The sequence below is a fragment of the Perca fluviatilis genome, chromosome 11 (assembly GCF_010015445.1).
Source record: "Perca fluviatilis chromosome 11, GENO_Pfluv_1.0, whole genome shotgun sequence".
Classification (NCBI taxonomy): Eukaryota; Metazoa; Chordata; class Actinopteri; order Perciformes; family Percidae; genus Perca; species Perca fluviatilis.
Genome location: NC_053122.1, coordinates 2,424,236 through 2,490,882, shown reverse-complemented (window position 1 = coordinate 2,490,882; position 66,647 = coordinate 2,424,236). Strand labels below are relative to the sequence as shown.

At 40.9% G+C, this 66,647-nt stretch overlaps 1 protein-coding gene, 1 long non-coding RNA gene and 1 gene segment (V, D, J or C); all 3 read right to left on the bottom strand.

Moving 5' to 3' along the window:
- Nucleotides 1-16,097: 16,097 nt before the first annotated feature.
- Nucleotides 16,098-16,919, bottom strand: LOC120568944. Its single transcript, XR_005640813.1, has 3 exons — nt 16,796-16,919; nt 16,330-16,478; nt 16,098-16,163 (listed from the first exon to the last, which is right to left on the bottom strand). It is a non-coding gene; the product is annotated as an uncharacterized LOC120568944 (long non-coding RNA).
- A 9,123-nt stretch (nt 16,920-26,042) lies between these two features.
- LOC120568517 lies at nt 26,043-27,210 on the bottom strand. The gene is made up of 2 exons (XM_039816090.1): nt 26,951-27,210; nt 26,043-26,506 (listed from the first exon to the last, which is right to left on the bottom strand). Exons 1-2 carry the CDS (start codon nt 27,208-27,210, stop codon nt 26,128-26,130), a joined length of 639 nt encoding a protein of 212 aa, XP_039672024.1. The 3' UTR covers nt 26,043-26,127.
- Nucleotides 27,211-50,539: 23,329 nt separating this feature from the next.
- On the bottom strand, nt 50,540-51,174 carry LOC120568516. The segment is given in 3 exon segments: nt 50,540-50,547; nt 50,695-50,979; nt 51,067-51,174. Coding segments are annotated over 3 exon segments (339 nt in total).
- Between the last annotated feature and the right edge of the window lie 15,473 nt (nt 51,175-66,647).

The following is a 66,647-nucleotide window of genomic DNA, read 5'->3' as shown; positions in this document are numbered from 1 at the left end:
CCCGCAAGCTACGTAATAAGCGAGTTTTGGTGTTTCCTGTCACTGTGGGCTTGCAGAGCACAGTAGTACACAGCAGAGCTGTCAGACAGCTGAAGCTTCTGGATATTCAGTGGAAAGGGACTTATCGCTTTATTGTGCATCAACTCTCTCTTGCACTTTAGAGTTTTTCAGTTTTAACATAGAAACGTGGTACTAGCTTAGCATCTTTGGGTAATCATTTCCCTTCTTTGTTTGTACCATGTACATAGTGGGAGTTCGGTCAGTCTCAAATGTACAGTTAATAGAAACTGTCACTCCTTCAGTAAGTATGAGACATCTCCTGTTGGCTGGGTCACTCTGTCTTCTCCTTTACACTCCTATGGGAAGAAGAGAACATGCAGAGGAAGAGATGAATTAATAAAGATTTGATTAAAGGAGAACATTCAGTAGTTTAAATGAAGTTACCTAGCCAAGAGGAGTCAGAATCAGGATGTTAGTCAGCCAGTGTTTCAATGTCTGCAGTGAGAGGGGAGGAGAGAGAAGAGGCATTGATACTCTGATGGATCTGGGCCTTCACATCATTGGTCCTTCCTCTTTATCATATCTTAAGGACAGCTGTTGGGACCAAGTCACTGTTTTGGCAAGTCATAACTAAGTGTTATGTCTTTTCACTGAAATTCTCAAGTCAGAGACAAGGATGTGGACGATAGTGAAGTCCTAAGTCCAGGTCCATTTCCCTTAACTTTGTGTTTTGAGTCCTAAACAAGTACAAGGAAGCAATTTCGCACCAATACTTAGACAATAGAGTTATAATAAATTTCAAATCTTGACCCAAACCATGAATGCCGCTTTAAATAGAGTGCTCTGAACTTATTAACTCTGACTCCTGCACTCTTGTACTTTCATAATGTTTTATGTCTAAATTGTTTGTACCTGCTGCTCCTGTGTGCTCCTGCTGTGTTTGAGGAATTTAAGCCACTGGGGCTTTCTCTGATGGTGCTTACCTGAGGTAGGGGTGCAACATATGGGAAACCTACCTTCTGTTGTTCCTTTGACATGGTTCTCACTAGGACTGGTAAAGGAGGTTTTGAATATGCACCGCTGGGGTCAGTCTGCTATACTTTTAAATTCTTGCAATGTGAGAATTTAGGTTCCCGTCCAGCTGCCTTTAAACATGCTGTGGTCAGGCCACTACTTTAAGAAGTCTGTGTTTGAAAAGTTTGAATCTGAGGTTTCAGTTCACTTCACAGCACTGAGTCTGCACTCGTTCAGAGCAATTACACAATGATATTGTCTTGTGTGTAGATGCCAGGAATCCTGCTGTTTTAGTGCTCTTGGACCTCACAGCTGCCTTTGATACAGTGGACCGTGCAGTCCTCCTCTCCTCGCTTCCATCGAAGGCTCGGCACTTCTAAAATGGTTTAGCTTCTATCTGGTAAATAGGAGCTTCTCTGTCATTACTGGTGACCTCTCTCGTCAACAGCTCCTCTCTCTTCTGCTGTGGATAGGGGTTCAATACTGGCCCCATCCTGTTTTCCTTATATTAATGTTGCCTTTTAGGGGGCTATTATATATATTATAGGCAAGCCAATCTGTCATTTCATTGTTAAGTGCAGATGATTTTGCAAATGTGTGTTACCTTAGTGGCTTTCCACAAAACCTTCTTTAATTTGAATGAATATAAACTGGAGTGTATTATTTTCACTACTTACATGCATCCCAAACAGTCTGAAGCAGCTTTGTGTTTGCGAGCTCTGGCTTCATACACTAAGCCAGCTGTCAAACATATGTGGGGAGTGCTTTTCCAGCTTTTGGCTCTCCTGAAAACAAAGTTAAGCCCTTCCTTATCAATAACAGGCATGATCTAGAAAATGCTCTTATTAGTTCAAGGTTGGATTATTGCAATGCTCTTCATGTTGGTCTGAATCAAACCTCCATCTCATGAGTTCAACTCGCGGCAAAATGCTGCTGCTCGCTTTTGACAAATACATCTACACTATGACACATCTACTCCCATTCTCTACAACCTACATTGGCTCCCTGTGCATTTCAGAAAGATTAAAATATTTTAGTTTTTGTTTCAATTCCTTAAGTGGCCTGGCCCCCAGAGTATTTGTCCAAGACTTTGACCCTGCATGGGCACAACCCGTCATTGCGGTCTTCAAATTAACTGGTTTTAGAATACTCAAGATCAAGGTATAAACGGTGGGGGTGATCTGACCCCGAGACTCTGGATTCCATCTTTTCATGAAGTTGTAAGCACAAAAGAAATACTGCATATATTCAGTGAATTATGTATTCAGTGTCCACTTGATGGCACTGTTGTTCAATAACAGGAAGAGCTGAAGTGTGTATATGTTCAGTGAGGAGCTGTCAGGTTTTGATTACAGAGACTGTGGGTTTGCTGTCACTGTGGGCCTCACAGCACAGTAGTACAGAGTCTGTCACTGCAAGGCAGAGATCTGCAGAATACTTTGGTTTTATCCTCACTCACTGAAACTCACAGTCCAGACTTTGTTAGATTTTATGCCCCAAGTGAATAATGAGGAACTCTGGTGGTTTTCCCTGGATGTTGTCGATACCAGAAGAATTGATCACCACCAGTTGCTTGTTTGGAGTATCTGTAGGACAGAGTAACAGAGCTGCCTTCCTAAACTGTTCTCTTCTTTCTCTAATGGAGTGAGTTCCTTCACAGCTGACACCTAAAGGGAAGAGATAACTATGTTATACCATTTTCTAAAATTCATTTATTCAACACATCAGTAACGTGCAGTGAACCTTTGCAGAATTTAACATACTTGTGAGGACGAAAGGAACAGCAGAGAAAACACACAATGCTGTGTGACAGCATGTTGAATAAAGGTAATGTTTATGGTTTGTGTATTGAACTCTGTTGAATATAGAAGTTCTTCTCTCTTCTATAGTTCAGTAACAGCTCAGCTCCTCCCCTGAGTCTCTCCACCTGTAGCCTGGATTTCACTCCTATGTTACACCACACGTTGAAGTTTAACAGTGTGTGACACCCCTCTGGTGGATGTTGTGGAGTATTGTGTTGTCTTTGCTCCAAAGGTTTTTGTACAGAGTTTGGTGTTACCTGTCACTGTGGGCCGCAGAGCACAGTAGTACACAACAGAGTCAGACACCTTAGCTGAGGGGATGATCATTTTCATTTGTTTGTCCTCCACTTCAATCTTCAGTCCAGGAAATAGACTTGTCAATATTCCTCCTTTTCCTAAAATTGAGAGATGAGGAACTCTGGTGGTTTTCCTGGATGTTGTCGATACCAGAAGAAATTATCAGTATCAGTTGCTTGTTTGAGTATCTGTAGGACAGAGTAACAGAGCTGCCTTCGAAACTGTTCTTCTCTGTCCCGATTGGTTTAGAAGTTCTTCACAGCTGACACCTAAAGGAAAGATAATTTCTCATAGCATTTTACAAATCTCATTGATTCAACAGATTATTTAAATATTGAAATTAAAATTTTCCGCATAATGCAGAATCTAACAAACCTGTTAGAATAACGAGAAACATCAGATAAAACAACAAAATGCTGCAGTGACAGCATGTTGAATAAAGCGGTAATGTTGATGGTTTGTGTATTGATCTCTGTTGAATATAGAAGTTCCTCTCTCTTCTATAGTTGAGTAACAGCTCAGCTCCCCCCTGAGGATCTCTGTAATGTGATTCTAGACTACATCATGAAAACCTTTCAAGTTTATCAGTGTGTGACTCCCTCTATTGGAAGTTTTGGAGTATTATGTGCGTTTGCTCCAAAGGTTTTGTACAGAGTTTGTGTGTTTCCCACTGTCACTGTGGGCTGCAGAGCACAGTAGTACACAGCAGAGTCAGACAGCTGAAGCTTCTGGATCTTCAGAGGAACTGATGTCTTGTTGATTGTAGCATCAAATCGGTCTTTATGGAACTCTGGAGCATTATCTTCTGTTCCAAAGGTGTCCGCATGTAAAAATAAACATTGGGAAGTCATTGTCTTCTTTGTTTGTACCAGAACAAATATGCATTTGAGTTAACACTGATTTCGAATGTACAGCCAAGGTAACTGTCTCTCCTTCAGTAGCAATGACATCTCCTGGTTTGGTGCCCTTCACTCTGTCTTCTCCTTTACACTCTGGGAGGAAGAAAGAGAACATGCAGATGAAGAGATTAATCAATAAATATGATTGATTGATTAAAGGAGAACAATCAGTATTTTAAATAGTTACCTAGCCGGAGAGTCAGAATCAGGATGTTAGTCAGCCAGTGTTTCATGTCTGCAGTGAGAGGGGGAGGAGAGAGAGGAAGAGCATTGATACTCTGATGGATCTGGGCCTTCACATCATTGGTCCTTCCACTTTATCATCTTTTGAGGAACACTCAACAATTTGTTGATTGTCTTTTGATTTGATTTTGATTTGATTTATGTATTATTTATATATTTTTATTGTATCAAGAATGCCTTACACATGAAAAAAAAGACATCAAATACAATCGAGGATAAAAACACATTGAAGTCAGGACTTATTTTCATTGTGGTCCTCAACATATTTCCATTGTGTCATGAACAGTGTGACTTCCTCTGGTGGACGTAGTGGAGTGTTTTGTTGTTCTTTGCTCCAAACGTTTTTGTATATGTTTAGTGTTTCCTTAGTCTGGCTATAAGCAGACCAAGCTCAATAATTTAAGATTGAGCATTAGTCCAAGAGTCTGCATGGTATTTTCTACTGCACAAGGAACGTGATCAAAGTAGTTCAAATGACCCAGTATGCAATTGGACAGTCCTTCAACCAATCAGACCAACGACTGCGGCATCAACAGGTGTCTGCACTCCGGTGGCCGCCATGTTGAATGTAAACAAAAGCTGCTTGGTCGCTTCTCTATCGTCATCATGTTAAACCCAGCAATAGCGTACCAGGTGGATGAGCCAGTTTGTGATTGGTCCACAACGGTTGTAGAGAAGCAGGATAGAAAAATGTATGTAATTTAACCAGAGCTGACAGGGTGAAATCAAATCACCCGGCAGATTAGGTTTTACACCGAGTCTAGTGTTCCTGTCACTCTGGGCTGCAGAGCACAGTAGTACACAGCAGACTGTCACTTCAGTAGAGAGGATATGCAGATCGGTTTTGTATCAGATCAGGAGGAGGAAATGAGGAGCTGATCCAGGATCCTGTCGATACCACACAAGATTATCAGCTTTAAGTGAATAGGTACTGGACAGAGTAACACTAGGGCCCTCTGAGAAAACACTTCAGCACTGCTGGCAGTAATATAACGACTCTCAGTTGACGGCTGTTTGCCAGGGTGTGGCCTCCCAACCTGTAGCCAACACCAATCTCCTCCTTGTATTTAATATTGGCATTTTGCGTGAAGTGGCAGCTTCATTGGATGAAGACTTCGAGGAGGACAAAGACAAAGGAGTCTACGCAGGAGTCTTCGTTGGGAGGCTAAGTGGGAAAAGTGGGCTTGATATTTCATATCTCACTTACACTGCTTTCGGTGTCTTTATCCGAAATGTGCTGCTTCTCCATTCCCTGTCCGTGTTTCCTCTGTAGATACTACTGAAACCAACGCGTAGCTCGCAACCCCAACTCTTTACCTATCCCACCCATTCCATACACACTCCAACACCTTGTTGCAGGTGGACTGTGGAACTGTCTGCCACTGCGAGACTGAGTTCATCTCTGGCTTTGCCAGCCTGAAATCCCTTGACTTCCTTGCTCTCACTGAGACCTGGATTACACCAACCAACACATCCATCCCTCTTTCTCAAATCCCAAAAAACTTTTTCCATCTTCTCTATCCTGCTAGATTCCCCCAGTCCACCTCTTCCTCCTACCAACCCACTTTGTCAACTATTTTGTAAAAAGATAGATGACATACACTCTTCATTCTCCACCACACCTTCTGAAATACCTTACCACTCAACAACCAGTACTCTTTCTGCTTTCCCCCTCTATCTCCAAATCAAATTCTTACTTTGATTACCTCCGCCACCCACCACCTGCCCCCTGGATCCAATCCCTTCTCACCTTTTCCAGTCCATTGCTCTTGACCTCCTTCCTTTCCTCACCTCTCTCATTAAAATCTCCTTGTCAACTGTGTTTCGTTCCGACGCTCTCAAAGAGGCAAGAGTGACCCCACTACTCAAAAACCAACATTTGTAATCAACTCTCTACCTATCTCCACCAGAACAACCTTCTTGATCCCCACCAGTCTGGCTTCAAGGCCGGTCACTCAACAGAAACTGTCACTGAGCAGCATCACTACCGCTAAAGCAACCTCTCTCTCTTCCATCATCATCTTTCTGGACCTTTCTGCTGTCTTTGACACAGTGAACCACCAGATCCTCATTTTGACACTCGAGAATCTGGGTGTTTCAGGCTCTGCGCTCATTGCTGACATCTTACCTGGCAGACCGAACCTACCAGGTAACTTGAGAGGATCTATCTCAGATCCTTGCCCACTCAAAACTGGGGTTCCTCAGGGATCAGTCCTGGGTCCCCTCCTCTTCTCTCTGTACACCAACTCTCTCGGGTCTGTCATTCAGTCACACGGCTTTTCTTATCACAGCTAAGCAGATGACACCCAAATAATTCTCTCCTTTCCTGAGTCTGAAACTCAAGTAGCAGCACGTATCTCGGCCTGTCTGACTGACTTCTCTTCTTGGATGTCCGCACACCATCTGAAACTCAGCCTTGACAAGACTGAGCTCCTTTTCCTTCCAGGGAAAGGCTCTCCTACCCAAGACCTGACTATAACATTTAACAACTCTGTGGTAGTCCCCACCCAGACTGCTAAAAACCTGGGTGTGACACTTGATGACCGACTCTCCTTCACTGCTAACATTGCTGCAACCACCCGATCGTGTAGATACATGCTGCATAACATCAGAAGGATACGTCCCCTTCAAACGCAGAAGGCAACTCAGGTTCTGGTTCAGGCTCTAGTCATCTCACGTGTAGACTACTGCAACTCCCTCCTGATTGGGCTGCCTGCATGCTTCCTCCTGATTGACCGGCCTGCATGTGCCATCTGACCCCTGCAGCTCATTCAGAACGCAGCAGCTCGACTTGTCTTCAACCTCCCAAAGTTCTCTCGCACTACACCGCTCCTCCGCTCTCTTCACTGGTTACCAATTGCTGCCCGCATCCGCTTCAAGACACTAGTACTTACATACAGGGCCATGAACAGATCAGCCCCAGCTTACATCCAGGACATGGTCAAACCCTATACCGCAACCCGCTCACTTCGCTCTGCATCAGCCAAACTGCTTGCTGCCCCCTCACAGTGAGGGAGAACTAATCACTCAACGAAATCCCGACTGTTCACTGTCCTGGCTCCCAAATGGTGGAACGAAGCCCCCCATCGACATCAGGATGGCCAAAAGCCTACATATCTTCCCCGAAGGCTAAAAACCATCTCTTCCGACTACACCTCGGATAAAAAATAAATAAAATCCTGCTCATTGTGGGCTGCAGAGAACAATAGTACACAGCACAGCTGAACTGAACAGATTTTAACCTGGAATTCAGTGTAGATGAAAATCTCTCCCTGAATTCCTCTGGTGTCGTTCCTTTCATCCCTTGCGGCCGGGCTCATAATGAATTGATTGGGTCTGTTGTTTCCACCCTGTTATTACCAGAAGAAATAATCATTATTTGAACTGCTGTCATATAGACAGCCAAGTGTTAACTGTCTCTCCTTCAGTAGCAGTCACATCTCCTTCTGGTTGCAGCACGTTGTCTTTTTGGGCTCTGCATTCTGTAAAACAGCAACAAACAGAATCAGTGTGCTGTTAAAGAATCATATCAATGTTGGATTGATATCAAAGAAACAGAGTTGTGTTCATACCAAGGCTCATAGCAGCGCCAGCAACACTGAGATGAACAGAGGCTTCATATCTGCAGTGTGGAGTAACTCTGAGCTACAGCAAGTATAAAGAAGGCTGTGATCTCTCTGTTTAGTCTTCATCAACACTAAGGTGGTGGATTAGAAGGAGGAACCTGATCACAGCCCTGGGTTCTTCCCTACTGACTACTTACACCTAACACATTTTGAGCCTTTTCGTTTCTTAGTGTAACATTTCTTGTATGAAGTGGTCTTTGTAGTTTTCAACTGACATGGTTCCTGTTTTACACCTGGTGCAGATTCACTTTGTCCTCTAACGTAAAAGGTGGTAATTGTAGTGAACCTGTACATGCCTTTTAGTATTTATTTCTAGAAAGTTTGAAAGTAAACTGAGACTTAATATTTCAGCATCTTAAGTTTTATGAATTTTTTCAGAATGTTTCTTGAATGTAAAGTGGTAGTTTAGTATATTTTGGTCATCTGCAGCCGTTTGAGGTCAATTTTAAAGATCTGTTTTCATTGAATATAAACTACCGATTAATTAAGAGTTGTATCAGTTAATGTTTCAGTGTCTATTTTTTATGCAGATCAACATGTTGAACAATGGAAGGAGCTCATTGAGGCCTAATGGCCCACATGGTATGAAGAGGATTTAGTAGGTAAGTCAGTGTCCATTTATTTGTGGTCATGTTTGAACCACCATACAGTCGGTTTGTCATTGATGTGGATTTGCTGCTCATGTGAATCCTCCCACAGTGTTACATTAGCAGCTGTAACCACAGGGACTCTGATAAAACTGGAATAATCAGAATCCATCTGATAAGAAGCTGTGGTTTGAATACCACTTCCCTCCTCTTTGAAGAGTAGTCAGATATCTGTGTTCAGGTTTTTGTACAACCTCTTCTACACTTTGTATCACTGTGTTTCTAGACCACAGTAGTAGAGACCTGTGTCTGCCAGGATTAGTGTCTTTATGGTCAGTTCAGTTGAGATTTCTGATGTTTTGGATTCATATCGCTTATCTGGGATATATTCACCACTACTAGCTCCTTTCCAGAGTATAAACTGAGGTGCCTGAAGGTCAGAATGATGTCTGTACCAGTGGAGTTCAATATATTCTTCATTAGTCTCATATTCACATCTGAGTGTAACAGATTCTCCTTCTCTTTTATTGACTTCATTTCCTACAGGAGATATTTTGTTTCCAGCTATTAGTCCTGAAAAAGTAGAGAAAATGAAGTCATTAGACTAACATTGTTCATGAGGCTGAGAGGAAAAGACAGAGGAAAATGTCAACTGTACATTGTTACTCGGGACAGAAACAGCTCAACTGTTCAGAGATTTCTGCTCTGAACTGCAGTTTATATAAATCTTTAGAAAATACTAAAACCATATTCTCCTGTGTATCTTACCAAAGAAAAGAGCAGCAAGAATAATCCACAGCCAATGTTCCATCTCTACAACAAGGTTTAAATCAACAGGAGAAACTAGCTGATGTTCACCATTCAGTCTGAGAATTGTTCTCTTCACAGCAGCACTTATTATTGACTGAATGGTTGAACACAGTGTAGAAGTAGTGCACCTCCTACTTGATAATGTCGCCCTCTAGTGGAGGTACAACGTTCACTACAACAGTGTAGAAAAAAGGCTTCAGTTTAGTTCAATTTATTTATATATCACGTTTAAAAACAACCTTAGTTGACCAAAGTGCTTAACAAGATCAAAAAGCAACGAGATAATAAACAAACAAAGCCAATGTACAATGCAAAATAACTCACAGTAGAAAAAGAATAAAGTCAGTAAGGTCAAAATATCAAAGCTCAACTTGAATTGAAAGCCAATGAATAATAGTGGGTCTTAAAGTGTGAAGTGCAGGTTAACCACCAAACCAATAATATGTAAATAAAAAAAGTGCTCAATATGTATATATTTAAACATTTCTGTCTTAAAATGCGTTAAAATAACATTTATTGGGGTTTCTTCAAAGGTAGCATGTTTTTTACAGTAACTGGGTGAAGCACGTCATAAGAGGGAGTAGCAACCCATACACAGCAAATTTTAGCCTTTGGAATAAACTCTCTGGGAGTTCAAATCAACTCAATTTGAGTGTACATGTGTGACCATCAAATAAACTCTAGGACAGAGTTAAAGTAACTATTTTGTAGGAGTTGATCCTTTAACCCTTTTCAGGAGTTAAAACTGAACATTGTGTGGAGTTCAACACTAATCCCATGTAGAGTAAAATAGAACTCTAACCTTGAGTCAATTTTAATGTTAACTCCTTCATAGTGTTAACAATCAACACTTAAAGTATGTTTTATTTAACACTTATAGAGTTGATACAAAATAAAAGGTTTTAGGTGAAAAGACTACATAAAACAAAAAACAATACACCATTATTACTACAAATATTTATTTGTTTGGAAAAATCCATACAGTGTTTAACAATCCATGCTTGGATACTTACTTGTGTAACAAGTTATATTTTGAAAAGAAGTGCTTTATTTACTCACAGCATGAACATTTTTTCAGCAAACATTCACTTCAACAATACAACTTTCTATAACAACACAATGTGAATCACACCCGTAGGACATTTGGGCAATATACCATTATTACTACAAATATTTATTTGTATTGACAAATCCATACAGTGTTTAACAGTCCATGCTACATGGATACTTACTTGTGTAACAAGTTATATTTTGAATAGAAGTGCTTTCTTTACTCAGTGTGAAAAAATGTTTCAGCAAACATTCACTTAAACAATACAACTTTCTAAAACAACATAAAAATGTGAATCACACCCATAGGACATTTGGGTATCAAACGATTTGAAATGCTTTAATCTATCCCTTTCTAGAACCAAAACCTTCCTAGGGATGCTTTCACTTATTTGGAAAGAATGGAAATGGTCATGGAAACAAGTTTCATGTTCAACCAAAACAAAAACAACTTTCCCATTGTGCAAAATGATAGAGGTTAATTTACTGAACACTGGCATGTTTTCATCAGTGCTTGTGCAAACAAAGAGGCCAACACGGTATTCAACTCCACAATTTACCCAGTTTGTGAGGTTGACAGTGGCTTGTGTATCATCATGTGCAGATATGCAGATATATCTTCTGCATATTCTAGTGTCTCAAGTAAACACAGTTTGACTGGACCAGATTCAACTGCTTTTGAAGTTAAGCATTCCCAATGATAAGCTACTGCAAATTGGTGTTTCTTTGCAAGTGACACTGTCAAATTCTTATAGTTCTTCACACAATCTTTGAAAAATTTGTGTTTGGCTTCGAATCTCATAGTCCAGATATGAATGAGTGGTCCAATTTTTCGAATGCACCTTGGATAGTGGACCATGAAATGATGTTTTGGTAACAAGTTCTTTGATGGATACAGTTCTTTGAAGAGTTTGTGATGTTCAATAATCAGGTGCTTTAAGTACACAGTCATTCCTTCAGTGATTGAGTATGAGAACACAATGTTTATAATGTTCAGCAACAACAGCAACAAGTGCCAGTGCAAATCATCCTCTGGTACCAGGTCACCAAATATCAAAGGTATGTTTGTGATCAAACACAGTGTTTGTGATGCATTTAACCCTATTCCATGTCCTGCAGAGTCAAGGTTAATATTTGTAGGCTTGTTTTCTTTCCAGATAGCCATAGTTAAAGGCATACATCCTATTTAACAAGCTTTCTTTAGAGATGAAATGTTCAATCAAATAAAAAAATAGCAACTTCACCTCATATTGACCAACCCCTTCCAAAATATCATGCATTATGTCAACTGCATAATTTTCTGCAATATTGAAATATTTCAATGTATTAAGTATGCTCTTTCTCTTGATGCCAAATGAAGAAGTTAATGTCGGATCATATACCAAACTCATATAATGCTGATCATTCAGAACTTGTGATCTTAAAGTCAAACTTGGGTCATCTTCTGAGAAAATTGACTGAGCTGAAGATTTATCAATTAAGCAAAATCTACAGAAATAATTTGCACTAAATGACTCCAAGAACCCAAGAATGGTATGCATACCCAAGTTATCACCAGTAATTTGTGCAAGAGTGCCAAATACAGAAACATCAGCAAATGGTACTGCAACCCCAGTAGTCTCTAATATTTTCAAGTCCTTTACTAAGGGTCGCAGTATTTCATCAATTCCGTATTTCTTAGCATCTTGTGCATGAAACAATGACACAAGATGAATGTTCATTAAGGCAGAATTCACCCTGGGGGGAAGATTTCTAAGGATAAAGTAAAAGCAGCCAACTTTATGTATACCTTTTTTTGAACCTAGTGGATTTGCACACTCAAAGTCGTCATAGTACAGTTGGATTTGAAGGGCAAAATTACTACTCGAAAACAAAGGATGACTTTTGAAGTAGCTTCCATCACAGAAGTCCTCATATTTATCACACTGAGTACATGTTTGCATCATCTCACAAATACTTTCATTCTTGAAAATGAACTGGAGTGTTTTCAGTATGGGAATATATATGAACTTGTCATTGATTGGAACTTGCTCATAGGTTCCAGTTTTGCTATTTCGTCTGGTATCATACCTTACTCCTAGGCGCTGTTCAACTGGCTGTACAATATCCCATTTTTCCCTGAAATACTTCTTCCATTTGCTATCCGTATTCAACTGGCTAAAAAGGGTTGTCCATACTTTTAAAAGCTCTTCTACGGCTGATCTAGAGGGATTGTCAGCTGGAAGTAAGTTCAATACTTGGTCCTGAATATTAGACTGCAAATCTTCCACAAATTCCTGTAAATTTTCAATTGTAGAAAGAACTACAGTATTTGGTACACCGCTTCCCAAAAGTTTGGCTATGATGGAGGCACACATATCTTTGCTGTGAGTTGACAGTGAAGGGCCTGCTTCAACATTTTGGCATTGTGATGAAGTAGAGGGTGTTTCATCATTTAAGCACTCAGAATGATTGTGCAGTTGAGTGTCATAGTTGGAAGGGGTTTCATGAGGTACACATGTTGTTGTCAGTAGGATCATGTATCTTAATTAGATGTCTTCTAAATCCAGAATAACTTGAAAATTGCAAGCAACATCCTATTTGACCACATTTTAGTCTCAAATTTTTCCCAGAATACATTGCATGAATTAATTTGAGGTGCCTGAACAGAAGTAAAACTGTATCAAAGGATGGCGTAAAAGGATACATCTGAACATGTTTGCTGCTTTAGCAAATTAGTGCTTGTTTAACAGCTTTGCTCTTAACTCTTTGACTCTTGGTTTGCTTCTGTTGTCCCTATATCGATATTGTACAGAGTAGTCTGCAGGAATCTGTACAAGCTCGACAGAGCATCATCATATTGCACACTGAAAACAAAATGGGACTTGAACAGCTCATCAAATGCACCCAGAGATGTAGAAGACTGACATGGAAGAAGCTTTCTATCCAAGACTATGTAGAAGGTGAAAACCTGTGCTTTTGAAGTCCCCCGTGCCAGCAGATACGGCTGGGGGTTTCCCTTCTATCGTCATGAGATGTTCTTCAAGGCTGTGGCAAGACTGAAACACAAAGGAAAACATCTTCACATAAGCAATTAGTATTAAAAAATAGACAAAATTTGAAATTTAATTCTATTGTTTTGACAACCCTTGTGAAATTTAACCAAATGATCAGTTGCCTCCCAACACTGATTCTTTTGGGCCGCTTCCTTCCAGCTGGTTGAGGAGTTAGCAGATGGAGCAATACAAGAAGAGATGCCATGTCGCGTCCCACTCTGCAGACAGGGTAACACAATTTAATTAAGAATGCATTTCTTCACACTTCTACCTCGTGGAGGTCAAGGTTACCCATCTTCTGCTATTCATTTAACCTCTTAAACATCACTGCTCAGAGTAGGCCAATCAACACAAACTTGTGCTGGTTTTGGTGAATATTTCCACTTAAAAGAATAGCGCAGCTATTAAATCGAGTCTTATGTTTGAATATTTCAGAGTCAAACTATCACAGAGCTTCAATGAAGAGCTGCAACAACATGACAGCCTACAAGATGTAGGTGACACTGTCAGACAGGATTGTCCAACTGTATGTCCAGGCTGAAACCAAATTTAGTTTTCCCTTTTTAGTCAAAAGTAATGTTAATGTGTTATTCAAATGTATTAAGAGAAAGAAAGAAGGTCTTTATATCAGTAATGCTCTTTTTTTTGTAAGCAGTTGAGATTTTTTGACAACTCATTACTAAACTAATGAAGTATGACTGTTGTAGCACCTGGCTCATCAGCAGTGTCAGATTCTTCATTCAGGGCAGATTTCAGCTGTTTTTTCAGGAGAGATGTCTCTGAGGGTCCTGGCCTCTTGAATTACTTTGTCTTTAAAACTGGTGTTCCATTTTTCCAGGAACCTGGATGCAGTCTCTGCTCCAAACATCATCAAGAAGTCTTGCAAAATCTGATAAAAAAATAGGAAGACCTTCATTTAAATAACTTAAAGTAAAGCAAGTAGATTACATACACGTTTTTTTCAATTCACACTAGTTACTTACCAGTCCCTTAGTGTGTCCAAGAAACGAGGAAACATTTGAAGTATGTCTGCCGCGGCCGTGGGTCATGGAGCACCTTTTGCCGATAATGGAATGTTTCTTTCATCTTCTGGAAGACAAAGTCACCGGTCAGTAATGTGGTGAAGAAGAGACATGGCCTCCATACATTCATCTCCTGTTTGCTGGTCATCTATGGATCCAGATGTTCTTGACGATGTGGGACCTCCTTTCAGCTCCACTCTGTTACGGGATGCAGATAGGGTTTTGGATTGACGCTGCACAGTTTTTATACGCCACTCAAGAAAGCCTTTGTTGCTCTGCATGTCATAGAAATGTTCCTGAAGATAAAAGAGTATTTCTCGTTGGAAGGCAGACAATAACAAGTTTGTGATGGATGTAGTGTATATATGCTGTATACACAAAAGATCAACAAAGCAAAAATGGAACTGCCAACATTAGTTTACAGTATGGCTACAATGCAAACTCACATATCCCTTTTTTGAGTATGGGTCTTCAAAAATGGGAAGAGCTACGCAATCCCAAAGGCATGAAACTCCTTCGTTGCTTTACTTACAGCTCTCCTGCAAAAGCAAAGGTTTTGAATGTAATAGCATTCTTGCCTCTTCTACAAATATGAATTTCAGGCTATTAACATTAAGGGCCCTATTTTAATGATCTAAGCCCGGGGTGTCAAACTCATTTTCACAAAGGGCCACACTGGAAAAAGAGAATCCCACCAAGGGCCAGACATGTAGAGTTTTTGTTACGGCATGTCACTTTTTTATTTATTTATTTTTTTACATTTTGGTAGTTTTTTTTCCTAATTTTTTTTCCGACTTGTTTGTGGCTTTCTCAGACATTTGTCACCGTTTTGTAAATTTGTAGCATTTTCCGACATTTTTGTTGACATGAAGCCTACAAAAGTCATCAAAAGAGTTCCTTAGCCATCATAGAAATTAGCAAATCAAGCAAAACAATGATAAATTTTTTTAACAACAACCTGTTTCACAGCCTGATTATGAAAACTCTGCTTCTCGGGGGGATTTCTGAGTCTCAGAGTCAGAAAATCTGCCATATTCTGCTTTGAATGTCAGGTAATTGCAGTTTAAAAAAACACTTTCCTGTGTTTTTGGTTTGGCGCACAACTAGGCGGGCCAAAATTTATTGAGAACCCAAATTGATATACGGCCGGATCTAAATCTGCACGGGGCCAGATTTGGCCCCGCAGGCCTTGAGTTTGACATGTGATGTAAGCGACGCGGCGCGGAAGCCGCATGCCGCAGGTGTGTTTAGGCGTGTCCAAATCCACTTTGCTAGTTTGACGGTGGAAAATAGGTTCCGTGCGCATGGTTCTAAAGGGTTGTACCTAATGTCTTCATTAATCATAGGTGTGTTTTGGGCGTAACATGCAATAAACCAATCAGAGTGGCATCTCCCATTGGCGCGATCACTTCCCGCTGCCTCAAGATAGCAATACACCCAGAATGCACCCGAACATTCCTCCCTGTAAGACTAGCCACCCATGGGTGCAAAGATGGGCACAGGTGCATTTGCTACTTAAACGACGTGGACGCTGGACGGGAAATTGACAACTGTGTCGGTCTTAAACTAGCAAAGACACTTGCGTACGAAGTTTTGTGCTGCATAGGGTGCAAGATAGGACCGTAAGTCTCTATTCCCTTCCCTTTTCATGCATGTGAGCTACAATGATGTTCACCAATAATGCGCCTCCGGTGGAATCTTTCAAACCTCCAAGTCTCTTCATACTCTTTGATCACAGTCATCCCTGCAGGCTTGGAAGTGAGAATCTGCTCCACAGTCTAAATACAACCGATAAATACAAAACAATTAACAAACTAAACAGGTATTGCAATATATTGATCATACAGATAATTTGCAATGCGTTTCAATTCCTTAACCCAAATCTAAGCTTGATTTTGAGGTAAGGACAACTAAATAACTGTAAAAGTAAGGTTATAAATTTACATTTCTTGCACGGGTAAATTCCATGACAGGTTGAATCATTTGAAATCCAGCATCACTTGTGTCGCTACTTAGACTGCTTGAGATTGACAATGTATCTGTTAAACTTGGAGAGGAAGGCCCTTCACTTTCTCGCTGCAGGACAGGAACATCTGAGGATCACAACGACAGGATACAGGGCACATTCAATCAAAAAAATCAACCACCACAGATGGTAATTTTGTATTTAATTATAAATATTTTCTAAAAATCCTGCCTACCGAAGGTGTGTAAGTGTCACAAATTCTGTCAGGTCAGCACAGTTAGTCGTGTTTGTGAAAGATTCTAATAGTGGGATCTCTGAAATGCAGATACAGGAGAGTTCACATACTACTAGACTACTACTTTTTGGATTGTTTTGTTATATCAGCCAAACATTAAATATGTTTCTTTCAAAGTCAAAATACCAATCTCCCAAGTATCACCTTACCATTTTCAGTGTAGATGATAAAACATATTTCTTTGGCTGTTGCAAGTTCTGGAAAGACATCCTCGTCCACCTCTATGCCTTGCTCATCTGTGACTTTTAGTGGTGTACTTTCTGGTATGAGAAACTTCTGCGAACTGAATAATAACAAGCAACATTTCATTTAAAAATGTATTACTTCTTCCTCTTTTAAAAACTTTGTAAGAAAACATACATCGCTTACCTGCACTGATAAAGTCTGAGAAGCTGACGTCTTCCATTTTAACATATTTCTTTGTCCCTCCGCGATTTTACCTTTATCAACATCTTGGCCACTTGAGGAAAAATAAAACTTTATTTTGATAAAGTATTTTGTGTTATTCGGCCTTACACACCCAGGGGACGTTTTTTCGTGCGGTAAATTCGCAAAAAAAAAATAAATAATATATATATTTTATATATATATATATATATATATATATATATATATATATATATATTTTATAACTGTTGGTAAAGTTTAGCAACTGAGACGACCATGTCCTCGCCATTTACTTAAAAAATAGGCATTCCAACTCAGGAGACAAGTTGCTGGCGAGGCTGTTGTTTTAACCAGAATTGTAGGACAACGTATGAGGCATTACCTGTTTTATTCCTTCAGCGTAGCTAGGTAAAGTCATTCCTTCAGTGTAGGACAGGTCCGTTATCGCCCTTAGCCGCATTAAACTCTACCGCTTAACAGTAATCTAAAAGAAACAATGCAGGTTAATTAAATTGATAGAACTAGCAAAACACACAGAAACCGAGTAATGAGGAGTATAACGTTAGCGTTATTTTCATGCAGTAGCTAGCTAGCTAAGCGTGGTAGCTAGCGCTAAGTTACGAAAATGCCGACAAACCATGAAGTTATATTCAGCACTCCGACAAGTTTGGGCCAGGCATTAAACTCTGCAGCTAGCTAGCTAAGTTAGCTAGCAAGTTTTTCCTAGCAAAAAATTTACTAATGTGTTACACTGACAAGGTAGTCGTTAAAACTAAAGAAATGCGGTATATAAAGACAGTACATTTACAAGAGAGTCATTTACAGACTAACCTAACGTTATAGTTTGAGAAATAAAATGGCACATGTTACGTTACCCGCCTCACAACGAAGTCCAAGTGAAGGCTGTTCTGCCGGCAGCAACAAAGCTGTAACGCGCGTGGCGTTATGAATCAACACCAGTTGGCTAGTTGAATTACTTCCTCAACACCCAATGAATGAACCGAAATATAACACCATCAAAGAGTATCCCTGTACAAAACCTGTAGTCTAATTTAGAAAATAAACTCAAAAATCTAACACTTAACACTTTTTTGGTTTAACTCCATATTATTCAACTCCAGAAATTTGCTGTGTAGCAGGTACATAGACAGGCCAACAACGGGACAATTTTATCCATTTTCGCCATCTTATTCATCACTAAATTCACTTCTGAAAAAGTTTTAGGCGAGAAATTAACTGTTTAGATTTTGAATATAGGCAGTCTTGCAAAAATTGTTGCTAAATTGACAATTTGCTTCAAAGTTTTCGGAGTTGAGAAGCTCCACATAGTCGCCGACAACCAGCAGTAAAATCAGCCCACTTCGAGCGCTACAAACCTCAAAAGGCACCAATCAGCCTTCTGTCCTGGTGGACCCTCTGCCCTGTTTCTGATGTACTCGTACATCCCGCACAAACACAATAGTTTACCATTTTAGCTAGCTAGCTAGGTCTCCAATATAACTGCTAGCCTACTAGCCGTTAGACTCTTGGAGTCCCTCTTATGACGTCACACCCCGCCTAGTGGAAGGGAGGGGGAGTGCTTAAAACCACTGTAAAAAGTACTAACTTTTCATATTAAATTCAGCATTTTGTTATAAAAAGCCATACAAAACAATGGTGGGTGGCTCTAATCTTTATGTTTAATAAGCACATTGCTTAACTTCATGAAAAATTGAACGTGCAATTTACACTTTAAGCATGGACTTGAACGTTTCAATGGTCCGAGCTGTTCTTACATGAATAGGTAAACTATTCCAGAGGTTTGGAGCAGCCTCTGCAAAGGCTCGGCCACCTTTGGTTTATAACCTGGATCTGGGCACATCGAGGAGCATCTGATTGGACGAACTCAGTGCTTTGACAGGTGTGTGGACATGTAACAGCTCTGATAAGTAAGAAGGCGACAACCCATTTAAGATCTTAAAAACAATTAATACAATTTTAAATTCAATCCTGAAACAAACAGAAGCCAGGGGAGCGTGGACAAAACCGGTGTAATGTGGTCGCGCTTTTTAGTCCCGGTTAAAAGTCGAGCTGCTGCGTTCTGGACTAACTGCAACCGATGAAGGGATGACTGATCCAATCCAACATACAGTGAGTTACAGTCGTCTAAGCCGGACGTAATAAATGCATGTATGACTCTTTCAAAGTCTTTGCGTAGAAGGTAAGGCTTAACCTTAAGCAAGAGTCTCAGCTGGAAGAAGCTAGTTTTAACAACAGAACTAATCTGTTTGTCACATTTAAAAGCACTGTCAAAAATCACTCCCAGATTTCTGGTAAAAAGGACGAATTTGGGAGCCTAAAGTACCAAGAGCATCTACACAGGCACTAAAATGTTCAGCTCGCGACCAACACGCAATTTCGGTCTAATTATCATTAAGACAGAGACAATTCGGATCCAACCATATTTTGAGATCACTCAAGCAGTTTAACAACGGCTGGATAGTGTCCTTCTCATTGTTGAATGTCAGAAATATGTCTGTACCAGTGGATTGTAATATATTCTTCAGCAGTCTCATAGTCACATCTGAGTGAGACAGATTCTCTTTCTCTTTTACTGTCTTCATCTTCTACAGGTTATATTTTTTTTTCCAGCTATTAATCCTGGAAAAGGAAAGAAAATGCAAAAACAGCACTGGAGGCTTTTCTTGGAGGAAAAGATGTTTTTGCGCTTCTCCCGACTGGTTTCCGGAAGAGTTTGATATATCAACTGTCTCCGCTAGTTGTGAAGAAATGGAGGGTAAAGGTACGTCATACACTTCTTTGATCTGATTGGTTGATTTGGCCCGTCTATCGCCAACATATGTGGTGATAGACAGATGGTTTATCCAATTAGCTAACTAGTATTTTCGGCCCTTCCCAAAAAGTTCTCCAACGGAAAGTTCCCAGATGGATATGCCGAAAGCAAACACGAAACGATCCACTTGGTGGAGTCAGTTTAGTACAGAGCAGAGTCTGTCACTGCAGCAGAGGAGATCTGCAGATCCATTTTGGTTTTATCCTCACTCACTGAAACAGACCGCATTACTTTTCCTGATACCAGATGAGAGATGAGGAACTCTGGTGATTTTCCTGAATATTGTGCGATACCAGAAGAAATAATCATTGTTATCAGTTCTTCTTTCTCGACTGGAGTGAGTTCTTCACAGCTGTTACCTAAATGAAGAGATATTTTCTCATAGCATTTTATAAAACTCATTGATACAACAGATTAAGAAAATATTGAAATTAAAGATTTCCTCAATGCAGAATCTAACAAACCTGTTAGTATAACGGAAACATCAGATAAAACACAGTGCTGCAGTGACAGCATGTTGAATAAAGGTAATGTTGATGGTTTGTGTATTGAACTCTGTTGAATATAGAAGTTCCTCTCTCCTCTTAGCTCTGTATCTTCACCTCTCTGTTATGCTTCCACCGGTGGCAATATTTTGTAACATTTTGTTGTTGATCCTTCCAAAACAAGAATTACATAAAATTAGATGCGATGATTTAATGCTTGAATCACCTTTTCAGGGTTTACAAACACAAGACGGATGAAGTTGAAGTTGAAACAACATAATTTCAATACTCAATATCTTAGTATAGTTTAATTTGAACTGATTCACAGAATTTTGGGTTACAAGTGTAAACACACGCCAAGTGGCACTTTCTAAAGCTGCGAGGCAACCAGTTTTTATTGCAAGGCTACGGTTGGGTTTAGGAAACGTCACATGCGGGTTGGGTTTAGTAAAAGAAGAAAGTGACAATTGAGTTTAAGGAACGTGGAGCGCAGGACATTATTCCTGGTCTCTTGGGTGAAAGTCCTGTGTTGTGTGACCCGTCCTTCAGCCCAACCAACCTCCCCTCGTGGGTTTTCGCCCTTTCATACTCCGCTACAGCGTTAATTCATATGCATTTGCAAGGTAATGTAAGTCAATGGAGGCCAAAGCGCATGTCGATAAAAACACGCGAATATGCATCTTGCTAACATGCCAATAATGGCATACGAATTGGCATGTTATACATACGCCCAGGCCAGCTGATCTTAGATGGGCCCCCCAGCGCCCAGATCTCTTCTTTTTCCTTGTTCTTCCTCTCCTCTGCTCTTCCTCTCTTGTTCCTCTCCTCTTCTGCTCCTCTCCTCTCCTCTGCTCATCTTTTCCTCTCCTCTGCTCTTCCTCACCTCTCTTCTCCTCTCCTCACATCTCTCTCTGCAAAAGACAAGTGACAGGCATTGACAATAATGGTTAACATTAACAAACTACACATAAGCTATTGCCAAATACACTCTTCATATGTATTGGAATTCTGACACTAGCAGCAAATAAATAAATTTTAAATTTTTGTGTTTTAGGCTACTGCTGGTGTGACATGTTTAGATTTGAACTCCAAATGCCATGCGCCAAACTTTCCTTGTGGCAAAATCATCCATGATGTCTTTAAAGTCCAGTTTCTTGGCAAGTTGACGCTCTATGGAGAGCATTGCCAAACCATTGAGCCTCTCCTGGAACATATTAGAGCACAGGTAGTTTTTAATTATCTTCATTTTACTGAAGGCCCACTCACCTCCAGCCACAGTCACAGGCAGAGACAGGAAAATACGCAGTAGGACACAGGTCTCCATAAATGCTCTGTAGTCCCATTGTGTATATGGCATTAAGTAGGTCCAGAGATCCAAGACCGTCTTCAAAAGTTGCACTATATATTTTCTTTAAGTGCTGAATTTGGTCTTCAAGGGACTCTGTGAGGTCATTCTTTTTCCACGGGACGTAGAACTCGTCACATATCTTCTGCATTGATGAGAACCGTATTGTAGTTGAGAGATTATGCTGTCCATTGCAACCTTGAAACACTCTATCTCTGAATGGGGTCTCTGGGATTTGCTCCTCTGTCCCTTCCTTTTCTGACTCATCAAAGAAAAGTTCCCCTTTCTCTGTCTCATTTCTAACTGGGATTTAATGCCCATGGATGTGGCAACAGCAGTTTCCTCTGTCAGAAAACTATCCCATGATGCACACATGCAGGCAATCTCCTCCTCCAGTTCCTTTTATATTGACAGCTTGCACATCAAGTGAGATGGCTGAGGATTGGCTGGTAAGGATTCTACCCTCTATGCATTGTAACACCTTGACCCAAAAAGTGAGGAGCAAAGTTGACTGAAAGTAGGTCTTTAGACCCTGTGCTTCAGCTTTGGCTTCACTTGTGAGGTTACCTGTAGTGGTAAAGGTGTCTAATGCCTGGATCACACCGGGCAAATGTTTTGCCACTGGGCGCACTGCCTCTATCCGAGCACTCCATCGTGTGTCAGACAAGCTGTACAGAGAACAACCCAAAACTCTTCAGTGAGGGCTGCCACTGAATAGTTTGTACAGCTGATTGATGAAGCCAAAGAATATGTCTATTTCTGGGCAGGCCCGGACTGCATGGACACCAACTAGGTTTAACGTGTGAGATGCACATGGTGAGTATTTGGCCAACGGATTTTTATTCAATATGCGACCTTGCACTCCTCTCACTTTTCCTGCCATGTTAGCTCTATTATCATAGCACTGACCCCTGCAATCAGCTATATCTATCCCATGTTCACCTAGTGATTGTTCCACCATTGTGGTCATTTCCTCTCCTGTCTTCTTTGAAAAGTCCTTAAATTCAAGGAAATGTTCGTTTATTTCCCATCCACCCACAGGGGAAGTTTGACTGACATACCTCAGCAACAGTACATTTTGCTCCAAGTTTGACACATCAGGGGTTGCATCACACATTATGGAATAGAATGTTGTTTCTTGCTTTTCCCTCAAAATGGTGTTTAGGACACGCTGAGCACAAAGTTCAATACATTTGTTTTGGCTGTCAGGTGAAAGGTAATGAACTTGGAGTCTCTTTCCTTGTTGCTGGTGCTCTCTAATGTTTTGTAAATGGTCATTTAGGATACTGTCATACTTTGCCAACAGCTCATTATGCCGCAAGAACATTTCCATTGTCTGGCTCATCTTGTGTATTTGTGCGGACCCTGAATGGCAGATTCCTGAAGGCTAAGTACAGTGTTACATCCAGAAGATTTCTGTCTCCATCAACTTTTGTTGTTTGCTGTCAATTCAGAAGTCTGTAGGACAGAATGTTGTAGGTTCTTCCATTTCACAATAACAATGTTTGTGTGCACGGTTTCTTTCATGGTCTGGAAATCTCTCCTAAAACTTTCTGAATATTATATTCAATATTTTCATCCCATCTGTGGAATTTAGTGCACTAATTGACTTTCTCTACTTCAAAGGAGAACAACAAGCATGGTAGGCAAAATAAGGCCTTTTTGAGCTGCTATATAATATCCAGTCCCTTTCAATTTCTTTCCCCTCCCATTGTGGGATGTGGAATATGTCAAATAGTTTGGGAATTCCCTTCCCTCTGCATCTGCTGGCAATTCCCTTTGCCCTCTCTGAGAAAGGCGTTCGTTTTGCCATCACACATTCTAGTTGGCCATAATGTAGGATCGCTGAAATTTAGTGTGTGACAGTCTCTGATCCACATGCTCAGACTCTCCCGGCGGCAGCAGGCCCCTCCCACATTACTGTGACTCTTCTCTCTCTCTTCTCTCTCACTGGTAGCCTGACTCTGTCCCTCCGTTGCGTGGCAGCCTCCCGCATCACTCTCTCTGTCACCTGACTGCAGCTGGATCTCTCTCCTTTTTGTCTCATCATCTCTGATGGAGCTACCAAACTCAACTGTTTCTGTCAAAGATATTGTGTTGTGTCAGGCTTTATACAAGCTAATTCAGATTCAGATTCAGATTCACTTTATTAGCCATTTGCAGTGTAAACCGCATTGGAAAAAATGTGCAAGTAGCTCAAAGTGCAAAGTCAACACATAAGAAGACACAACATAAAACAGACAAACAAAGCCACATGAAACCTCAATATTAAAGCTGCGTAGGTAAGATTGTGAAGAGCCAAGACTTTGCCAACAAATGAACATCGACAACTTCTCAGTCCCTCCTCCTTTTCTGCTGCAGCCCAAACCGTCTCCTAAGCCCCTCCCACAAGGGTGTTTGACAGAACTGGCCGGCCGGCATGTCAGACAGACAACATCTTCAATAACTAAAACACTAACACAACGTTAACTTTACCCACCAACAATAAAACGATGCTAACTAGCTGGCTACCGTTAGCCATTTCAGCCTCACATCAGACCGACCACTGTGCATACGTTATATCATCCTCACCAACGTAGCTTTGTGGACTTTTGACTACTAATAACCAAGTGAAAGATAAATCACTCATGGTAATTATGTTACCTGTTGAGAGGAAATGTGGCTACATCTGCATCGTTCTTCAGATCTTTAAAATCCTGCAGCCACGCCACCTCTGAAAAGTCACTCCAATATTCACCGGAGTTTTGGAAACCTTTCTGCAGCTTGGGAGGGGAAGGGGAGAACGCTTATATATGCGTTGCCTGAGCAGTGATTGACAGGTTAGATAGACCCCCCTGTGGCCCTGATTGGAAGAAAAAAACGGGAGCGGTGGAATTTTGCCAATGGCACTACAGGCTGTAGGAGGTGCCAGAGGAGCTGTCTTTTTTTTTACATAATTCATGTAGTTCTACTGGATCATAGGGTCAGTTTCAGCAAATATGACAGAAAGTTAGTTTTATAAGACTTACCTACCGCATCTTTAAAATGCTCAATATTAAAATGCTATACAAGGAAATCCATACATAAATTTAAAGTGCCTAGTTTAAGGTGCTTTGTTCAAAGGAATCAGCAGCTTGTGGAAAGAAACTGTTTAAAGACGATCAGTAGAACATTTGGCAGAACAATACCTTCTCCCTGAGGGAAGCATCTCAAAGAAAGCCCCTGCTGGATGGCCTGAGGCACATTAGCCAGTTGCAAAGCTCGATTCAAAAGTCTATCTTTATATGTGAACCGCCAGGAACGGTAAAGAAGATTTCCCCCAAAACGCCTCGTCTAAACGGGATGAAAAGTGAGACTGCCATATGACTTTTGAAATGACAGAGTTGAAATAGAGCTCTGTTGGATGTCAGGGATTTGCTTCTCAATCAGTTATGAGGTATTGTTCATGAACATAATATCACACAGCACCTCATTATCGTCAGTTATTGTTGAATAAAAACACCTTTCCCTTTCATCTTTAGTGCTTCATTTTCTGTTATTGTCACCTCTACAAAAATCTACTCTGTATTATAACATACTATTCAACATTTAACAGTGTGTGACTCCCTCTGGTGGATGTTGTGGAGTATTGTCTTGTCTTTGCTCCAAAGGTTTTTGTACAGAGTTTTGGTGTTTCCTGTCACTGTGGGCTGCAGAGCACAGTAGTACACAGCAGAGTCGGACAGCTGAAGCTTCTGGATCTTCAGAGGAACTGACTTATCCTTGATTGTTGCATCAATTCTCTCTTGCCTTTAGAATTGTCAGTTTTTACAGAGAAACGTTGCAGCAGCATCTTTGGGTAATCATTTTCTTCTTGTTTGTACCAGTATATAGTGGGATTTGGGATACTGGTCTCAAATGTACAGTCAAGAGTAACTGTCTCTCCTTCAGTAGTAATGACATCTCTTTTTGGCTGTATCACACTGTCTTCTCCTTTACACTCTGGGTAGAAGAGAAAATGCAAAGATAGAGAGGAATCAAGGAAGATGATTTAAAGCAAAACAGTAGGTTTGAAGAGTAAATATTATGGATTTTCCTTTACTGCTGTTTTATGTCAGAGAAAACCATGTAACGCGTGTTATTTAGAATATACGCAGATACCAACAAAAATGATCTGTTTTTGCTTTTTGGTGCATTAAAACACTCTTTGCACCTTACCAAAGAAAAGAGCAGCAAGAATAATCCACAGCCAATGTTCCATCTCTACAACAAGGTTTAAATCAACAGGAGAACTAGCTGATGTTCAACATTCAGTCTGAGAATTGTTCTCTTTACAGCAGCACTTATTATTGACTGAATGGTTGAACACAGTGTGAAGTAGTGCACCTCCTACTTGATAATGTCGCCCTCTAGTGGAGGTACAAAGTTCAGTACAACAGTGTAGAAAAAGTCTTCCAGCAGCTTGTCAGTGTGTCAGCTTGTGTTTTTGTACAGAGACTGTGGGTTTGCTGTCACTGTGGGCCTCACAGCACAGTAGTACAGAGCAGAGTCTGTCACTGCAGCAGAGGAGATCTGAAGATCCATTTTGGTTTTATCCTCACTCGCTGAAACAGACAGTCCAGAGTTTGTTTCATTTTGCGATCCCAAATGAAAGATGATGAACTCTGGTGGTTTTCCTGGATATTGTCGATACCAGAAGAAATAATCAGTATATCCTGCTTGTTTGGAGTATCTGTAGGACAGAGTAACAGAGCTGCCTCCTAAACTGTTCTCTTCTTTCTCTATTGGAGTGAGTTCTTCACAGCTGACTCCTAAATGAAGAGACAGCTCTGTTATTTCATGTGGTAAAAGACTTAAACCATTATTCACAATCAGATGATATTAGGATTACATTTTTTTAAGCTGCATAGTCTAACATAATGTACCTGTGAGGATGGAGATAAACATCAGAGAAAACACACAATGCTGCAGTGACAGCATGTTGAATAAAGGTAATGTTGATGGTTTGTGTATTGATCTCTGTTGAATATAGAAGTTCCTCTCTCTTCTATAGTTCAGTAACAGCTCAGCTCCTCCCCTGAGTCTCTCTGTCTCCTCGTAGCTCTGGATTTTCACTTCTCTCAGTTACACTTCTAAGGTAAATTGATTCTAGACTACACCATGAAAAATGTATAGTTTAGCAGTATGCGACTCCCTCTGGTGGATGTTGTGGAGTATTGTTTTGTCTTTGCTCCAAAGGTTTTTGTACAGAGTTTTGGTGTTTCCTGTCACTGTGGGCCTCAGAGCACAGTAGTACACAGCAGAGTCAGACACCTTAGCTGAGATGATCTCCAGTTTAACACTTTTCTTTGACTTGTCAATGTGAGCTGAGAAATCAGAGCTAATTGGTTGAATCAACCCTCCCTCTGTGATGTAGAGCAGGAACTCTGGTCTGGATCTCTGGTATTGTCGGTACCACTGGATATTGTAGATAGTACCCTCATATGTACAGGTCAGGTTGATGTTTCTGTCCTCTGCAACATGTTCTTCAGTACTTTTTTGCTTTATGCTGTTCATGGAACCCAGGGCCGCAAAATTAGTATTATTCACATCAGTTATCATTAACTTACACAGATAAACCTCTAGTTATGAAATAACTGGTTAATATAGCAGGTTATATGAGACTTTGATCTCTGTACTAACACTCACCTATAAAGGGAGAGAAAAGTAAAAACAGGTAAAGCAACATGTCTTTGGAGTTGTTAAAGCCAAACAGACAGCAGATGAGCAATGTTCTTCCACTGAAGTAGAATGAGAAACTAAACAGCCTCTCTGATGTGCAGACCTTCTTCTCGACATCAAGCTGATTGTGCTTTTAGTTCCTCAAACATTCCTGCTCTGGAGACAGAAATAATCTCATTGGTTGAGTTAAATGTCAGTGGGCGGGGCCAGAGAATAACCTTTTCCTGAAAGGTGAAAAGATAAAACAGAAGTGAAGAGAAAGAAGACCTTTAGTGGATGTTTCTGATGTTGGTTGAGTTGTTGTGTGATTCTCTTAAAGTCTAACAGTGTGTGACTCCCTCTGGTGGATGTTGTGGAGTATTGTGTTGTCTTTGCTCCAAAGGTTTTTGTACAGAGTTTTGGTGTTTCCTGTCACTGTGGGCTTCACAGCACAGTAGTACACAGCAGAGTCAGACAGCTTAGCTGAGGAGATGTTCATATGGATTTGTTTGTCCTCCACTTTAATCTTCAGTCCAGAGATTACAATATTTCCTTCTTTTCCTGAAGCAGAGTGGGAGATGATGAACTCTGGTGGTTTTCCTGGATATTGTCGGTACCAGAAGAAATAATCACCAGATGACAATTCCAAGTATGTGTAGGACAGAATAACAGAGCTGCCTTCTAAACTGTTCTCTTCTTTCTGGACTGGAGTGAGTTCTTCAAAACTGACACCTAAAGGAAGAGACAACTGTTATTAGTTTACATTGCAAAATACATAATAAATAACTCACATTTAGATGTTATTGCAATTTAACTTTTTCAAGCTGCATAATCTAATATACCTGTTAGAATGTAAATAAATAGTAGAGAAAACACACAATGCTGCAGTGACAGCATGTTGAATAAAGGTAATGTTGATGGTTTGTGTATTGATCTCTGTTGAATATAGAAGTTCCTCTCTCTTCTATAGTTCAGTAACAGCTCAGCTCCTCCCTGAGTCTCTCCAGCTTGTTGGTGCTCTGTATTTTCACTACTCTTAGTTACACTTCCTCCTTGTTAACAGACTAGTGGCAGCATTTTGTAAAGTTTTTTTTTATGGGAAAGAAATTACAGTATAACTTGAGTCAGCTGATATTCAAAGAAAAGCTCAACATCAAATATTTTACTTTAACTTTGAGCGGTATTCCTAACCGACAGTTTAGCAGATTTTGATTACACATCAATCTCTCACTCTATCCTATTCTATTCTAACCTATAGGGCTCTACACGGCCAGGCCCCTGATTATCTTGCCAACATAATTCACTTACACACCCTTTGAGGCTATGGCACCCAGACTCTGGAGTGCTCGGCCAACCAGCATTAGGTTTGTTGATCATGTGGACCGTTTTAAGGGTTAGGTGAAGACTCACTTGTTCAGACTAGCTTTTGGGTAGCCTTATTATTAGTATGTCTTTTATTTATTGAGAATTGTATCTGTTGTATTTGTATTTTATTCTACTGACTATTTTTACTATTTTTTGTATCGTCTATACACATTGTAAAGCACTTTGTGACCCTGTCTGTGAAAAGCGCTTTATAAATAAATTTTACTTACTCAAATTTTACACATATTTCACAAAAAGTTTAGGGGCAAGAAAAATCTCAGTTCTCGACTCATTCAATTATATAAAGGTCTGGAACAGCAGCACTTAACTTGTAATAAACCATCTGACATTACTGGCGAATACAGTAATTACGGTTAGGGACCGTTCGGTATTTATGGAATGGACCACCAGAGGAAAATAGAGGAAGGGTCATGTCTTTTTATTCTTTGTTGAGGGCAGGGTCATATAAAATGTTTTAGTCCGGGTGTCACCCAACTTTTGTATTCATAGAAACAGCTAAATTTCAAAGTGGATTGTTGGTGCTTATTTTTCCAAATAGCTCTTAGTCTCGGCCCTCCTTCGCTACCAGATGGGTCTGACCCATGAGTGTGCTGTGGGGCAGGGGGAGCACTGCTGAAACGGGTAATTGCATTGTTTAAAAAATGAGTGGAATAATTATGTCTGGCATGACCAGATATTTTATAAATATCTTAAAGGGGTGATAGAATGATTATATAGGTTAGTTCCTTAAGGTCTCCTAATAGGGTATGTAACATTCGTTTGGCGAAAAATGTCCCGGTTGATATTTTATGGGTCCTCATGCATCCTTGTGTTTTGGCCCTATTTGGAACGACAGCTTTTCTTCCAAATATGGAACACACACACACACACACACACACACACACACACACACAGAGCTACACACACACACACACACACACACACACACACACACACACGGAACTTCACACACACACACACACACACACACACACACACACACAGAGCTAACACACACACACACACACACGGAACTTCACACACACACAGAGCTACACACACACACACACACACAGAGCTACACAGACACGGAGTTACACACAGCCCAGACATGCCGTAGAATAGATCAACAAAACCAACAACAGTTAGTTTCCATCCAGAGGAGTAGAGGGCAAACTACTCTGTGCTGTGTTTCCAAGGTGTAGTGCAGGGATATGATCCGGCGTGAGCACGGTGTATTTTATTTTTAAAATTAACCGGATGTTTATTTTGTTTCTGTGCTCGACTTCCTGTCCCGCACTATCTGCCGTGTGCTGAATTGCTCCGGAGCTCTCCGCGGCCCGGCAGGGCTGGACTGGCCATCGGGCATACGGGCATTTTCCGGTGGGCCGACACACCTTTGGGCCGAATCGCCGATATATTTTTTCATCATAAAGAACTCACAGCAGCCCATTGGTTAATTTTCTTTATTGGCACTGGCCTGACCCAATCAAATCCAAGAACCCCCTTCCCCACTCACAAATTTACTAATCCCACATGGCCAGCGCCCCGGCTCAGAGACACGAGCGTAGTAGTTATGCTGGAAGTTAGCATCCACGTTAAAATGGACAAACGACCACCAAAGTGCAAGGGAGGTGCAGAGAAATTACAGGAGAAAAAGATTAAGAATCTACAGGCGGATTCCTCCAATTTCTGACATGTTTGGGCAGGGCCGGTTCTAGCCCTTTGGTTGCCCTAGGCGAGATTGAGTTTGCGCCCCGTACTTAATTTCCTGCATTCAGGTGAATATGTATGCACTTTTTTTTTTTGTTTACCTTTTTCTGAATCAGTTATGCTGGAAATATTTTTATCTAAAGGGAAACATAGATTACAATCCAAATATAAAAACATAATGGAATATTTTGCAGTAATGTTCCCAGGCATTCTGTATTGCTTTCATCTATTTATTCTCCTTTGGATCGATGTTTCTAATTATATCTGAGTCACATGTAGCCTAGCATCATTTACTCTTCCCACTTTTGCTTCTTTTGTTGAGGAAGTAACCTCCTTAAATGTGCATATTAAAATTATTCACCTGGATGATACATGAATTCATTTTAATGAATCAATAAACCCCTGGACAGTAATATTTCAGATGTGTTTGAGCAAGATTTCTGCTCATGTTCAAAATGTTGTGCACATTCAAAATACCTCATCTGTGTTCTCTGAGGTTTGGAGGAGTCTTGATATTGTGAGAAAAATTAAGTGATAATACAATAGGCTATTACAGGAATAAAGTCACTATATTTCAGAAAATAATCCATCTGCACCATAGTCTGCTGTGCATTACGTGATTGCTCTGCTGTTACGGTAGATCTCAGACCTCCTGCCAGACACAGAGCCCCGTTTGGGTCTCTGGTCTCTGAATGAGACAGTTTAGGGAAGTGGCTGTAGGCTACGCTGCTCTACATCGGAGGTGGAAACACAAAACTACGCAGAAATAGAGACACATCTGCCGCAGCATGCCCACAGCAGAGCGTCCATTATAAACCTGAAGCTGCCCAGACCAGGGAAGGCGCGCTGCAGCAGCTCCGTGTCTGTGCCGCTGCTCGTCTCTATTTCTCCAGAGAGAGTGGACGCTGAGCGGACCGCAGGTCTGCTTCAGAGCTCCGTGTGTTTGAGTCTGACCCATAGACTGTAATCGTCACGTAATGAAAGGTTGACAAGTAAACGTGTGGCTGAGGGGGCGCCCTAGGATGATCATGTTTAATAAACATGTTTTATTTCGCTGTCGTTCTAATTCTATTATTAATGGAAAGTAGACCTAAGGACGACACGGCGCCCCCAACACATTTGACGCCCTAGGCAATTGCCTACAATTTACAAAAACAACAAAACAAAACATTTGCTTGTGATAAGTTTACAATCTACAATCACAGATAATCACCTTCACAACTTGTATTGAAACATGATTTGATCCAATGTCAGCATGTAAATAGAGAATTGGAGGACCTACACCCAAAAAATTACAGCTTCAGAGATCAATAGAGAAACCTCTTTCATAGAGATAAGAACATCAAAAGCTGATTCTATGATGCTAACAAGAGTTAAATTTGAGATCTGATTTAATAGCACCATTGGGTCGAGTCTACTTACTTTTTAAATTATTGTCTTAGTTTAGGTTCTGTCCCAGCTGCCTTTAAACATGCTGTGGTCAGGCCCCTACTTAAGAAGCCAAATCTTGATCCCACAGTGTTGTCCAATTGTAGACCAGTCTCTTATCTGCCTTTTCTTTCAAAGGTTTTGGAAAAAGTTGTTTTCATACAGTTACAAACCTTTTTACAACAGAGCTCTCTGTTTGAAAAGTTTCAATCTGGTTTCAGATCACGTCACAGTACTGAGTCTGCACTGTTGAGAGTACACAATGATATTGTCTTGTTTGTAGATGCCTGGAATCCTGCTGTTTTAGTGCTCTTGGACCTCACAGTGGCTTTTGATACAGTGGACCATGCAGTCCCTCTTCTCCCGCCTGATCGACGGCTCGGCACTTAAATGGTTTAGCTCCTATATGGTAAATAGGAGCTTCTCTGTCATGATTGGCGACCTCTCCTCTTCACCAGCTCCTCTCTCTTGTGGGGTACCTCAGGGTTCAATACTTGGCCCCATCGTGTTTTCCTTATATATGTTGCCTTTAGGGGTTATTATATATATTATAGGCAAGCACAACCTGTCATTTCATTGTTATGCAGATGGTCAGAGATGGCAAAACTACTCACTTCCCATACTCAAGTAGAAGTACAGATATTTCTGTTAAAAAATACTCTGGTAAAAGTAGAAGTACTGATTTAACTTCTTTACTCAAGGCAAGGCAAGGCAAGGCAGCTTTATTTGTATAGCACATTTCAGCAACAGGGCAATTCAAAGTGCTTTACATAAAACATTAAAGAGCAGTTAGAAAACAATTTAAAACAATTTAAAAACATTAATAAACAAATTAAAACAAGAATAAAATTGATAGTGCAGTATGAGAATAAAAGTTACAGTGCAGTATAAGAAATTAAAGTTAATAAAATAGATTATTTAAAGAAAAGCAACATCAAAAAGATAGGTCTTTAGCTTAGATTTAAAAGAACTGAGAGTTGTAGCGGACCTGCAGGTTTCTGGGAGTTTGTTCCAGATATGTGGAGCATAAAAACTGAACGCTGCTTCCCCCTGTTTAGTTCTGACTCTGGGGACAACAAGTAGACCTGTCCCAGACGACCTGAGAGGTCTGGGTGGGTCATAGTGTAGTAGCAGATCAGAAATGTTTAGTGATTTATAAACCAGTAAAAGTATTTTGAAATCAATTCTTTGAGGCACTGGAAGCCAGTGTAGAGACTTCAGTACTGGAGTGATGTGATCCACTTTCCTGGTTTTAGTGAGGACTCGAGCAGCAGCGTTCTGAATCAGCTGCAGCTGTCTGATTGATTTTTTTAGGGAGACCTGTAAAGACACCGTAACAGTAGTCAAGTCTACTGAAGATAAAAGCATGGACAAGTTTTTCCAGATCCTGCTGAGACATAAGTCCTCTAACCCTTGATATATTTTTAAGGTGATAATAGGCTGATTTTTTAATTATGTTAATGTTGCTGTTAAAATGTAGGTCTGAGTCCATCGCTACACCAAGATTTCTGGCTTTGTCTGGTGTTTTTTAACATTGTCGTTTGAAGCTGAGCGTGACTTTCAATCGTTCCTCTTTTGCTCCAAAAACAACCATCTCCGTTTTTTCTTCATTTAATTTAAGAAAGTTCTGGCACATCCAATCATTAATTTGTTCAATGCACATATTTAATTGTTGTATTGGGCTATAGTTCCCTGGCATGGTATGAAATTATGTCATGTTGGAATTTGTTTTGCGTGCACACTGTGACAACACATATCCTGTACTTGATATGGAGGCACTGACTGTTTGTCTAATTTTCTGAATTTTGTCTGTGAAGAAGGAGGCAAAGTCGTTGCAAGCCTTGGTAGACAACAGTTCAGATGCTACCGGTACTGGAGGGTTAGTTAATCTATCAACAGTAGCAAACAAAGCACGTGAATTATTATTGTTTCTGGTGATAATGTCAGAGAAAAGGACCGTCTTGCATTTCTTAGTTCCAGATTATAAATGCGCAGTCTCTCTTTATAAGTGTTATAATGGACCTGGAGATTAGATTTTCGCCAACGCGGCGTTCAGCTTTTCGACACTCTCTTTTTCTGTTCTCACACCTATAAAATTTCTCCATGGAGATCTTTTCTTACCAGAGACAGCTTTGACCTTAGTGGGAGCAATAGCATCAATAACATTCGTAATTTTACAGTTGAAATTATCTACCAGCTCAGTGACTGAGGCCCCAGTGAGGGTGGGTGTAGAGGAGAAAAGCTGAATGAATGATTCACTGGTGTTTTCAGTGATATACCGTTTTCTGATTAACTTTGTTTGAACACTTTTGGGCACAGAGATAGTGCCGTTAAAGAAAACACAGGAATGATCAGAGCGAGCAACATCAGTCACCACAACCTTGGGAATGTTCAGACCCTTGGAGATAATCAAGTCCAGAGTGTGCCCCCTTTATTGTGTGTGGGCTGTGTCACATGCTGAGTCAGTCCATAGCTCTCAAAAAAACAACACAGTTCTTTGGTCCCTCGGTCCTGGGGGTTGTCAACATGAATGTTAAAATCACCAGCAATAATTACGCGGTCAAAGTTAATACAGATTATAGACAGCAGTTCATTAAAATTGTCAAAGAAGGAAGCACAGTATTTAGGTGGCCTGTAGATATTTAGAAGTAGAGCTTGAGGGGAGGATCTTAGCTGAAGAGCCACATATTCAAAAGAAGCAAAATTTCCGTAAGATATTTGGCGTACATTGGAATGAGTCATTAAACAAAATGGCGACTCCACCTCCTTTCTTATTCACTCTATTCTCACTCATAAAACTAAAGTTAGGGGGCTGACTCAATGAGAACAGCAGCACTGTTATTATGGTCCAACCAGGTTTCAGTTAAAAACATAAAATCAAGATTGTTCTTGATAATAAAATCATTGATTAAAAATGATTTTCCCGCCAAAGATCTAACGTTTAGTAGGGCTAGTGTTAGTGCATTTTCATTTTTGGGACAGACTGTGGCTGACGAGGAATGGATGCTAAATTTGCAAAGTTTGCAGTTACGTGTTTATTCGCCATTCTTTTTCTATTACCTATCACAACATAAATTGTGGAAGAACCTATCACGCAGGGCCCAGGCTTGTCTTGGAAAGAGTCATGAGTGCTACTATGCATGCAGCCTGGACCCGCCCCATATCAGTTAATGCTTACTGCATTTTGCACACAAGCATCCTTATCAGTTTGGGAAGAAGGAGTTAGCTGCCGTCCTTGAGGGGCAGAGGTGCCTGGCGTTTTACGATGGGAGAAGGAAGGGGGCATACTTGGTTCCAGCATTCACCAGCTGCTTCATCTGGTCAGTGAATTCCAACATGGGGATGGGGGAAAGAGGGAGAGCGACATATCCTTAAAAGAGGTCCTCAAAGCTGTCGTGGTTGTTACAGGGGCTTGAGGAGTGTTGCACGCGGTGAGAAGGGGGTTGAGATTTCTCATCTCTGCTCTTTGGTCTCCCATCGTCAAATCTTTGCTCAGGTGGGGGCTGTGGTGGCTCACTGCCGACTTTGTTGTGTCTTCCTCTTGTTTTGGTTCATCTTGTCTTCGTGTCCTTGGCCAAGGGAGCAGATGTGTGGTGCAGAAAGTAAAGTAGGCTAGAGGTGAACAGCTTTACTCCTGGCTTGTTAAGGAATAGTCCATCTGCTTTAAAAAGATGTCTGCAGCCCCAGAAGATGTTAAAATTGTCAATGAACTGCAGAGAATGGTTGGTACATGCATTTGAAAGCCATCTGTTCAGTGCCAACAATCTGCCAAATCTCTCAGCTCCTCCTCTGACTGGCGGTATAGGGCCACTGACAAACACCTTTGCGTTTAGGGGCCGACTGTGTTCAGCAGATTCATAAAGTCACGATTCAGCACTTCAGACTCTTGCTTTACAACATCATTTGACCCTATGTGCAGTATAATGTTCTTCACAGTTGGGTGTGCTGCTACGATATCTGGGATTCTTTGGGCCAAGTCAGACACCATGTCTTTGGGAAAACAGAGTATTTGGGTGTTTTTACTGCTTTTTATATCTTTCACAGCAGAGTCACCCACAATCAGAGTTTGGGGCCCAGTCGTTAGCTTTTCCGTGTAGCTTTTACTCAAGTAAAAGTAACAAAGTACAGGCTTGGAAATTGCCAAAGTATAAAAGTAAAATTAGTCTTGCGAATGAATACAATTTTTTATGAAAAGTTGGCTGGACCACACAAATCTAACTAGAGTGGTAGCTGAGAAACTTCAGTGGACTCTTTTTATGCCATTGCCTACATTTTAAATGGATGTCTGCCAATAGGCCTAAAACATGACATATACTATTATTGTGACAGAGACTGACAGATCCAGTTTCTCTTTTTAATCTTCCCCTCAACATTTAAAGGAATCTACATGCATGTGTGTGTGTGTGTGTGTGTGTGTGTGTGTGTGTGTGTGCTCAAATATGGCTTCTGGAATGAAAATAAAGGATTCAATATGAATTACTAAACAGACAACAAACAAACATCCATACTACTAGTGCTAACGCGTTACCACCATCAAGCCACAATGATTTGCCGCAAATGAATGCCGCCCGAATCTGTCAGTCGTTGCATCAAGTGCAACGTGCAGTATATTCCCATCCAATTACATCCAATTAGATTGAATTCGGTATTGATGACGTGAAAAATAATAACGGTAACTCCAGTGAAATTATTTGAAACTTGTTAGTGAGGACTAGATTACGACTGTATTTAAAGCTGATTCTGGTTTCCAGCTTTGCCCCAGGTGTGTCTAAAACACGGACGCGGAGACAACTTCTCTCTCTTTTGATGCTTTAATAAGATCAAGCAACGTGCAACCTAGCTAACAGGTTAAGTTTGCAAGAACTATAGACCAATACAACAACAGGCTTAAATGAACTGACAACATAAGTTATACGACTTACAGTTCTCAAGGACACACACACACAATCTCAACTGATTTATCCTCTTCTCTCACTTTTTCTCTCCGTGTGGCTCGCGATGTGAGGTGCACTCACAATCACTCCTGATAGACGACCTTTTGTACAAAACTAAAGTTACGAGCCAATTTTCTAAAATGTAAGGAGGTAGAAAGTACCGATATTCTTGTTAAAATGTAAGGAGTAAAAGTAAAAAGTCGCCACAAAATATATATTAAATATATTAAAATATATAAAATATATTAAAATATTAAAGTAAAGTAAAAATATCTGAAAAATCTACTTGAGTACTATAACGAAGTATTTGTACTTCGTTACTTCCCATCTCTGCAGATGGTTTGCAAATTTGTTTGCCTTTGAAACCGAATGACAGTGTCACACTACACTACCTGTTTAGTTTTATTAATGATATTAAGTTGTGGCTTTCACAAAACTTTCTTAATTTGAATGAAGTTCATCATCTTCATTACGTCATGCATGCCAAACGGTCCAGCTTTGAGTTTGGAAGCTCTGGTTGCATACACTAAGTCAACTGTCAAAAATTTGGGGGGTTGCTCAGCATGAAATTTGATAAGCAGATCAGCAATGTTGTCAGAATGAGCTTTTTCCAGCTTCTTCTCCTGGCTAAAGTTAAGCCCTTCCTTAACAGGCATGATCTAGAAATAGCTCCTCTCCTGAGTCTCTCTGTCTCCTCATAGCTCTGTATTTTCACTTCTCTCTCTCTTTCACATCCAAGGTAAAGTTATTCTAAATTACATCATATTGAAGTTTAACAGTGTGTGACTCCCTCTGGTGGATGTTGTGGAGTATTGTGTTGTCTTTGCTCCAAAGGTTTTGTACAGAGTTTTGGTGTTTCCTGTCACTGTGGGCCTCACAGCACAGTAGTACACAGCAGAGTCAGACACCTTAGCTGAGGGGATGTTCATATGGATTTGTTTGTCCTCCACTTTAATCTTCAATCCAGGTATTACATTATTGTTGATTCCTTCTTCTCCTGAAGCAGAGAGGGAGATGATGAACTCTGGTGGTTTTCCTGGAAAATTTTGGTCGGAACCAAAATAAATCACCCAATGACATTTCCAAATATTTGTAGGACAGAGTAACAGAGCTGCCTTCTAAACTGTTGTCTTCTTTCTGGACTGGAGTGAGTTCTTCAAAACTGACACCTAAAGGAAGAGATAACTGTTATTTCATGTTGTAAATGACTTAATACAAGATTAACATTCAGATGTTATTGGAATAAAAACTGTTCATGCTTCATAGTCTAGCATACCTGTTAGAATGGAGAGAAACATCAGAGAAAACATACAATGCTGCAGTGACATCATGAATTGAATAAAGGTAATGTTGATGGTTTGTGTATTGATCTCTGTTGAATATAGAAGTTCCTCTCTCTTCTATAGTTCAGTAACAGCTCAGCTCCTCCCTGAGTCTCTCCATCTCCTTATAGCTCTGGATTTTCACTTCTCTCAGTTACACTACTGAGGTAAAGTGATTCTAGACTACATGATGAAAACTACGTAGTTTATCAGTGTGTGACTCACTCTAGTGGAAGTTGTGGAGTATTGTGTTGTCTTTGCTCCAAAGGTTTTTGTACAGAGTTTTGGTGTTTCCTGTCACTGTGGGCCGCAGAGCACAGTAGTACACAGCAGAGTCAGACAGCTGAAGCTTCTGGATCTTCAGAGGAACTGATCTTCCGCGCGAATTCAGTGTGGATGAAAATTTCTCCTCGTTCACTGTTTCCCCGTTCCAACCTTAAAGCCGCTCAGAATGAATTTGGGGCTGTTGTTTCCATCCTGTTTGTACCAGAAGAGATAATCATTAGTTGCACTGCTGTTATATTGACAGCCAAGTGTTACTGCCTCTCCTTCAGTAGCAGTCACATCTCCTTCTGGTTGCAGCCTTGTCTTTTGTGCTCTGCATTCTGTAAAACAGCAACAAACAGAATCAGTGTGCTGTTAAAGAATCATATCAATGTTGGATTGATATCAAAGAAACAGAGTTGTGTTCATACCAAGGCTCATAGCAGCCAGCAACACTGAGATGAACAGAGGCTTCATATCTGCAGTGTGGAGTAACTCTGAGCTACAGCAAGTATAAAGAAGGCTGTGATCTCTCTGTTTAGTCTTCATCAACACTAAGTTGGTGGATTAGAAGGAGGAACCTGATCACAGCCCTGGGGTATTCCCCCTACTGACAACTTTACACCTAACACATGTTGTCCCTCTCTCCTTTCCTAGTGTAACATGTCTTGTATGAAGTGGTCTTTGTAGATTTCAGCTGACATGGTTCCTGTTTTACAGCTGGTGCAGATTCACTTTGTTCTCGAACGTATAAAAGGTGGTAATTGTAGTGAACCTGTACATGCCTTTTAGGGCATTTTCAAACCTACCTCATTAGGTCCAGACTTTCAGACCTTTCAGTTTGGTCCGCACCAAAATTGCAGGTGAGAAGGTGCCTCGGGCACCGTCCGGATCAAAAGACAAAATTTTGGTCAAATATAAAGAGGTGGTCTCGGTCCGGACCAAACTCAACCATGGCCCGGTCCGTTTATAGTGTGGAAAGCATTTTTGGATGGTTTGGACTTCCAGACCAAATACAAGAAGCTCTGGCAGGCTCTCCTCGACCCGGGCGAAGCTCTGTTAAGGAATATCTCAGTGCTTAGTGTGTACATGAGAGAGTGAGTGACGGTGAATATGCTCAGAGCAGACAGCTGTCTGCTTTCAGAGCTGAGGATACATCAGCAGTTTACTTGTTAAGTGGTAGTAATAGAGTGTAGGTTTCTGTTTGTCTCTGAATAAATGCACCAGAAAGAAAGTTCCCGTGTCTTGCTTCTAAACATCACAACAAACAAAAGAGTAGCGCGGTTGGAGGGAGAGCAGCAGTCAGTAGGGGAGAGTAGCAGTCAGTAGGAGAGAGCAGCAGTCAGTAGGAGAGAGCAGCAGTCAGTAGGGGAGAGCAGCAGTCAGTAGGGGAGAGCAGCAGTCAGTAGGGGAGAGCAACAGTCAGTAAGGGGGAGCAGCAGTCAGTAGGGGAGAACAGCAGTCAGTAGGTGAGAGCAACAGTCAGTTGAAAAAACTAGGGATGCACCGAACCCAGATTTTTGGGGTTCGGCCGAATACCAAACCCACTGGTTAAGATTCTGCTGAACACCAAACCAAACTCTTCTCCCATCTTTTATCTTTTATTTTATTTGTAATATTTTATTTTTAATGTAATACATACTGTATACATATACTTTACTTATATTGTTTATATTCTATATAGAGAATGTGTGAAGAGCACCAACAACACCAAAACAAATTCCTTGTATATGTTAAAAAAACGTACTTGGCCATAAAGCTTTCTGATTCTGATCCTCAGTCCATTAGTAAACACATGAATGAAGTAAACACGTCCACAGCCTCTAAAATAGTTAAATTTAACAACTAATGTGAATTAGCGCTCTGCATTAGCACATCGTTGGAACACATCGCTATCGCCAACTGGTGACAATTTTGTTTTGCAAATTTTCGCTAACAAGTGTATGATGAAGGCATGTTGGGGGTGAAATTAGAAAGCTAGCGTTAGCTAAAGAGCAGCAGTCGCTCCGCTCCGCTCCCACTGTAGTGAGACTCATTTGCCGAGAGAACAGCTGACAGCCCGGAGAGGCCCTGTCTAGTTAACATACGTTTTTAGCTGTGACTATCTTTTTTACCTTAAGTTGCTGCGTTTTGGCTGCCGTCTGTAGATTCCTTCATGCACAACTCATATGCAAATGTTAACAGCGGCGATGTTGTGTATTGTTTAAGGCCCTTTCCCCCACGAGACAAATCGGCATTGCAAATTGAACATGTAACTGGACTTGAATGGCCTTCCTTTGACTGAAAGTACTGCACAAGTTCCATTTTCACTTTCTCAACGCCTGCTATATTGAACATTCCACCTAATGCGCCATCATTATGTCGACCAGCATAGTGTACGAAGTGCAAGCGTAACTCTACAAAAAGTATAGAAGTAACAAGAGCGTTCAATCCAAGATGGCGGAGCTGCAGCTCGGTCACGGGTGTGTTTGTTTTAATGGAACGTTCTATTGAGTTCCGCCTCTTGTTACTTCTATACTCTTTTACAAGAGCAGAAACTCAACAAAACGTTTGCCCCTTTTCTCGAATTTCACCGCTTGTTACGCTTCGTTGGAAGCGTTTGGTTCGGGGTAAGAAATTCTAAAGTTTGATAGTGCCCAAACTCCGTCAAGAACCCCAAAGTTCGGCCCGGAACCGACGTCGGTGCATCCGTACTACAAACCAATCAATTATAAGTATCTGGAGATGCAGCTCACGTATGTGATGACGACAGGACGTAGTTTTGTCACGTATATATCTTTGAGTGCGCTTGCACAACTGCAGTGTGAAACCAAAACTTACCGGATCAAATATATACAATGTAACAAAACCATGAACCTTGGTCCGAACCTTGGTTCAGACTTTCTGTTGTGAAAACGCCCATATTTCTTTCTAGAAAGTCTGAAAGTAAACTGAGACTTAATATTTCAACATGTTACATGTTAAGCTCTTTTCAGAATGTTTCTTGAATATGAAGTGACAGTTTAGTATCTTTTGGTCCTCTGCAGCCGTTTGAGGTCAAATTCAAAGAGTTGTCGGGGAAGCTTTTCTTTTCATGAAATTCTTAAGTTAGTAAAATCTTTGGCGGTAAAAATGTGATTCTACTGAGTTCTTCTGATTTCGGAGTTGTATTAGTTAATGTTTCAGTGTCTATTTAGGATGCAGCTCAACATGTTGAACAATGGAAGGAGATCATTGTGGCCTAATGTCCCACAGGGTATGAAGAGGATTTAGTAGGTCAGTCAGTGTCCATGTATTTGTTGTCATGGTGTCTTGTGTTTGAACCATCATACAGTTGGTTTGTCATTGATGTGGATTTGCTGCTCACGTGAGACCTCCCACAGTGTTACATTAGCAGCTGTAACAACAGGGACTCTGATAAAACTGGAGTAATCAGAATCCATCTGATATGAAGCTGTGGTTTGAATACCACTTCCCTCCGCTTTGAAGAGTAGTCAGATATCTGTATTCAGGTTTTTGTACAGCCTCTTCTAGACTTTATATCACTGCTATCTGCCAGGGTTAGTCTCTTTATGGTCAGTTCAGTTGTTTTCCCGGGTGTTTTGGAATCATATCGCTTATCTGGTATATATTCGGTGTGCCTGTTGCTCCTTTCCAGAGTATAAACTGAGGTGCCTGAAGGTCAGAATGATGTCTGTACCAGTGGAGATTAATATATTTCAGGAGTTCAGGATCATTTGATGTTGTCTCAAATTCACATCTGAGTGTAACAGATTCTCCTTCTCTTTTACTGACTTCATCTCCTACAGGAGAGATTTTGTCTCCAGCTTTTAGTCCTGGAAAATGAAAATAATTAGACTAACATTGTTCATGAGGTTGAGAGGAGAAGACAGTGGAAAATGCCAGCTGTACAATGTTTCTCTGGACAGAAACAGTTAAACTTATTTTGTAAGTTCATATAAATAGATAAAAAGAAGATAATAAAACCATGTTGTTCTTTGTATCTTACCAAAGAAAAGAGCAGCAAGAATAATCCACAGCCAATGTTCCATCTCTACAACAAGGTTTAAATCAACAGGAGAAACTAGCTGATGTTCAACATTCAGTCTGAGAATTGTTCTCTTCACAGCAGCACTTATTATTGACTGAATGGTTGAACACAGTGCAGAAGTAGTGCACCTCCTACTTGATAATGTCGCCCTCTAGTGGAGGTACAAAGTTCAGTACAGCAGTGTAGAAAAAATGTCTTACAGCAGTTTGTCAGTGTGTCAGCTTGTGTTTTTGTACAGAGACTGTGGGTTTGCTGTCACTGTGGGCCTCACAGCACAGTAGTACAGAGCAGAGTCTGTCACTGCAGCAGAGGAGATCTGAAGATACATTTTGGTTCCATCTTTACTTACGGAAACAGACAGTCCAGGGTTTGTATGTTGCATTATTTTTCCTGATTCCAGATGAGAGATAAGGAACTCTGGTGGCTTTCCTGAATATTGTCGATACCAGAAGAAATAATCAGCAGAACCTTTGGAGTATCTACAGGACAGAGTAACAAAGCTGCCTTCTAAACTGTTCTCTTCTTTCTCTACTGGAGTGAGTTCTTCACAGCTGACACCTAAAGGACGAGATAACTCTGTTATTTCTTGTTGTACAATGCTGAAATAACTCACATGCAGATATTATTGGAATATAACTTTTTCATGCTGTATAATCTAACATACCTGTTAGAATGGAGAGAAAGATCAGAGAAAACAAACAATGCTGCAGTGACAGCATGTTGAATAAAGGTAATGTTGATGGTTTGTGTATTGATCTCTGTTGAATATAGAAGTTCCTCTCTCTTCTATAGTTCAGTAACAGCTTAGCTCCTCCCTGAGTCTCTCCGTAAAGTGATTCTAGACTCCATCATGAAAAATATTGTAGTTTATCAGTATGTGACTCCCTCTGGTGGATGTTGTGGAGTATTGTGTTGTCTCTGCTCCAAAGGTTTTTGTACAGAGTTTTGGTGTTTCCTGTCACTGTGGGCCTCAGAGCACAGTAGTACACAGCAGAGTCAGACAGCTGAAGCTTCTGGATCTTCACAGGAAAGGACTTATTCTTGATTGTGGCATCAACTCTCTCTTGCTCTTTAGAAATATCAGTTTTACACGTTGCAGCATCATCTTTGGGTAATCATTTTCTTCTTGTTTGTACCAGAATAAATAGGGAAATGTGACACTGGTCTCAAATGTACAGTCAAGAGTAGCTGTCTCTCCTTCAGTAGTAATGACATCTCCTGTAGGCTGGGTCACACTGTCTTCTCCTTTACACTCTAGGGAAGTAGAGAACATGCAGAGGAAGAGATAAATCAATAAAGATGATTGATCTAACCTGAACAATCAAAAGGTTTAAATAGTTACCTAGCCAGAGAGTCAGAATCAGGATGTTAGTCAGCCAGTGTTTCATGTCTGCAGTGAGAGAGGAGGAGAGAGGAAGAGCATTGATACTCTGATGGATCTGGGCCTTCACATCATTGGTCCTTCCTCTTTATCATCTGTTGAGGGCAGAGGTGGGACCAAGTCACACTTTTTGCAAGTCACAACTAAGTGCCAAGTCTTTAAACTGAAGTCAGGACAAGGATGTGACAAGTGAAGTCCTAAGTCAAGTTTCATTTCCTTAACTTTGTCCTAAACAAGTCATAATGCAATCTTCACCAAATGTAGACAACAGAGTTATAATGAATGACATTTACCCAAATCATGAATGCCTGTTTAAACATGTATTCATTTTTAATACCATGTTTTTATCAAGGGCTACTGAACTTATTAACTCTGACTCTGCACTCTCATACTTTCATAATGTTTTATGTCTAAATTGTTTGTACCTGCTACTCCTGTGTACTCTGCTGTGGTCAGGCCTCTACTTAAGAAGCCTAATCTTGACCCCACAGTGTTGTCCAATTGTAGACCAGTCTCTTATCTGGCTTTTCTTTCAAAGGTTTTTGAAAAAGTTGTTTTCATACAGTTACAAACCTTTTACAACAGAGCTCTGTGTTTGAAAAGTTTCAATCTGGTTTCAGATCACGTCACAGCACTGAGTCTGCACTGTTGAGAGTACACAATGATATTGTCTTGTCTGTAGATACCAGGAATCCTGCTGTTTTAGTGCTCTTGGACCTCACAGTGGCTTTTGATACAGTGGACCATGCAGTCCTCCTCTCCCGCCTTGATCAAGGCTCGGCGCTTAAATGGTTTAGCTCCTATATGGAAAATAGGAACTTCTCTGTCATGATTGGTGACCTCTCCTTGACACCAGCTCCTCTCTCTTCTGCTGTACCTAGGGGTTCAATACTTGGCCCCATCCTGTAGGGGCATTATATATATTATAGGTAAGCACAACCATTTCATTGTTATGCAGATGATTTGCAAATTTGTTTGCCTTTGAAACCGAATGACAGTGTGCGCACTAAACTCCCTGTTTAGTTTTATTAATGACATTAAGTTGTGGCTTTCACAAAAACTTTCTTAATTTGAATGAAGTTCATCATCTTCAGTACGTCATGCATGCCAAACGGTCCAGCTTTGAGTTTGGGAGCTCTGGTTTCATACACTAAGTCAGCTGTCAAAAATTTGGGGTTACTACGCATGAAATTTGATAAGCAGATCAGCAATGTTGTCAGAATGAGCTTTTCCAGCTTCTTCTCCTGGCTAAAGTTAAGCCCTTCCTTAACAGGCATGAATTAGAAATAGCTCCTCCCTGAGTCTCTCTGTCTCCTCGTAGCTCTGTATTTTCACTCTCTCTCTTACACATCTAAGGTAAAGTGATTCTAAATTACATCATATTGTAGTTTAACAGTGTGTGACTCCCTCTGGTGGATGTTGTGGATTATTGTGTTGTCTTTGCTCCAAAGGTATTTGTACAGAGTTTTGGTGTTTCCTGTCACTGTGGGCTGCAGAGCACAGTAGTACACAGCAGAGTCTGACAGCTTAGCTGAGTTGATCTCCAGTTTAACACGTTTCTTTGACTTGTCAATGTGAACTGAGAAATCAGAACCAGTTGGTTGAATCAACCCTCCCTCTGTGATGTAGAGTAGGAACTCTGGTCTGGATCTCTGGTATTGTCGGTACCACTGGATACTGTAGATAGTACCCTCATATGTACAGGTCAGGTTGATGTTTCTGCCCTCTTGTTCTTCATGTTCTTCAGTACTCTCTGGCTTTATGCTGTTCATGGAACCCAGGGCTGCAAAATGAGTATTATTAACGTCAGTTATCATTAACGTACACAGATAAACCTCTAGTTATGAAATAACTGGTTAATACAGCAGGTTATATGATACGTTGATCTCTGTTCTAACACTCACCTATAAAGGGAGAGAAAATAAAAACAGGTAAAGCAACAGGTCTTTGGAGTTGTTAAAGCCAAACAGACAGCAGATGAGCAATGTTCTTCCACTGCAGTAGTATGTGAAACTAAAAAGCCTCTCTGATGTGCAGCCCTTCTTCTCAACATCAAGCTGATTGTGCTTTTAGTTCCTCAAACATTTCTGCTCTGGAGACAGAAATAATCTCATTGGTTGAGTTAAACATCAGTTGGGCGGGGCCAGAGAATAACCTTTTGTTGAAAGGTAAAAAGATAAAACACCAACTTTTTACCTATAGTTTTACAAATATTTTTGGAATTCATTGTCAATAAATCTCATTTATAGGAGATTATACCTAAATTTGAAATTCTGAATGATTTTGACTAATTTTAGAGGAACTTATGTTGGTGGAGAATCACAGATGTGTGGATGTCAAAGTTTAGTCAGGTTTTGAAACCATTTAAATTTTTTCAAATGCTATAAAATTTTAGGCCCAAAATTCAGTGAAAGTAGTAATGGAGTACTTGCAACTATACTTTGTACATTGTAATTTGGTTAAAAAGAAACCCATATTTCTGATAGAGAAGTTTGGAGAACGGGTCAAATTTGACCCGAGGACAACATGAGGGTTAAGTGTGATAGAAGATTGAATCCGCCCAATGGACCCGAAATATTTAAAGGTCCATTGTGTAACGTGTTGAGTTACCACCATCAATTCCAAGTATTCCTTTTGGCTTAAAATTTTACGTTTGCATTCGCATGAACTGGGGTAGACGCTCCATATTCATGCTCCATCTTGAAATACATTAGCCGGTGAGGGACATACTGCTCCACCTTTCACATTTTCGCTGTCACGTGATAAACTCACAGGTGCTGCTAATGCTGCTAATGGGTATCGTAGCTTCCCGGCCCCGGTGGCAAGTTTGAAGAAGGAAACATGGAGGACCACATGTATTCAAAATCCTAATTTCAGGAACAGGAGTCTTCTTCTTCTTCGCCCAGAAAAAGAAAAAGGAGATTGAAAAGAGCAAGATACCGGCTTTTTGAAGAGTGAAGGCTACCGCAGCTGTAATATATAATTTGAACTGCATGGTGCGAGAGAGTTGATTGCAATATACAATCTCAATGCTAGATGGGAGAAACACACATTGGACATTTAAGAATACGGAGAAATAGTGTCCATTAAGTAAGAAGTTGTGGTGTGAGGAAAAACAGTGGACAAGTTTGTCAGGTGTCTGAGTGAGTGACCAGAATTAGAAATAGAACAATCAAATGCTATTCCTTCACATTGAGTTGTTTCAATTAGCAATTAGGTAAATCATATATCAGCCAGTACCAGTAAAACAGTAAAATAACAATCTGGACACAAGAGAACAAGAAGGTTTAACCCTCCTTTTGTCATCAGGTCAAATTAGACCCGTTTTCAAAATGTCTATATCAGAAATATGGGTTTCTCTTCAACCAATTACCAAAGATAACATGGATGATTCGATACAATGCTCTTCACAAGTACAATTAATGATCACTACTTTCATTGAATTTTGGAGTGTTTTCATTTTTGTTTCATTTGAAATAAATGTATATAGTTTAAAAACTAACTGACAAAATGTTGACAAACACAAGTCTCTGATTATCCATCAACATACATTCTTTTAAAATTAGTGAAAAAATAGATATAATTTCATATACACAAGATTTATTAACCATTAATTCCAAACATGAGTGTAAAACTAAAGTGTTTTAGTTAGTGTTAGTGGTAGTGAAAAGATTTGTCACGTCAAAAAAACACCGAAAATAATGAAAAACGTGACAAGAAAAAGGGACATAAATGTCAGAAAAGTTTCAAAGTCATAGAAAAAAGTGTTAATTTTCTTTTTTTGACCCGAGAGGACATGGTCGGTTGGGAAGACAACACAAGGGTTAAAGAAGTTTTGACATAAGATATTAGATGTCCACATATATATATATATATTATATATATATATATATATATATATATATATATATATACATACATACATACATACATACATACATACATACATATATATATATATATATATATATATATATATATATATATATATATATATATATATATATATATATATTATATTAGAATGTACAAGATACCAACAGAAATGATCATTTTTTTTTTTGCTTTAAAACACTCTTTTCACCTTACCAAAGAAAAGAGCAGCAAGAATAATCCACAGCCAATGTTCCATCTCTACAACAAGGTTTAAATCAACAGGAGAAACTAGCTGATGTTCATCATTCAGTCTGAGAATTGTTCTCTTCACAGTGTTGTCCCGCAGGTCAGATGAAAACCCCAAAACAAAGAAATAGCAGAATCATTCCCTTATTCCTTGCTTTACAACATATATAACGTTATCAGTATTACCAGGATAACTATATAATCACTTAGATAGATGTGTTTCGAAGAGCAAATTATATCATTGCTTAGAGTGTGTGTGTTGAAAACCAAAAACATAACATATATATCTTGCTTACATATTAATCTGTTTTTGCTTATATATTAATTTGTTTTCTTATACTGCTCTGTTTTTCCATTTTATGACAGAAAGAGCTTTTATTGAGAAACTGTGAAGAGTGTAGGAAAGCACCTAGACAGATAAGAAGAGCACAGACAGAAGCTGCGGCCTTGATGAGTGCATGCAACTGTGTGTGTGTGTGCATCTTGAAGGCGCATGTGTGGCCGTACACAGCACACGAGCTGTAGAGTTCATGAAGTTCATTACTGTAACGTTATTTGTGAAGTGTTTCCTACATTACCTTATAAGGACAAGGAAGTACCTAAAGTGCGTCCCTTTGGATAACTTTGGGAGGAGTAAAATGTTTTTCGTGTATAAATATGAGTGTTTTTGCCGAGTAGCGGCCCCTTCCCTTTGGGGGCCCCTTCCCTTTTGGGTTCCCTTTTGGGATCCCTTTTGGGCTCTTTTACTAGAGCGCTTTACGTGGCATTGGGATGCCATGAAGCCTTCTCCGTCTACCCTTGCTCTTTCTGTTGCATTGGGGAAGATTCATTATGCCTCTATCAGCTGTAGAGGGGTTCCCTTGCGCTTGCTGAGTGTAAGGGAGGAAAAGAAAAAAAATACTATCTCTGAGAAGCGGCTTCGAATACCTCTGTTAAACAGAGGCCTTAAAGTTTGCTTCTCTCTTAGTTTGCCCAAACGCTTCACTGCGTTTTGGGGAAGATTTATTTGCCCTCTTTGACACCGGAGAGTGGAGGCTTTATCTTCGTTTTTAGTTTTAGTTTTATTTTGTAAAGGACCACTTGCTTTTAATTTCTGCTTTTGTCACAAAATAATAAAAACCACCTGAGTCCGACTTTGGACTAGGGGACCCAACTTTTGCCAGTTCTTTATTTTCTCTGGGATCGTCTTGCCCGCTGTAAAGTGGGGAGGGTTTCCCCCTCACGGGGGTTAGTGACTCCTCTTTAACCGCCCGTGGAGAGTTGGCGTCCGCGGGGATGCGCGCTTGGACATGCAGACCTCCTGTCAATCTCCTAGTGGGAGTGCATTTCCTTATCTGCGCGGCCTGGTCAGAGCCTCTGAGCATCCCCCTCTCTCAGTCTGGCAACCAAGAATGGCAAGGCGAGCGTCCTTGAGAAGGAAGGGACCTCCAGTGACCCTGGGAGGACGGCTGAGACCGTAAGTACTAAAGAAAAATCATTGGTTCTAAAGATCCCCTCGGGCAGTGCTTGTCATATACAGGGGGATAAGTGTATTTGGGAACGTCTGGTGTAGTGTGTATCTAACCTCTTGCCTCGCCTCCGGGTTCCCTGATCCGGGCGAGGGTCTCTCCTTAGACGGAGGGCGTGTGTGTCTCTATAAACTAATTAATCAGGGAAGCGTCAAAAGCAACTCCTTTTTAGTATAGGTCAAAACATCTGCCCCGCTGACGGGTGTTCGTCCGTACGGCAAAAGAGGGCACTAGAAGGGCCGGGGGTTTACTGAGGGGAAGGCGATAAAAAGGGTTGGCTCGGCCACAGCGAGCGACGCGACGCCTCAGCGAACTGCCACACTGGTCGACAACAGCAGCACTTATTATTGACTGAATGGTTGAACACAGTGCAGAAGTAGTGCACCGCCTACTTGATAATGTCACCCTCTAGTGGAGGTAAAAAGTTCAGTACAACAGTGTAGAAAAAAGTCTTCCAGCAGCTTGTCAGTGTGTCAGCTTGTGTTTTTGTACAGAGACTGTGGGTTTGCTGTCACTGTGGGCCTCACAGCACAGTAGTACAGAGCAGAGTCTGTCACTGCAGCAGAGGAGATCTGAAGAACCATTTTGGTTTTATCCTCACTTATGGAAACAGACAGTCCAGAGTTTGTATTTTGCATAATTTCTCCTGATTCCAGATGAGAGATGATGAACTCTGGTGGCTTTCCTGAATATTGTCGATACCAGAAGAAATAATCAGCAGAACCTTTGGAGTATTTACAGGAGAGAGTAACAGAGCTGCCTTCTAAACTGTTCTCTTCTTTCTCTACTGGAGTGAGTTCTTCACAGCTGACAACTAAAGGAAGAGATAACTCTGTTATTTCTTGTTGTACAATGCTCAAATGATTCACATGCAGATATTATTGAAATATAAATTTTTCATGCTGTATAATCTAACATACCTGTGAGGATGGAGAGAAACAGCAGAGAAAACACACAATGCTGCAGTGACATCATGTTGAATAAAGGTAATGTTGATGGTTTGTGTATTGATCTCTGTTGAATATAGAAGTTCCTCTCTCTTCTATAGTTCAGTAACAGCTCAGCTCCTCCCTGAGTCTCTCTGTCTCCTCGTAGCTCTGGATTTTCACTTCTCTCAGTTACACTTCTAAGGTAAAGGGATTATAGACTACATCATATTGAAGTTTATCACTATGTGACTCCCTCTGGTGGATGTTGTGGAGTATTGTGTTATCTTTGCTCCAAAGGTTTTTGTACAGAGTTTTGGTGTTTCCTGTCACTGTGGGCTTCATAGCACAGTAGTACACAGCAGAGTCAGACAGCTGAAGCTTCTGGATCTTCAGAGGAACTGACTTATCCTTGATTGTTGCATCAATTCTCTCTTGCTCTTTAGAATTATCAGTTTTTACAGAGAAGCGTCGCAGCATCATCTTTGGGTAATCATTTTCTTCTTGTTTGTACCAAAACAAAGTGGGACTTGGATCAGTTGTCTCAAATGTACAGCCAAGAGTAACTGTCTCTCCTTCAGTAGTAATGACATCTCGTGTTGGCTGGTTCACTCTGTCTTCTCCTTTACACTCTGGGGAAGAAGAGAACATGCAGATGAAGAGATGCATTAATAAATATGATTGATTAAAGGAGAACAATCAGTAGTTTAAATAGTTACCTAGCCAGAGAGTCAGAATCAGGATGTTTGTCAGCCAGTGTTTCATGTCTGCAGTGAGAGGGGAGGAGAGAGAGGAAGAGCATTGATACTCTGATGGATCTGGGCCTTCACATCATTGGTCTTCCTCTTTATCTTCTGTTGAGGAACTCTCAACAATTTGTGATTGTCTTGAAGTTTAACAGTGTGTGACTCCCTCTGGTGGATGTTGTGGAGTATTGTGTTGTCTTTGCTCCAAAGGTTTGTGTACAGAGTTTTGGTGTTTCCTGTCACTGTGGGCTTCACAGCACAGTAGTACACAGCAGAGTCAGACACCTTAGCTGAGGAGATCTGCAGATCTATTTTGGTTTTATCGTCACTCACACTCACTGAAGCAGACAGTCCAGAGTTTGCAGCATTTTGCCTTCCCACGAGAAAGATGAGAAACTCCGGTGGTTTTCCTGGATATTGTCGATACCAGTAGAAATAATCAGTACTAGTTGCTTTTTTGGAGTATCTGTAGGACAGAGTAACAGAGCTGCCTCCTAAACTGTTCTTTTCCGTCTCTACTGGAGTGAGTTATTCACAGCTGATACCTAGAGGAAGAGATAACTGTTAATAGGTGTAAAAGTCTAAAAAAAATGATTCACATTCAGATACTCAGAAACGTTTTCATGCTGTAATCTAACAAACCTGTTAGAATGTAAAGAAACATCAGAGAAAACACACAATGCTGCAGTGACAGCATGTTAAATAAAGGTAATGTTGATGGTTTGTGTATTGATCTCTGTTGAATATAGAAGTTCCTCTCTCTTCTATAGTTCAGTAACAGCTCAGCTCCTCCCTGAGTCTCTCTGTAAAGTGATTCTAGACTACATCATGAAAAATATTGAAGTTTAACAGTGTGTGACTCCCTCTGGTGGATGTTGTGAAGTATTGTGTTTTCCTTGCACCCAAGATTTTTAGATTAGGTTAGATTAGATTCAACTTTATTGTAATTGTGCAGAGTACAATTACAAAGACAATGAAATCCAGTTTGTGTCTAACCAGAAGTGCAAAAAAGCAGAAAAGTGCCATGTGATATACAAAGTATAGACAACTGGTGCATAGACAGGACAAGAAATATATTGCAGTGTTATAAGAGCAGAATAAATATGGCTATGTAATATGAACAGTGTTTGAACAGCATGTACACATGTGCAATGTAGTAGCAGTGACACTATAATAGAAGTATAAATAAAATATATATGCAGTGTATTAGCAGAATATATAATAAGAAAAACAGAATAAATATGGATATTCTGAATGCACCATATAGACAGATATGTACAGTATGTACAGTTATGTGCAGTGTGGTAACATTATAAGAGTAGTAAGAATAAGTTTATGTACAGGATGAATAGTATGAAGAGCAGTAGAATATGGCTATGTATAGGTGTAATTACAGTATGTACATTTGTAAATAAATAAATAGAACAGTATGGGGTGGGGTAGGGGGTGCAAATTGTCCGGGGTGCTTAGTAGGTTAAATTGTCCAACCAGAAGAGATAATCAGTAGTGGAACTGCTGTTATATTGACAGCCAAGTGTTACTGCCTCTCCTTCAGTAGCAGTCACATCTCCTTCCCTGGTTGTACACATTGTCTTTTTTGTGCTCTGCATTCTGTAAAACAGCAACAAACAGAATCAGTGTGCTGTTAAAGAATCATATCAATGTTGGATTGATATCAAAGAAACAGAGTTGTGTTCATACCAAGGCTCATAGCAGCCAGCAACACTGAGATGAACAGAGGCTTCATATCTGCAGTGTGGAGTAACTCTGAGCTACAGCAAGTATAAAGAAGGCTGTGATCTCTCTGTTCAGTCTTCATCAACACTAAGTAGGTGGATTAGAAGGAGGAACCTGATCACAGCCCTGGGTTATTCCCCCTACTGACTACTTTACACCTAACACATGTTGTGCCTCTCTCCTTTCTTACTTTACAATTCTTTAACTTTGTGTTTCGAGGGGCGGCCCCTAGCTCAAGTGCGTTCACCTCACGTTGGCTGAGTTCTGCAGCAGCTCAGGTTTGAATCTGACCTGTTGCCCTTTGCTGCGTGTCATCCTCCATATCTCTCCCCCTTTCATGTCTATCCACTGCCACTTGAAATAAAGGGGAAAAGCCCCAAAAAAATAATCTTAAAAAAAAAAGTTTGTGTTCTGAGGCCTAAACTAGTAGTAAAGTAGAATAAATAATTAACTCTGACTCTGCACTCTCATACTTTCATAATGTTTTATGTCTAAATGACATAAAAAGATAAATGTAAAAAAAGAAAAAAAACAATGATATTGTGTCAGTCTGCCACAAATAGGTCCTAGAGTTCTAGGGTTAGTAGTCAAGTTAGTCACTCTATGGATCAATAATCTGTAAATGCATGTGTGAAAGAGAAAATAAATGTTTGAATAAACCTCTAGCTCAGGTTCAAAACACAGCAAGTGGATCGCATAGTTGGAAATATTTTTCTTGTCTTTTTTTAAATGAAGAGAGTAACTTTACGTTACCCCACGGTTTTGCTGCTATAACGTCAGCAGACTGCAGCACGTAGCCATTTACTTTATAAGTCGATTGGTCATCTCATTTTAGGTGAACATCAAATCATGAATACAGGAGGGAACCGACAGAACCCACAACAATAGACATTAATGGCCAACATGGCACCTCTGTTAATGAAATGATTCAGCCGCGACTTACTGTTCTTCGTGCCACTTCAACTATTAAATGAAGTTTGAAGTTGTTGCATATCCATTTTGAATGTTTTACCCGCATGTTTTTCATATTGCAACCCATTTTTTGTTGGCCACCACATATCCTTTATATGTAAACAGAATTATCTTCATTTCCAACTGGCGCTGAGCCACATAACTTCACTTCTTTATGCTTCTCTGTGATCTGTCAGGTTGGGATATAGTGGATCTGGGCAATGATGTGTTCATAAAGTATCGCCTTGCTGGGAATTAATAATATTAGTTGATTCAAGAAATAAACGGAAATGAATTTATTTGTCAAACACGCTTAAAATAATATACTTTTTTCCCTCTTCAGCTTGGGGAAAGGTATCAAGTCTTTTAAAGTCAAAAAAGGGGCTCAAGTCCAAGTGAAGTCATAAGCCATTGGTGCTAAAGTCCATGACTTAGACTCAAGGCCGCTCTGGTTAAGGGATCAAACATTTACATCACATTTAGCATATTTAAATTATTGTGATGAGACTCAAATATTGTATTTGAGAAGACAACAGGATGTCTCCTACACACACACCTACACACACACACACACACACACACACTCAGAAACACACCTACACACACACACACACACACACACACGCCAAAACACACCTACACGCACACCTACACACCTACACACACACACACACACACACACACACACTCAGAAACACACCTACACGCACACACACACACACGAGGCTTTCTTTCTTTGGGACAAAATAAAATAATAAAGCTCGCGTCCCGGTCTCTTTCAAACCAGTTCCCGAGCGCCTGTTTTTTAAGCGTTTTGGCGGCGCCCGCGAACTGAACCCGGGGCGTTGAGAGAGAGAGAGAGGTGTGGCCAGTGAGCTCAAGAGGGAAATGTTGGGAGAGGTCAAGTAGACTGGACTTTCTGATTCATCTGCATTTCTGTGGAGGAGGAGGAGGAGGAGGAGGAAGGCTCTCTGTAGCTCATTGGTTGAATGAAGGAAGGAAGGAAACGACGGCTATATAAATATACACATATATTGCCATAGTTGGGACTTTTCTTTTTAAAAGACGGGCCTTTTTGTCTCTTAGCCGTGCTGTGAGCATCGGGACTGAACGTTGGCTTTTGCGAAGCCAGGTGACGTTACCTGGCGCTAAAAAAAAGCTAAGAGAGCGGCTTCAACAACGGCGCCACGGCGAAAGAAAGAAAGAAAGACGTACAGGGGGGGTAATATAGGTGGCTAAGAACATAAAAACCCCACCCCGTCAGACTTAGGGATAGTATTACCGTTAGCTTCGAGAGATTGCAGATATTAACATTAACAAGAAACTGTATTTTGTGATTTGTTCGTAGCAGTTTTAGCTTCTCGCCCTCTGAGGCGATTACAGGTATGTCTATTAGCTTTCTGCTTGGATATTTTTATGGGGTTCTCTTCCTCTCCCAGGCCTCTTCTTCCTGTTATTTCTTTACTTCACGAAGAGAGAGAGAGAGAGAGAGAGAGAGGAAAAAAAAAACGTAGAAGATGTAACCCTGCTCGCTTACTTAACCTGCATTTCCTGTTCCGTTGTGTTCATGTTCGGCCTTTTAACTGGTTTTCTGCAGCGCTGTTACAGGCGCTCCTGTCCCGTTACTACTGACCACTGTCGAGGTCCAGACAGACAGACAGACAGAGACACAGACAGACAGACAGACAGAGACACAAACAGACAGACAGACAGAGAGAGACACAGACAGACAGACAGAGACACACAGACAGACAGACAGAGACACATAGACAGACAGAGACACAGACTGAGACACAGACAGACAGACAGAGACACACACGGAGGGACAGACAGACAGACAGACAGACAGAGAGAGAGAGAGAGAGAGACACACACACACACACACACACACAGAGACAGACAGACACACAGACAGACACACAGACTGACAGAGACAGACAGACAGACAGACAGAATGTTTCCCACCATCTTTCCTTCTATAACCACTACTTGGGCAGATGTTTTGTATGAATTGTGGCGTCTGAAGCCCCACCGCTCTGCTTTTCGTTTGACCGCTAACTGAAGCCCCTGTTCGACCCAAAAAGTCCCGGGAACTAGGCAGAACCACACAGGACCACACAGAACCACACCGACTACAATCAGGAACCCTAAGCCCTTTCTGTGCATGAACATTTTGCATTTTTTTTTATTTTTTTTTTAAACAAAGTATAAAATGAAGCAATCGGTAACGATTTTCACTCAAACAACGAACGGTCGTTTGACTCCTAAAACATGAGACGCTGAGATGATGGGATGTGAAAAACACAGGTTTACTGTCGTAGGAGAAAAAGAACAAAGGATAATATTCACCTTTTTGAGAAGCTGGAACTTGTGAGTTCATGTCACATTTGCCTGGAAGAAAAAAAACAAAAAGAATCTGGAGAGATTAATCGTTGACTGTTTCTGTCGATTGATTTCGTCTATAAAATAATGTTTTAATGATGTTCAAATTGCAGACAGACACACACACACACACAGAGAGAGAGAGAGACAGGTAGACAGTCTGATCAGCAGTCAAATACACCTTCAGTTTATTGTCATAAACAGAGAAAAGCAGAAACATGATTGATTGTCTGTAAAGGTTATTGGAGAAGCTTTCTTCCCAATGATATAGTGAAGAGTAACGTGTTTGTACGGTTATTTATTTTACTGCCCCCCCCACGATGGTTCCTGGATCATCTGACGTCTAACCCTTGTGTTGTCTTCCCATCGGCCATCGCAACTGTTTTTTGTTTGAATTTACAAACATAAAAAATTGATTTTTTTTTTTTTTTAAAAAATTTTATCACCTTTAAAAAAATTTTTTCTTTTTTTTTTTTTTTTTAAAAACCAACATATTTCCCAAATTTTTTTGGTGACTTTTTGGTCACTCCCCCCCCCCCACCCCCAATTTTTTGGGTCAAAATTACAAATCAAAAAAAAAAATGTGGTCACGTTTTTGTCACTTTTTTTTTTTCTCAAAAAAATGTCACTTTTTTCGATGTTTTTGTCACTTTATTCAACTTTTTTTGCAAAAAAGATTTTTGTCACAAATTTCCAATTTTATTGTCGATTGTTTTTGTCGATTTTTCTACAATTTTTTTTTTTTTTAAACGTTTTTGTGTTTTTTGTTTGTTTTTTTTTCTCAATTTTTTTTATCATATTTTTTTTCAATCGCTATCAAATTGAATGAAAGTAGTGAACTGATCATTCATTTTACCTGTGAAGAGTAATGGTTGTATGGAACCATCCACGTCATGTTTTTTTTGGCCAATTTGGTTGAAAGAAAACCCAAATCTTTCATTGAAAAAGGGTCACATTTTGACCCGAGGACAACAGGAGGGTTAAAGACCATTTTTATTATTTAAAGTCTGGGAACTAAAAGTGAAAGTTTCTGAGTTTCCGAACCAAACCAAGTTCCCTGAAAGGTTCCCGAGGCTGTAACTGTCGTGGCGAGTTTTTCTGTGCTTTCACCCATGTAGAGTATTTACACACCGTCAGTCCTGGTTGTCTTAGAGCCAATCAGAAAGCAGAGAAGGGGACAGCCGACCAATCAGGATGTGACGGTTTAGACTGCAGCACTGTAAGTAATTTCCTGTCCAGTTTGAACCAGCAGAAAGCTGTTTTTTTCTACTTTAAAAAAAAAAAACACTCATAATCGTTTAGTTCCAAGGGATTAAAAAATAAATAAATGTAAAAGCCTGTTTTTATTTCTCCCGTCCAGGCGGTTTTATTAAAAGCAGACTTCAAAGAGACGTGTCTATTTTCTGTGTGATTGTGCTTTTCATGTTGCATTTAACAAAATGTATTTGAAAAATTAATAATAATACTGAATAAAGATGAAATAAAAGATTACTGAATGTGCGGACGAGCTTGGCCAGAAGCGTGGAGGGGAGCGTTTGGTTTTGGTGTCTGGAGCTCGGTGCTGCGTCTGAAGTCAAAAAGGACATTCCTCTCTGTGGGGTGTTTTGGGGGTCGGGGTCATGGCGGCGAGTCTGACCGCACGCAGCTTTCACTTGGAGAGGCTTTTCTTGTGTTTGTCTCTCTGTTGACGCTCAGAAGTGGCGGAATCAGCCTTTAAATAAACGTTAACTATGTTCTCCCTTGACACTGTGTGTGGTTTAATTCTTGTGTGTGTCTGTCTGTCTGTGTGTGTGTCTTTGTGTGTGTGTGTGTGTATCTGTGCGTGTATGTGTGTGTCTGTCTCTGTGTGTGTCTGTATGTGTGTCTGTCTCTGGGTGTGTGTGTGTGTGTGTCTGTATGTATATCTGTCTGTCTCTGTGTGTGTGTGTGTGTCTGTCTCTGTGTGTGTGTGTCTGTCTCTCTGTATGTGTGTGTGTCTGTATGTGTCTGTCTCTCTGTATGTGTGTGTGTCTGTATGTGTCTGTCTCTGTGTGTGTGGGTGTGTGTCTGTCTGTATGTATGTATGTCTGTCTCTGGGTGTGTGTGTGTCTGTCTGTGTGTGTGTCCGTCTGTGTGCGTGTGTGTGTGTGTGTGTGTGTGTCTTTGTGTGTGTGTGCTCTGTCTGTCTGTGTGTGTGTGTGCTCTGTCTGTCTGTGTGTGTGTGTGTCTGTCTTTGTGTGTGTGTGTGTGTGTGTGTCTGTCTTTGTGTGTGTGTGTGTGTGTGTGTGTCTGTCTTTGTGTGTGTGCTCTGTGTGTGTGTGTCTGTGTTTGTGTGTCTGTGTTTGTGTGTCTGTCTATACGTGTGTGTGTGTGCTCTGTGTCTGTCTGTGTGTGTCTGTCTGTCTTTGTGTGTGCGTGTGTGCGTGTGTGTGTGTGTGTGTCTGTGTTTGTGTGTCTGTCTGTGTGTGTGTGTCTGTCTGTGTGTGTGTGTGTGTGTGTGTGTCTGTGTGTGTGTGTGTGTGTGTGTGTCAGTGCGTGTGTGTCTGTCTTTGTGTGTGTGTCTGTGCGTGTGTGTGTCAGTGCGCGTGTGTGTGTGTGTATGCGTGTGTGTCTGTCTCTGTGTGTTTCTGTGCGTGTGTGTGTATGTGTGTCTGTGCGTTTGTTTGTGTGTGTGTGTTTGTGTCTGTCTGTGTGTGTGTGTCTGTCTGCGTTCATGTGTGTTTCTGTGTGTGTGTGTTTGTGTCTGTGGGTGTGTGTCTGTCTGTGTGTGTGTCTGTGTGTCTGTGCGTGTGTCTGTGCGTGTGTCTGTGTTTGTGTGTCTGTCTGTGTGTCTGTGCGTGTGTGTGTCAGTGCGTGTGTGTCTGTCTTTGTGTGTGTTTCTGTGCGTGTGTGTGTGTTTCTGTGCGTGTGTGTATGTGTCTGTCTTTGTGTGTGTGTCAGTGCGCATGTGTCTGTGTGTGTGTGTATGCGTGTGTGTCTGTCTCTGTGTGTGTTTCTGCGTGTGTGTGTATGTGTGTCTGTGCGTTTGTTTGTGTGTGTTTGTGTCTGTGTGTGTGTGTCTGTCTGCGTTCATGTGTGTTTCTGTGTGTGTGTCTGTGTCTGTGTGTGCGTGTGTCTGTGTGTCTGTGCGTGTGTCTGTGTTTGTGTGTCTGTGTCTGTGTGTGCGTGTGTCTGTGTGTGTGCGTGTGTCTGTGTTTGTGTGTCTGTGCGTGTGTCTGTGTTTGTGTGTCTGTGTGGCGTGTGTTCTGTGTTTGTGTGCGCGGTGTCTGTGTGTGTCTGTGCGTAGTGTCTGCGTGTGGTGTGTGTGTGTGTGTGCTGTGGCGTGTGTTGTTCGTGTGTTTGTGTGTCTGTGTGTTGGCGTGTGTCTGTGTGTGCGTATGTGCGTGTGGGTCTGTGTGTTTGTGTGTCTGTGTCTGTGTGTCTGTGTGTGGTGTGGTTCTGTGCGGGTTCGTGCGTAGGTGTGTGTCTGTGTTTGTGTCTGTGTGTCTGTGTGTTTGCGTGTGTGTGTGTGTGTGTGTGTGTGTGTGTCTGTGTGTTTTGCGTGTGTCTGTGTGTGTGTGTGTGTGTGTGTGTGTGTGTCTGTGTGTTTGCGTGTGTCTGTGTGTGCGTGTATGTGTCTGTGTCTGTGTGTCTGTGCGTGTGGATCCCGCTTTTCAAAAGTTTTCGTTTGACCCCTCTCCCAAAAAAAAATAAATAAATGCCGTTGTTGTGTATCAGAATCAGAAAAAGGGTTTCTTGCTGAGTAAGTAAGTTGGCTCTGGTGATTGGTGCACACATTAACAGACACACACACATATTGAACATTAATATGAAGTAACCAATAAATACCGAAACAAATATTTACATATATAGCTGTCCAGAACGTAGAAGTCTGTTTCTTTATTATGTTGAAGAAGTCTCTCCAGTCCAGTTCCCCTTCAGGTGGACCTTCCTAGGACACGCTCAACAGGTTTCTATCAATCTATTAATTAATCAATCAATTCATTTATTAATCAATTAATCAATCAGACTGAGTCAGTATTCTGTTGAGTTTTATAGAACAACATTGAATTAAATGTGTGTCTGTGTGTCTGTGTTTTTGTGTGTGAGTGTTTCTGTGTGTATGTGTGTCTGTCTGTCTGTCTGTCTGTCTGTGTGTGTGTGTGTGTGTGTCTGTCTGTCTGTCTGTCTGTCTGTCTCTGCTCTGTGTGTGTGTGTGTGTGTGTGTGTGTGTCTGTCTGTATGTGTGTGTGTGTCTATCTATCTGTCTGTATGTGTGTGTGTCTGTATGTGTGTGTGTCTGTCTGTCTGTCTGTCTGTCTGTCTGTCTGTCTGTGTGTGTGTGTCTGTCTCTGTTCTGTGTGTGTGTGTGTGTGTGTCTGTCTGTCTGTCTCTGCTCTGTGTGTGTGTGTGTGTGTGTGTGTGTGTGTGTCTGTCTGTCTGTATGTGTGTGTGTCTGTATGTATGTGTGTGTGTGTGTGTGTGTGTGTGTGTCTGTCTCTGCTCTGTGTGTGTGTGTCTGTCTGTCTGTCTATCTGTCTCTGCTCTGTGTGTCTGTCTGTCTGTGTGTCTCTGCTCTGTATGTGTGTGTCTGTCTGTATGTGTGTGTCTGTCTGTATGTGTGTGTATCTGTCTGTATGTGTGTGTCTGTCTGTATGTGTGTGTCTCTGCTCTGTGTGTGTGTGTGTGTGTGTGTCTGTCTGTCTGTCTGTCTGTCTGTCTGTCTGTCTATCTGTCTCTGCTCTGTGTGTGTCTGTCTGTCTGTGTGTCTGTCTCTGCTCTGTATGTGTGTGTGTCTGTCTGTATGTGTGTGTCTGTCTGTATGTGTGTGTGTGTGTCTGTCTGTCTGTATTTGTCTGTCTGTATGTGTGTGTGTCATCTATCTGTCTGTCTGTATGTGTGTGTGTCTGTCTCTGCTCTGTGTGTGTGTGTGTCTGTCTGTATGTGTGTGTGTCTGTCTCTGCTCTGTGTGTGTGTGTGTCTGTCTGTATGTGTTGTGTCTCTGCTCTGTGTGTGTGTTGTGTCTGTCTGTGTGTGTGTGTGTGTGTGTCTGTCTCTGCTCTGTGTGTGTGTGTGTGTGTCTGTGTGTGTCCTGTATGTGTTGTCTGTGTGTGTTTCTGTCTGTCTCTGCTCTGTTGTGTGTGTGTGTCTGTCTGTATGTGTGTGTGTGTCTGTCTGTATGTGTGTGTGTGTGTGTGTGTCTGTCTGTCTGTGTGTGTGTGTGTCATCTATCTGTCTGTCTGTATGTGTGTGTGTGTCTGTCTCTGCTCTGTGTGTGTGTGTGTGTGTGTCTGTCTGTATGTGTGTGTGTCTGTCTCTGCTCTGTGTGTGTCTGTCTGTGTGTGTGTGTGTCTGTCTCTGCTCTGTGTGTGTGTGTGTCTGTGTGTGTCTGTCTGTATGTGTGTGTGTGTCTGTATGTGTCTGTATGTGTGTGTGTGTGTGTGTCTGTCTGTATGTGTGTGTGTCTGTCTCTGCTCTGTGTGTGTGTGTGTGTGTCTGTCTGTATGTGTGTGTGTGTCTGTATGTGTCTGTATGTGTGTGTGTGTGTGTCTGTCTCTGCTCTGTGTGTGTGTGTGTGTCTGTCTGTATGTGTGTGTCTGTCTCGCTCTGTGTGTGTGTGTCTGTCTGTGTGTGTGTGTGGCGTCTCTGCTCTGTGTGTGTGTGTGTGTCGTTCTGTATGTGTGTGTGTCTGTATGTGTCTGTATGTGTGTGTGTGTGTGTGTCTGTCTGTGTGTGTGTCTGTCTGTATGTGTGTGTGTCTGTCTCTGCTCTGTGTGTGTGTGTGTGTGTGTTTCTGTCTGTCTCTGCTCTGTGTGTGTCTGTGTGTGTGTCTGTATGTGTGTCTGTATGTGTGTCTGTGTGTGTCTGTGTGTCTGTGTGTCTGTATGTGTGTCTGTATGTGTGTCTGTATGTGTGTCTGTGTGTGTCTGTGTGTCTGTGTGTCTGTATGTGTGTCTGTATGTGTGTCTGTGTGTCTGTATGTGTGTCTGTGTGTGTGTGTGTTTCTGTCTGTCTCTGCTCTGTATGTGTGTGTGTGTCTGTCTGTATGTGTGTCTGTGTGTGTGTGTCTGTGTGTGTCTGTGTGTGTGTGTCTGTGTGTGTCTGTGTGTGTGTGTGTGTGTGTGTCTGTGTGTGTCTGTGTGTGTCTCTTCCCATCAGATAAGCTAACCTCCAGACTTGAAAGCAGCCCCAGTGATCTGATAAGAGGAGCCCTCTGCCCCGGCTCAGCTGCTCCATAGAGAAACCGTTCAACAGTTTTTGTACGAGGCTTTTTCACCGTGTCTACGTACCACGGTGAGCGAAGGCAGCCTGACACCTCGACAAAAACCTCTCCTCTCCAAACACGCACCGGCACCAACTCTTCCTCCTCTTCACTTTCACATCTTTTTCAAATCATTCCTTTTCTCTCAGAGTAGAACCAGAGACTGACGTTCTGGAGGTCTTTGTCCCAAAGAAGAGACCCAAAAATCACACAAAACATCATGAAGCCAGTTAGGAGACGACAGCAGAAAGTTGTTTTTTGGGATCAGACGTTGGAATGGCCTTGTTGTTGTTGTTGTTGTTGTTGTTGTTGTTGGTCTCGTGTTGTCTTTCCATCCACCGTGAATGTGTGTACGTGTGCCTATGTGTGTCCTTTCTAGTCAAAATTGAAAATTACCTTTTTTTTGGCACTTTTTCCAATGTTTTTGACACTTTTCTCAACGCCTTTTTGAATTCATGGTCATTAAACCTGATTTAAATGACATTATACCTAATTTTTTTAGTAAAAAAAAGCAGAAATTATGCATTTTTTTGACTAATAGTTAAGATCAGAGGATGTTGACTGAATCACAGACTGGTTTTATGTCAAACTGTAGTCGTGTCACTGTTTGGAAAGCATTACATTTTTCTTTTCAAATGCTATAAAATTGAATAAAACACCCAAAATTCAATGAAAGTTAATCATTAATTGTACCTACGAAGATTCCTGTATGGGTTCCATACAACGTACATCCATCCATCCGTGTTATTTTTGGGCAATGTGGTTGTAAGAAACCCATATTTCTGAAAATACTTTGAAAGCGGATCAAATTTGACCCAAGGACAACACAAGATACAAAAATACACAAAGATCTGCCAGAGCTTCGTGTATTTTGGAAAGTTCTAAAGCGTGAATTATACTGGCCGTTCCCAACCTGGCGCGCGCCATCGTGATGTCAAAATGACGTAGATCTCGCCGGGGTCGCGCACCACTCTATTTTTTCAGCGGCGCGCGACAAAGCGGAAACGTGAAGCATGGACGAGCTCCTGGACAGCGTGCTGCCAGGACTCTCAGAGGGACTGCAGGTCTCTCTGGTGAACTCACCGGATTAAGATGAGCTCTTTAATGGAGAATGAAAGGCTTGATCCCACCGAGTAGCTCATCCAATCAGATCGCAGCATTGACGACAATGCCAGTTCTGCCGTTGTTTACCTTTTTCTTCTTCTTCTAGTCCGTAGAAATAGCAGCGTTGGTAGCCTTTCCTCATTAGTCCCACCCTCTGGTCAGGAGAAGACTGCAGCTAGTGTCGCCACCACCACCGTGGGTATAAGTAGTTATTGCGATCCCATGGCGTCACATTTGAACACGCCAGCTGGGCTGCGGCCGGTATAATTCACGCTTAAGAGAAGAGAAGCGTAGCTCCTTTTAAGAACAGCTCAGTGCTTAAAGGTCCCATGACATGGTGCTCTTTGGATGCTTTTATATAGACCTTAGTGGTCCCCTGATACTGTATCTGAAGTCTCTTTTATATGGACCTTAGTGGTCCCCTGATACTGTATCTGAAGTCTCTTTTATATAGACCTTAGTGGTCCCCTAATACTGTATCTGAAGTCTCTTTTAGACCTTAGTGGTCCCCTAATACTGTATCTGAAGTCTCTTTTATATAGACCTTAGTGGTCCCCTAATACTGTATCTGAAGTCTCTTTTATATAGACCTTAGTGGTCCCCTGATACTGTATCTGAAGTCTCTTTTATATGGACCTTAGTGGTCCCCTGATACTGTATCTGAAGTCTCTTTTATATAGACCTTAGTGGTCCCCTAATACTGTATCTGGAGTCTCTTTATATGGACCTTAGTGGTCCCCTAATACTGTATCTGAAGTCTCTTTTATATAGACCTTAGTGGTCCCCTAATACTGTATCTGGAGTCTCTTTTATATGGACCTTAGTGGTCCCCTGATACTGTATCTGAAGTCTCTTTTATATGGACCTTAGTGGTCCCCTAATACTGTATCTGAAGTCTCTTTTATATAGACCTTAGTGGTCCCCTAATACTGTATCTGAAGTCTCTTTTATATAGACCTTAGTGGTCCCCTAATACTGTATCTGAAGTCTCTTTTATATAGACCTTAGTGGTCCCCTAATACTGTATCTGAAGTCTCTTTTATATAGACCTTAGTGGTCCCCTAATACTGTATCTGAAGTCTCTTTTATATAGACCTTAGTGGTCCCCAATACTGTATCTGAAGTCTCTTTAATATAGACCTTAGTGGTCCCCTAATACTGTATCTGAAGTCTCTTTTATATAGACCTTAGTGGTCCCCTAATACTGTATCTGAAGTCTCTTTTAGACCTTAGTGGTCGCCGCCCTAATACTGTATCTGGAGTCTCTTTTATATAGACCTTAGTGGTCCCCTAATACTGTATCTGAAGTCTCTTTTATATGGACCTTAGTGGTCCCCTAATACTGTATCTGAAGTCTCTTTTATATAGACCTTAGTGGTCCCCTAATACTGTATCTGAAGTCTCTTTTATATAGACCTTAGTGGTCCCCTAATACTGTATCTGAAGTCTCTTTTATATAGACCTTAGTGGTCCCCTAATACTGTATCTGAAGTCTCTTTTATATAGACCTTAGTGGTCCCCTAATACTGTATCTGAAGTTCTCTTTTATATAGACCTTAGTGGTCCCCTAATACTGTATCTGAAGTCTCTTTTATATAGACCTTAGTGGTCCCCTGATACTGTATCTGAAGTCTCTTTTATATAGACCTTAGTGGTCCCCTGATACTGTATCTGAAGTCTCTTTTATATAGACCTTAGTGGTCCCCTAATACTGTATCTGGAGTCTCTTTTATATAGACCTTAGTGGTCCCCTAATACTGTATCTGAAGTCTCTTTTATATAGACCTTAGTGGTCCCCTAATACTGTATCTGAAGTATCTTTTATATGGACCTTAGTGGTCCCCTAATACTGTATCTGAAGTCTCTTTTATATAGCCCTTAGTGGTCCCCTAGTACTGTATCTGAAGTCTTTTTATATAGCGCCCTTAGTGGTCCCCTAATACTGTATCTGAAGTCTCTTTTATATAGACCTTAGTGGTCCCCTAATACTGTATCTGAAGTCTCTTTATATAGACCTTAGTGGTCCCCTAATATTGTATCTGAAGTCTCTTTTATATAGACCTTAGTGGTCCCCTAATACTGTATCTGAAGTCTCTTTTATATAGGCCTTAGTGGTCCCCTAATACTGTATCTGAAGTCTCTTTTATATAGACCTTAGTGGTCCCCTAATACTGTATCTGAAGTCTCTTTTATATAGGCCTTAGTGGTCCCCATAATACTGTATCTGAAGTCTCTTTTATATAGACCTTAGTGGTCCCCTAATACTGTATCTGAAGTCTCTTTTATATAGACCTTAGTGGTCCCCTAATACTGTATCTGAAGTCTCTTTTATATAGGCCTTAGTGGTCCCCAATACTGTATCTGGAGTCTCTTTTATATAGACCTTAGTGGTCCCCTAATACTGTATCTGAAGTCTCTTTTATATAGACCTTAGTGGTCCCCTATCACTGTATCTGAAGTCTCTTTTATATAGACCTTAGTGGTCCCCATACTACTGTATCTGGAGTCTCTTTTATATAGACCTTAGTGGTCCCCTAATACTGTATCTGAAGTCTCTTTTATATAGACCTTAGTGGTCCCCTAATACTGTATCTGAAGTTCCTCTTTATATAGGCCTTAGTGGTCCCCTAATACTGTATCTGAAGTCTCTTTTATATAGACCTTAGTGGTCCCCTAATACTGTATCTGAAGTCTCTTTTATATAGACCTTAGTGGTCCCCTAATACTGTATCTGAAGTCTCTTTTATATAGGCCTTAGTGGTCCCCTAATACTGTATCTGGAGTCTCTTTTATATAGACCTTAGTGGTCTCCTAATACTGTATCTGAAGTCTCTTTCCCCAAATTCAGCCTTGGGGCAGAATTACAGCCACTAGAGCCAGTCCCACAATGAGCTTTCCTTAGGATGTGCCATTTCTGTGTCTGTAGCTATTGAGGAGGAGAGGGGGGGGGCAAGGGTGAGAGTGGGGGTGAGGCCTTGACCAACTGCCACTTTGCTCGTTTGAAAGCCATGATGTCTCTCTCTCTCTCATGGGGGGTGGGGGCAAATTCTCTGGGCGGGCAAAGCAGAGAAAGAGGAGGTAACCTTTCTCCTTATGACCTCATAAGGAGAAGATTCCTGATTGGTCCATCTGAGCTTTCATTTTCTCAAAGGCAGAGCAG

What these genes read in the sequence shown, in the direction of transcription:
- LOC120568517 (XM_039816090.1), bottom strand. Translation starts at nt 27,210, where the DNA reads ATGAACAGCATAAAGCAAAAAAGTACTGAAGAACATGTTGCAGAGGAC. An exon ending in AAGGTGTCTGACTCTGCTGT is followed by an intron (nt 26,507 to 26,950) that starts GTACTACTGTGC and finishes TAATGGTTTAAG; the next exon opens with TCTTTTACCACATGAAATAA.